Source organism: Apodemus sylvaticus, chromosome X (genome assembly GCF_947179515.1).
Source record: "Apodemus sylvaticus chromosome X, mApoSyl1.1, whole genome shotgun sequence".
In the NCBI taxonomy this organism is placed as follows: domain Eukaryota; kingdom Metazoa; phylum Chordata; class Mammalia; order Rodentia; family Muridae; genus Apodemus; species Apodemus sylvaticus.
The window spans coordinates 91,055,994-91,128,082 of NC_067495.1; the positions used below are offsets into that span (position 1 = coordinate 91,055,994).

Genomic DNA, 72,089 nt, shown 5'->3' on the forward strand with positions numbered 1-72,089 from the left:
CCAGGAAGAGGGAGGAAAATGCCCTTCTCCATCATTTCTTGAGAGAAACACTGGACCTTTGAAAGGCTAAAGGCAAATCATAGGCAGAAAGGGAAATATCGTGAGTTCATGTAGGAAATTCTGCTCAGACAAGGCCTGTGACTCCAAATGCAAAGATGGAGCCTTGGGAAAGATAAACCTTCTCCCTGTCTTCACACTAGTGCTTCAACTGGTGAGTCAGGACGTGCTAGCAGATCAAAAGCCCACAAGATATTAACACTGAGCTCACCTGCCTCCTACAGAAAGTGCCCAGCTGGGCCTGACCCTTGCATGGAAATGTTCCAAGCAAAAAAACCTTAGAACTTTGGGGGGGCGGGGGCGGTGTTGTTTTGACTCACTTTGAGAAACCAAATCCTTCTTGACTTCCTCAAGTGGGTCACACCTTAACCTCCTTGGAAGTCCTTTATAGATTATGATTTAAGAAATCCAAGTTGGGGAGAGAGACAGGAGTAGAGTCAGGGCCACAGGCAGTCAAACACAAGGGGGCCAGCATGAAAAGTGCCATTTAATTCCGGCCTATGGAGTTCCCTTTCCCCTTACCCTCTCCTCCTGTTCTCTTCTCTGTCCGTCTCTCCCAGTGTTTGACATTCCCTTCTTTCTTCCGCCCTCTCTTCTAATCTCTCTCACATGCACACAAAAACACAAGCTGTGTTGTCATTATATGCTGGTTTGGCAATATCAAAAGCATTCTTCCTATCCTCCTTTGAAAATTAATTCCATTTCTCTATGGCATTATGATGATATGAGCCATCTTTTGCCTTAATGCTTTACCCTTAACATATGACCTTCTCACAGGAGCCAGTCTGGTAGAGTTAGGCCTGAATTCAAAAATCCAATACTGTCACGTGACAAGGAGCTCATGTTTCTTCAGCTGCAAGAAGAGAAGGTTTCCTACTTCATAAGGTGTTAGAAAGAGTTAGGTAACATGGCAAATCTTGTATACAAGATGCATTTTGTGTTTGCAGATATGCTTTTGCATAGGGGCCAAGAATCACTTGAGCTAGAAACTGGGTGCCTTATTTCAAATACGAGTTGTCTAGCATCTAGGATTTAGCTCTCAAATCTAAATAATGGAGAGATGAGGAAAAATATCAACCTAACAGAGAAACTGAATAACCTAGAAAGAATTGCTGGTGGCAGGGAGTGTGTCCACTCACACCTGTATAACTCTCTTCTTCCAGTGTGGGATAGTCTACAAAGCCAAAGGCCAGCTTCTATTGGTACCCCAGAGGGAAAAGAGCAGTTCTACATTAAGATTCCAATCATATAAGACAAGGAATCTGGGCTCAGCAAAAATATCAGGCAGCAATGTGGGAAAAGGCAGATTTTCTTCCAGTATAGTGAGGTGCATTAGTTTCTCTGCTTCTGATCTTCAAGCTTTGAGTGACGGTGACAATGCTAAGTCAAGACATCAGAGACGAAAACATCTGCAGAACTCACAAACATAAACACTTGGGTGAGAAAGCTTTATTGAAACACACATGCATATTAAAGCAGAATACCAAAGAACAAGTCTGAACCTGGGCTCTCAGGTATGTTTCCATTACAGGATCAATCCATATTGAAGGGATGTCTGAAAAACATTCTATACAATTTATACCCATAATCTTAACCACTCTAGCTGTCTACAGTCCAGTGACCTTACAGGAATGTCAACTTGCAGCTGGATCCATTGACAGGCATTTCTTCTCTGCTCCAAACACCTTTCATAGACACCCTTCATAGACCTTTCTATAGATAGACTGCTATGAATGAAAAGTCCAGATCAGAAGAATGAGTAGCAGGAAATGAAAAGCTCACTGGAACCTCTTTTAAGTCTTAACACATGCTATTCCCATGTTACACCCAGGTCAAGTTTAGAAAACAATCAAAGACATAAACTGAAAGTGTATTGGGTGAAAAGTTATAATAGCTGGGTGATTCCATCCCCATTTTCATGGGGTGGTAATGGTCCCCAGCCTGGGGGAGCACTGTGTCGGGTTAGACAGTCTTTGGCTCTTGCAGCTGAAACAGAGGTATACAGACTATGTTCTATGTAGCAGCACACCGCAGACACAAACTTAGAGAAAGCTATAATACATGAGAGTGAACATGCCTCATCTTCCATGAGGGAAATAAGGATATCTCTCTCCAACAACTGCTGTAACAGTTTAAAACAGAGAACTCAGCAAGGGCCTTGAAAACCTTTATTCAGAGTCACTTGGACCTTGTGGGATCATCTAGTAGGTCTCATGGGACATGTTAATGTCTCAGTGAAAAGGCCTTTATCTAATTAAAGTGATTTTTCTAAAGTGACTCCATTATAAGGGCTCCCCAAAGGTCTCCAAGGAGCTGGGGAATTTTCATTGCATTTCAAAGAAAAGCACTATACTCAAGCAAGGTGGAAATTGCTTAAAACAGAAGTTAAAAGGCAAGTTCTAGAAGTGTATCAAGGTAGATGATGAAATAAAATACAAATTGGAGAGGAAGGACTAGTCGTTCACCCCTCTCCCATACTCTAATAATATCTTGAACAACCAAACCTTGCTTCCAAGAGTTTTGGCCTTTGATTAGGCACACCTAGACCACAAACTAGAACTAGTGCCAAAAGCAGCCACACTTCCAGTGAAAGTGTGAGCAAAGATAGCAAGATAGAAGGTAGAGAGTTGTTGTAATATGGTTATTAAAGTTAATTAAACCACAGAAAGAGCCAACTATGTACTCAGAAAGTATCCTAAACTATATATAAATAAAAGCCATTTGAAAGGGCCCTTAGTCTTAGGCTTCTTTAACAGAAGGAACAAGCCTGTGTCACACTAGCAAAATAAGATATGCAGAATTACATGTTTACACACATACACAACACACACGCACATTAAATTAGAAATCTTCCCTTGTGGTTGCTTTGCTTTCTTTTGACTTGGGCTGACCAGGGTTGCACCTGCAAATGAGGATAGGAACTCATACACCCAGCTTCTGCTTGACCATTGAAGAACGTAGCTGCAGAGTTCCTTCTGCCCACGACCCTGGGTACTGTCGCATCTTCTGCCACAGGCTTACTTCTTCACCAGTCGAATCCATCCAGTCCACCACTTCGCCATTACTGATCCCTGAGGGAAAACACCAGAGGAGACTGAACAGAGTCCCACCACTGAGCCATCAGGGAATACTGTCACGTGACAGTATGGCAAAGGAATCCAACCCAGAAAAGACACCAGGGACAGCAAGCTGGCAAGCTGAGTCTAAAAATACATGTGCTTCTGAGACAATAAGGAGAGTACAGATTGATGAAATGGGACTTGAAATGGCATGACAATAGAGGCTTGTTGCTTGTGACCTTTCCAGAGTTCTGGGTGTATGGCACCCCATACCAGAACTGCTACCTGTCTGTCATTGGTAACGTGACTTGATTTTCAAAACCACAGTTTATTGCATATACTGTAAGAAGACAGTGGACTTGTTAGTAACTGGAGTACTAGTGTATCCATGGGTCCTTGACTTAACATTTTTAAAAAATTGAACACCTCCTCTCTTTTGTTATTACTGAGACAGGATTTCACACAGAAATCTTGGCTGGCCTTGAAGTTGTGGCAAACTCCCTGCCTCTGCCTGCCCAAGTACTTAGATAATGGGTATGTACAACCTCTAAATACTTTTTCTATAGCTGCACATTCTAGGCCTACCATTAGCATTCTGCATTCCTACTCCTATTCTATTGTACAATAATTCATTCATTCAGTGGACATTTCCTGAGTGCCTGCTATATTCTATGCCTGTTTGGAGATACTGTCATGAACACATAAAGAATGCCCCTGCCCTAGGCAGCTTACATGAGAACAGAAAACACAATCATTATAAAAACCCAAAGTAGAAAGTAATTTACTATATTTGGGGAGCAGAGTAAAAGTTATGGAGGTTGTAACACAATAATACAGGGAAATGATACAGGAAAGATAAGAAAGGAAGATTCAAGATTATATGGGATCTGTGGACTTGGTAAGAATTTCTAAATGTGGGGAAAAGACACTGAAGAGTTTTAAACAGGGGATAGACATGAAGTTGCTTACACGTGCAAAAGTATCATTACAGATGCTTTGTTAGATATACATATACAAGTAGTATTCAAGGCCATAAGTATCCAGCAGACATTGGAAATGTAAATAAAGACTATCCAAGAAAAAAAATAATAAATAAGTCTTGTATATTTATGACATATAAAAAAAAGAATCCAACAGGCAAGTCCAACCAGAACTTCATGGAACTACGGACAACTATGAATGTGTCCAATACAAAATCATAACTCATTAAAGCAATGAAGCTTTTTTTTTTTTTACTTTTTTGTGAACACTATATTTGAAAATGTCATGATGACACGATGTCAAAAGATTGGATTAGCTTGAATGAGACTATAAAAAAAGAGAAAGAAAAAGAGCATTCAAGACCAAGCCAGAGAGCACCATCATTTAGAGTTTGAGTACAAAAGGAAGAAGAACCCATGGAGGAAATTGCCAAGTGATACGCAATGGAGTCAAAGGGAGTCAAGGAAGGCAAACAGTGGCGAGCATTTTGAGACAAAGGAAGCAGTCTGCTCGGTTACACAGTGCTTGGGAAGTCTAGTGAGATAACGACCTCACTTTGCATGAGTAATCAGTCTTAAGAGTAGCAGATGCAATAATAGATACCATACCAGAGTGGACTAGGAACAGAAAGAATGGCCAGGAAATAGAGGTCATTCTTTTTAGAGCAAGGGGGACACGTGGTCAATGGAAAATGTACTCTTTATTTAATCAAATTAAACCTGAGCATTTGGCCCTTGTCTAGAGCTGAGCACTTGGGAGGTAGAGATAAGAGAATCAGGAGTTCCAGGTTAATCTGGGCTACTGAGACCCCATCTCAAAACAAAGTAAGAAATGAACAGAAAGACTGGTGTCAACAGAGCATGTGTGCATTCCCCTTCAATAGTCAAATCAAATGGAATTGATCATAAAGAACAGACAGAAATTACAGAAGCAAAACCATTGAGAAATGAGAGGTAATCTAGAATCCTCAGAGAGCAAGAATTTGCTGGCAAGGACCCTTCTCATTATAAGAAGCTGGAAGATAGAAATCACAAGTCAGGTGTTACAGTAATTTTAGGCATTCTGTATAAGAGGATGATGAAGTTCCTGGCTTTCAGGGACTTTTAGTTCTATACATAGAACACTGTATGAGTTCTACCATCCCTTAGGCCTAGCAGGTAGCAGGCACTCAATAAGTACTTGTTGGATGTTTACATAAAGGAAGGAAATTTCTGTCAGAAAAGTTCTTTGTACATAGCTGTGACTGAGAGCTGTGAAGAGTACGAGAGACAAGAAGCCCTTAAGACAAGTGATGATTGGATGGGGGAGAGAATCTCACCAGTGCCAACACCCAGTCTGACCCCTCCCAGGAAGTCATTGCTGGCCAGGGGTTCCCGGTCCCATACAGTCAGTTCCAGGCACATGTGCTGTAGATCTTCCAGCCTCACACCATTGTAGACAAATGTATGGTTGTAGTGAGGATTCAGGGTCTTCTTCATCACAGGAGTTTTACGCTTACTGGCCTTGTTCCTCATGGGAAGGAGGTATCTGGCAGAGGGCGGGGAGTCATCAACACCTACTCAAACTGGCAATATGTTCCCCTTACCCCTAGCATAGGCCCAGCCCAGGATGGTAAGCCAGCACCCAGGTCCAAGTACACACAACCCTCCTTTGAATCTGCGGAGGCAGACTTCCCACTACTTCCAATAGATCATCTACTTCCTTTAATCTAAAATGAAAAATGAAGACATTAGTCATGCCGTGGCCTATACTCCACCAAGGCTAAGTATAAATATGTGGTTCTACTTTTCTCACACAAGGTAAATGAAGCCATTACTCATATGTATAAGTTTAGTCAAACATGACTTCTTAGGGAGCTGAAGTCAGTAAATGATCTCTTAATATAGAAGGAGCTTACAGTCCATAATAAAGATTATGGAGCATACAGCCTTGCACCCCAAATGTAGACAGTTATGGGACATGGATTTTCATCCTAGGCTTACTGCAAAAGACTAATATGGAAAGTCAAAGCCGAACTGTCTATCACCCTCCCCTGTGAAAGTGAGCACCGGAGCTGAGGCCAAACTGATCTCAGACCAGTGCAAAGGTAGCGTTGGAGACTTTGCCATTACCTAATTTCAGAAACCAAGCTGCAGAGGGTGGCAGGAGGAAGGGAGGATCTACAGAGAAAAGTTAAACTGGGTTCCCCACGAACTTGCTTGTCTTATAACTGCTAAGTTTGATGCTGGCCCAGGGACTCACCCCTTGACAAAGCTGTCTGAAGTCCCTCCTGATTTGGCAGCCGTCAGGTTCTTGGCTTCTTTGATCCACACCTGGAGTTCTCCCCCTTCCCCACCTTTACCTGTAAGGGATGTTGGCCATTGCACGTGAACCCCCATGCCACCAGCTGTATCCTAAACTTTAACTAGAGCGCTCGTTCTCTCCTTGCTTTGGAATACTGCAACTCCTTAACTGGATTGTGCCTGCATTCTTTGTTCCCAGCACAGTGCCCAGCATAAGCAATAGGAACTCAACTGATAAGAACAATAGTAACAAACATTTGTTAAAATTTTGCTATGAACCAAAGCATTTGTTCTCCAAATAGTCCGCCTGTGAGATATGCACTATGATTGTCCTTGTTTCATACTTGAGTCGACTGAAGCTAAAAGAATCAGTTACTGAGCAATTAAAGCAGGAAGGAAGTCCTCTGCTGAGTTCTCCACCTCACCCCTTACTGCACAAGACTCACCAGAACATTATCAAACTCCACCCCCACTCTCACTTACCATTGTGAATATGCCTTTCCCCAACTGATCTTTTGCCCTCAGTCTAAACATTTGCTGATCTGTTTCTTTAAAAAAAAAATCTATTTCAAGGAAAACTTCCTTTCCTTTGATCTGATCCTTTCGAAGCTGTTCTCCATGCCTTTCTTTCCTTTCACTATCACCAATTACCCTGGCAAAGAACTGACCACCCTCATCACCTCCGCTTCTCTGACTCATCCACCAAGCCTAGTTTCTTGTGAAATCAGATTCCATGAATGCCTTCTAATCCAATTGTAACAAGCTACATCTTCTCAGTGTCCTCATCTGGCCTGACTTCTTGGAGTGTTTGGAGTGCTGACAGCTCTCCTGGATTTCTGCATCCCGATGACCCTCTCACTCCCTCTTTGACAGTTTCCATCTCTTCATCCTTTTTAAATGTTACTGTTCCCAAAGGTTCTGTCTTCCCTTCTTTTCTAGTCATTCTACACACAGTCCTTGAGACCTATTGATTCCTCAAACCTACAGTTTACTTTCCTGAATATATATGTGTATGTATGATATATATGTGAGAAATATGTGTGATATATATGTGAAATACACACACACACATACACACACAAATTTGGGCATTCCATTGCCAGCAGATCAGATCAAGTTAAGCTCTTCATTAAAGGCCTTTTTCCTTTTTCTTTATTTTGCTCCAGACTCATCTCCAATCCCAGCTTTACTCATATGTATGTATGTATGTATGTATGTATGTATGTATACATACTCACATCATAACCCCAGCTCCACTATGACTGGAAACATATTCCTGATCCCTGACCTACAACCTCACATTTACGAGGCATATAGATTGAGCCTTAAAAAACAAAAACAAAAACAACAACAACAAAAAAAAAAACCCCAAGGTCTCATGTAACTCAGGCTAGCCTCAAATTCTCTATGTAACTATGATCCTCTCCAATCCCTGATCTTCATGCCTCCATCACCCAAGTGCCAGTTTCTGAAGTGCTCTATGCATATGACAGAGGCCTTTATGCATGCTATGCAAGCACTCTATGAACTGAGCTGCATTCTCCACCCACATTTTAAATAATTATTTTGTTTTCCTTTTTGTTTTAGCTAGTCATTATTTTTTGAGATGGGGGGGATCTCACCCTACAACCAAGTCTGACCTGTAACCCAGTATATAACCTATCCAGCAAGAAAGATCATAGCAATCCTCCTGCCTCAGCCCTACTGGGATTCCAGGCATACACCTTGGCCAACTACCAATCTCTTTAAGAACCTGTGCTAGCACTGTCGCTTCTCCTAAAAACTGCTCCTCCCGTTCATCTTCCCTCTGTTTGTGCTTGGTATAATCTCAAGGTCCAGTTTCAATATAACTTCCTCTGCAAAGCTCCCTCCATCATCCGCATAGGTGGGTGGCCTGGGCTCATGATTACCTTTCTTTAAAAGTTGTCTTCAGAGGAAAGTGCTATGTTTCTCTTATCTACATATCTACTGTCGCCAGCACCATGCTGGCCATGTTGAATGACTCAGCCTTGCACTTCCTACTCCCCATGCCTCACTACTCTTTCCAAGCACCCTTCTCAGCCACAAAGCTCCTGTTTTCTTCTGCCTTCTTAGTAGCTTGACACAGATGGAACAAGACCAGATCACATTGACAGCCTAAAAGTCATCTCAAAGGTGCGCCAGTACTATGGCATTTCCTTCCAACTGAGAGTCATAAAGGATTCCTTGGGGAGCGACTCCTACCTAGAAGATCCAGGAAACATCCCCTTCTTCCCTAGCCAACAGTGCCAGCACCAATCACTCACAGATCCAGTATAGATTCCTAAAAGCTGAATCCAGGTCTCCCAAAGAAAACTCACTCTTTTTCCGGTCACCTCCAACAGGGAGTTTGGAGGCTGGGATGTATTTCAATGAAACCACCAACTCGCCTTTGTGTGCTGGCAAACCAGGCGAGGACTCAGTACTGATCTGAAACATAGGGAAACCCAACAAGTGAAATCAGGGCTCTCAGGAAACACTGGGACCTCACCCTGAGGATTATATAGTTGTCCCCATAGGTGAGTGTGGTGGTCCATTTCTGCCATCCCAGACCTGGGAAGACTGAAGAAAAAGGACCGTGAGTTATAGGCCAGCCTCAAATGCACAACCAGAGCCTAGTACAAAAATAAAGCAAGAAAATAAATAGATACAATTACCCCAAGCACAGGTTCATGGCACAAGACGATCCATCTTTTATGGCTAAATGCCACAGCAGCTACAGTTTTCTTTGGCAGTCTCTTCAGGAGGAGATCCAGAAAAACCAGGGTGCACTACTGTGTACTCTGGGGATATGATTACTAGATTCCAAAGGTATGCCAACAAGATGGCCACACAAACTCAGCAAGGAATCAATAATATTTGATTATGAATCTTGCTCCCAGCATTGTTAGTAAGAGCCAAGAAGTGGAAGCAATCAAAGTGTCAGTGAACACAGGCCCGCCCGGTTAAGAGTGACTTTAATGCCTTCATGTGACATGTGGCGTGAGGTTATCAGAAGGCACACAGGCTATCTCTGACAGCTCAAGTGCAAGCAAAGAAAGTCACTGCACAAAAGAAACCATTTGGCTTTCTCCTCCTTGGTTATAGCTTAAACATGACCTTCCTCCTACAATCCAGCTAGTTAAAATAGAACTCCTGCTAGGCTGCCTATCCTGGCTATGTGTCAATTGCTCCTTGAAGTGTTTTTATTTCAAATGTTGGTTGAATAGAACACATAGTTGGTTATACCCATCAAAATCTACCTTATACCTTTTGAGTATAATTAACCTACATCTACACTTTCATTTATATCCTAAAATGTGATCATACTGAATTTATACTTTCTGAAAAGGGAAAATACAAGGCATACTTGTTCTTAAGTGAACAAAGCATGAAGTAGAAAAACAATCTCATATTAAAGATAAACATAAAATATACTAAAATTATACCCATGAACTATATTGTGTAATGTTTTTATCACTCTATTCTAGCCCTTACTATTTGCCAGATACTGTCATTAGTACTATAAATGTATCATTTGTTTACTATCCTATCTCTATGAAATAAGTATTACTCTCATCTTGTGGATTACTGAATAAAGAAACAGAGAGGTTAAGTCATTTCCCCCATAACACCTTGGTTCCAAACTCCATACTTTTTTACCACTAGACTGAATAAAACAATTTGAAAAGATACAAAAGTATCTAACAGTAGGAAGAACAGACTGGGAAAGGCAAAGAGACTTTTCGCTACTTTATATCATCATCGATAGTGTCCTCCTTGTGAAAAAGATCCACATCTGTTTCCTAAAAGCAAAAGGTACTTTATAAAAGAGAGGGAGCTTGTACAGATTTTAGGGAGAGGTAAAAATCTGCTACACAGATTTTAATATTTGTCAGTTTGCTTGTTTGTTTCAGTGCCAGGTATCAAGCCCAGGGCCTCAGAGCTGCTAAGCATATACTTTACCTCTGCATTATATCAGCCTGTCTTAAACATGTTTTTAGCTAACAACTCTCTATCAGTTGAATCTGCCTGCCAGAAGGACAGGAGTCAAGCTTACTTCTGTCCATCCGAGAAAGGCCAACACTTAGTGTGGTACCAAGTTTACATAGGTACCGCATGTTGGCTGAATGGATATAACAGTGAAAGAACAGGCGTCCAGGACACAGAACAGGTAGCTCTGGGCAGGGACTGCTTCCCTCTGTTAGCTCACTGGCCATCACTTTGTTTATGCCCCAGTTTTCCCCAGCACAAGCCTGCACAAATCAGGGCACTCTCACACTTCTTGAGACTGAGCTAAGCTACGCCCTCACCACTGAGCTTGCTAATACTGGTAGGCATAATCTATGTTTCAATAGACATACTGCATATCCAGAATACTCAAGCTTAGTATGTGGGGAAGGAGTGTCAGCAAGAGAAAAGAAAATGGTAGTACATGGATCCTTTGCGGGGGGGGGGGGGAGGATAAATAAACCCCAGAAACATTAAATGTAGATTATTTTAAGTTAAGAAGAAACATGATTTTTAAATATTTAATTAAAAATTTAGCTTTTAAAAACCTTACCTTAAGTCTAGCAAATGCAGTGTACATATTGAAGTGATTTGATAAAGTTGTAAATATAAAAGGGGAAAAACTTCAAGTTATTAAAAAATTTAAAGAGGAAGATAAGATAGTGTTTTATTTCATAAGCTACACATTTTTTTTTTAAATTCCTAGACTGTTGACTTTAGTGAACTCTTAAAATTCAGAGTTTAGTATGATGGGTTTCTTTCCATGGCACATTTTCATTCTGCCAAAATATTTCCAAAGAGCAAACACCTCCATTTTAGTGGAAGACATGTTTTGGTGGCAATTCATGGTGGTGCTTTACTGTGTCATTTTCACTTCAATTATATAAACTCCAAGCCATAGGGAGAGTGTCAAATTGTTAAGAAATTCTAGGACTCTAATAGCATGTTTTACTTTGATAGTAATTGCTTTCCTCTTTTTATGATTCGTTAAAGTAGAAAAATGTAATGTCACTAAAGTTTCCTGGAAGGCAACAACTATCAATTTACGAGATATACTCTGCTCTTACTCCACTATTTTGCCACGAGGGCTTTCTCTGACAATTACTCTCCCCAAAGGAAGCCAAGATAGGAAGTAGGGTATGGCTCAGCAGGATAGCACTTGTTTAGCATATATGAAGCCTTGGATTGGATCACCAGTACTGAAAACAGAGAAAGATATATGACAGCAGTTTTCAAACATAACAATTTAAGTAACCACTAGTAGAGATCGGGTAAATAAATTTATAATACAAAAATGTAAGAGAATATTATATAGCAAGTAAAATGACATCAATCTGTAAGTAATGGCATAGAGTGATACCTATAATAAATTGTTTATATACACATATATAATGTATATATGTATATATATATATATGCACAAGGCATATTCAATTCACTTGAGTCAAAAAATAATACACTATGTATGTGTATGTATAGATGATAGGTAGATGATAGATTAATATCTATACTGCTTAATACAAAAATTCTAGAAGGATATTTAAATATTTGCTAAGAGTAACTATTTCTAAGTAATGAAATTTACTTTCTTTTTACCTATCTTTTGTTGTATTAATTTGGAACCATGTATATATAGATGTTTTGTATTTAATAGTTTTAACAGGGCAAAAGTTTTAAAGTTTAAAACAAAGAAAATAAAAAAAACAATAATAAAATGGAAAGATAAAAGTATATTTCTCTGGACCCATGAGATCTCTCAGACACTGGACCACACAAGGCAGCATACACCAGTTGATATGAGTCCCCCAACACACATACAGTAGAGGACTGCCGGGTCTGTGTTCCTTCAGAGATGAAGCATCTAACCCTCAAGAGACTGGAGGCCCCAGGGAGTTTAGAGGTCAGGTGGGGCGGGGCGTGGGTGATGGGGACATCTTCATGGAGACAGGGAGTGGGGAGAAGGTATGGGATGTGGAACAGTTGGAGGGTGGACGGGGGCGGGGGGGGAATAAAATCTGGAGTGTATAATAATAATAATAATAACAATAATAATAATAATAATAAAGTATATCTCTCTTCCAGTTCTAATAGGCAGCTCGTGTTCTGAGTTTCTAGACCATCTTTGCAAAGGTATTCTATGTGCTATGAATTGTTTGAAACATTCAAAATATTCTCATAACTTTTAAAGGGGTGTGTATTGAATTCATGGTGATAAACAGGAAGTTGCTGCCTAAAGTTTTCTGATGTAGCTGTTTCATCTTAACCAGAATGGTAATATGCTATGAACTGGCCACTGTGTGCTACACAACAGGCAGTAGAACTGCTATATCATTTTGTTGAAGGCTCACAGAAGATAGGTGAATTCACTAGGTTACTAGTAAGTCACAGCAGCGGGGCTCCAGTCACGAGCTGTACTAAGCTTACCCATTACTATGTTGCCACCTTAGTGCACTGCCACCTGAGATGCTCTCACTAAAGTCAAGTTTCCCTGGCCTGCATACGGAACCAAGAGGGCAGCCATTGGAGACCCATCCACTGTTGTGCCTCTCATTTCTAAAACAGGAAGTTTGGCATAGAAAGGGGTGCAGATTAGACTGTGTGAGGTTAGATTTCAGAGGAAGTGCAAGTTAGGATGCCTGAAGACACGCAGGCTCTGGACAGTGAGTGATTGAGCTGTAGCATTCTGCTCTGCCTGATTTACATGGAAAAAATTGCTCCTGCTAAACTTAGAAAGGCCAGCAGGGTGCGGCAGAATTCTACAGCCAACTCCATGCAAAGCTCCTTCTAACACAGACCAGCAGAGGCCACTGCAGACAATTCACCTGGGAAGCAAGCTGCCAAAGACTTTTAAAGCAGACTGACTACCTTTCCATGTAAAGGGAGGCAATGATCCAGCTTCTTATCCAGCTTCCAAGAGTCCATGTGGACTTCCGCCTCTCCGAGGAAAGTGTTTCTGCCAAAACGACCATGATGCCAAACGGAAAACTGCAAAGTCCTCTGAGCCAGAAGAGATTCCGAAATCTCATACTATGAGGGGGGAAAAAAAAACATCCCAAGGTTTAATTCTTCTAAAACTTAAACAACCTGCCCGCCTTGGTCTGTAGTCCAGCGTGTCAAATGGTTTTAGTTCCAAAGCACGTTGAATCGCTCCACTCAAAGCTTCAGCCACTCTCCTTCCACTGCCCTAACGCTGTCCATAGGAAGCCAGAGAACATTAAGTTGTCCTTGAGTGGCTGAAAGGACCTGAGAATATTCACAAACAATTGCCAAGTAGACTCTTTGTCTCAAACTGCTTTTAACTTTTTCATTACCTTTTGCTTATTTGTGTTTGTATGCATGTGGATACATGGACATCATGTATGTATGTGTGGACACGAGTATGTGGTGGCATGAATTTGGAGAATCAGGGAACAACTTATGGGAGTCGGTTGTCACTTTCTATCATATGGGGCAACTTGCTGGCCCTCAAATACTTTTTAATTTTATGTGAATGTGTGCCTGAGTATGTTTATATGCAACACATGTATGTAGTTGCCCACCAAGGCCAGAATATGGCATTGGATCAATGATATTGGAGTTACAGACAGCTGTGGGCCACCATGTGGGTACTCGGAATTCACCTCTGTTCTCTTTCCCCCAAGAGGTGAGGATACAAACAAAGGCCCACAATGATTCCTCAGGCCCAGGCATGGTCTTCCAGCTATGTTGGAGAGGCAAAGCTATATCACAAAGACCCAAAACAAAACCTTCTGCCCTCTAGGTTCAAATGTATACCCGAAAGGTCTCATCATATAGTGGATTGATGGTGCCCCGCTTGATGCTGGTTTTTCTTTTTCCTTGGCGGGACTTGTCAGGCAGAAGGTAAGTCTTCACATACCTAGAAACCAAGAGCAACACTCAAATATTTGCTAGCCTTTCTCGAGCCCCGTCTTTACTTTCCTGCTTGACACATGATACACTATGTCAAGAATTTTTTTCGTTTTTGCTTTTTCCAAGCCCTAAGCCCTTTATTAAATTACATGTTACTATTCTGTCACCAAAGAAGTGGTAATTTTGGTCAAGAGTACCCCAATCGATTCTGAGCTCTACTTTCTCCTGTCAGAGTGTTTATTAGTCAGGTCCCAGAAGCACTCACGGGTTAGAACGCTTCTTGGCTTCATCAGCATAGGCCAGCTGGTGGCACTCCTTGACGTGGATGACCAGAGTCTGTGTTTTCTGCTCAAACTTCAGAGAAAAGGCAATCTTGCCAGTCACAGAGATGTTCCCAAAATCACCAGCTTCGCTATAGATACTCATAATGCTGCCAATGGTACTCTGAGGGGAAAGCAATTACAAATGGCTTGGAAAAACATACTCCAATCCCCAATTCCTCACATCTTCCCTTACAATAAAGGCAAAAGTCTTAGAAAGGCCTACAAGGAGTGAGGACTGCCAACAGTCCTTTACCCAGAAGGTAATTCAGTGCAAGTAGCATAGCGCATCCACAATTGTTTGCGGTCATCTCCTGGCTCATACAGACTCTTGATGTCTCTTTCCACCTCATTTTCTACAATCTATTGATTAATTTTTCCCATCTTTAGAATGATGACAAGGAGTAGGGAGGTGAGGGACAGCTAAGCCTGTCTGCGCTTTGTGTTATGTATAGTGCAACACTGGCTAGAAGATGCTAGTCGCTGGTTTGAAATGGGGGCCTTAATTATTTACCATCTATTGAACAGTATCTACAGAGGAAAGAGACTAGGTCAGAATTGAAAGCAGCAGGAGAGCCACTACTGCAAATATAAAGGTAACAGCGAGGAATATGAGGTTGAGCCCTGCAGTTTCTTCCAGTGTAAGTGTGAAAATCTAATTAGTTTCTTTCAGAAATCTCTTCAACTAAAATAGCAATCTTTGTACTTATGATAGATATAGGCCTGGCTAGCTAATGTCCATGAGGCTGTTTTGCCTTTATCCCTATCCACAACCTGGATGTCAGTCTGGCAAAGGTCCTTCTCACAACATCTGATTGCCTTGAGAGTAAGAATAGGGAGAAGCTTAAGAAGTCTGGAAATATGGTCTTGTTTACTCCATGGCCTGGTTATCCTGAGAGCAGTTCCAGCTACTTTTCCCAAAGCTGGGAGGAAAAAATGGCCAGAGCTTTAGCTACCTCTTGGAGACTCTCCAGATCAGAGGTTCTGGCAGTCACCTAAAAGCCACACTGAGTACCTGAGCTTTAAAGTGACAATCTTAAGAAACAAATGCACGTCCCTGCCCTAGGAAGAGTGACTAGGAGGCTTTTCCCAGTCTGCACTAATGACAGATGATGGTGCTTCGTTCCTTCCTGGTGCCCCAGTGTGTCAAAAAGCACAAACACATAGAACATGCCGTGGAGGAGCCGCTCTGCATGCTGCCTCTGGCCAGTTTCTGGCGATGCAACTTCACCAGGTGGTCAATGTCCTCTTCTTCCTCTTCCTCCTCTTCATCCTGGAACAATGGAAATGAGAGTTAATAAAAGCAAACAACAACAAAAAAAAAAAAACCAAACAAACCCAAGGTCTTTCCTTCAGTGAGAACCAAAATTGGTTGCAAAAGTTCTGAGCTTTCAAGTGAATATATATGCACATATACTTTAAAAAATATAGCTTCATGTCCCAAAGGAAAACAAGTATTTTCACAGGAGGTTTATAACTTTCTCATTTGAATACCCTAGTGTAGCCATCTCTTTGTATAAAATTTTACTAAAATTATTGTTGTTGTTCGTATATTCTATCATCATCATCATTATCATCATCATCATCGTGTCTGTATTCAACCTTGCAATGGCATGCATGTGGAGACCCAAATACAACTTTAGGAAGTCAGTTCTCACCTTCCACCTTAATGTGGACTGCAGGGGTAAAACTCTGGGTTGTCAGGCTGTTGCAGCATGAGCTGCTGCCCTGTCAGTCATCCCACTGCTCTTCTCTTTTCATTTTAGTCAAAATAAGTATTTATTTGAGTAGCCAACCATATATCCAACAGTGTGACAATGGTAAGTGATAACAAAGACAGTACTTTAAGCAAAGCAAGGTGCTAGTATACTTCAGAAATTGGAGAAATTATAGGTCATTTCACCTTTCCTAAAGAATTAAGCAATTCGGACAAGAGAATCAGGTAATAACGCCAATTCTAAATTTAAAATTTTAACATAGTACCCAAGTCAAATGTAAGTATATTCACCAGATCCACACTGAGGCCTGGCACAGATTTGCTTCTGTCTCCCAAGATGCCACTTTCTTGAGCCACATCTTCTGGGCGAAGATCTATCACAGACTTAGTGTATTCTGCATGAAAGACCAAAAACTTAAGTCAAAAGGAACCTGCTCCATACTAAGAGTCCAGCAAAGGCACTTAGAACACAAGCCCCAGGTTGCTGTGATGGAGATGCTACCTGAAGGCCTCAGGACTTTTCTGGTGTTCTTCTTGAATAGCATGTCACCCTCTTCACCACAGACTGCATTTTGGTTCCCTGGTGTAATTTCCTAGAAGGGAATAAGTTCAAGGACATGGGGGAAAAGACCAGCAGGTAGATAAGAGGAACAGCTTATGGGTCAGATTTTAATCTAACTATGACAAAGTTAAAGGAAAGATTAATATAAAACTCATGTTCACACATTTCAGCCAAGACCTTTGAAATGTTTCCAAATGAAGCTAGGGTAAAATTTTAGTTGAATTCCTGACTTGAGATATGAAACAGGGTGGAAGGAGAGGGAAGGGAAGGAGGGAAGGAATGAGGAGGGAGGGAATGAGGAAGGGGAGGAGAGAGGGAGGGAAGGTTAGAAGGAGGGAGGGAAGAGAAGTAAAACCAATCGCCTGCAGTTTACCTTTTCAACTTGAGATTTGGGAGCAGACATCTTCTTCCATTCTGGGAAGAGTCCAGATTTATCCAGAGAATCTCTCCTAGAAGTATCAGAAGTTAGAACCAAACTATCCCTTCCCCTTCCTCTTCTAGCCAGGCCCCAAAGTACTAACAAGGAAGGAGAATCATTGCCATTACTATAGCAACCAAATTGAGAAGGCCCATTTCATATCCATCCAAGGCACCTTGAAGGAGTGTGGAAGATTGGGTGAACAACTCTGCTCGACTCCCCCCCCCCCACACACACACACGCACACACACATATACACACACATGTGCTCACACCTCCTCTCCTAACAGACAGAAGCAGAATCCTCCACAGTGCAGTATCCAGGGGAATTAGCTAACTCCAGGAAGCATTGCTCAGAGCCAAAGGAATAGAAGTACTAAAAAGAGACTTCTGGTGAGATCAGAAGAAAGATTCACCCAACAGCTCAAAGACAGAAGAAACAAGGAAGGCAGAAGGAGCATGCATCCTGATGCTAAAGAACAAAATGAGAGCTCAGAATGGACAGATGTGACCCAGCTTGGGAAACTCCACCTGGAGGTGCTGTCTGAGTCAGCAGTGTAGCTGTCCAGACTCTCGCTCTCAGCCTCCAGTGCGCTCTTTCCACTTTTCAGCTTTGGCACTTCAAACAGCACACTAGAATAAAAACCAAGATCCAGTGTTATACAGGAAGGGAACTCTCCTGCTTCTGGATAGGTATCTCTCCAACTGACTCACAGTAGTAACCTGAGAGATTTCTTTTTAACATAAATGTGAGTCGATTTTATAACAGTAGGAATGATACCTAGGGCTGCACATGGTAAGTAAATACCACTGTGCTGCATCCCCAGCCACGTGAGCAGACTTTTCAAACATATAAGTCATTTCCCATTTCCGTGGAAACCAGGAGTTCAAATTCCTTAGCATAATGTGGAACTTCAAAAGTACTGACCCTTCAAAGGTCTCCAGCTTTACCTTTTCGTACTTCGCTCCTCTCCACACTCTACATCCCAGAAGACTAAGATCTCCTACTTTCTAAATATCCCAAGCCTTTTCTTCTTTTTATATAGACCAGGCTAGCCTCAAACTCATAGAGATCCACCTGTCTATGCCTCCGGAATGCTAGGATTACAAGTCTGCAACACCATGCCTGGAGTAACATCCTATCCTAAAGCTCCTGTTTTTTTTTTAAAGTATTTTGTTCATTTATTTATTTTGTGCATGTCTTAGTCAGGGTTTCTGTTCCTGCACAAACATCATGACCAAGAAGCAAGTTGAAGAGGAAAGGGTTTATTGAGCTTACACTTCCACGTTGCAGTTCATCACTAAAGGAAGTCAGGACTGGAACTCAAGCAAGTCAGGAAGCAGGAGCTGATGCTGAGGCCATGGAGGGATGTTTCTTACTGGCTTGCTTCCCCTGGCTTGCTCAGCCTGCTCTCTTATAGAACCCAAGAGCACCAGCCCAAAGGTGGTACCACCCACAAGGGGCCCTCCCCACTTGATCACTAATTAAGAAAATGCCCCACAGCTGGATCTCATGGAGGCACTTCCCCAACTGAAGCTCCTTTCTCTGTGATAACTCCAGTCTGTGTCAAGTTGACACACAAAACCAGCCAGTACATATGCATATTAATGTTTTGCCTGTGTTCCATGTGCATGCCTGGTGCCCATGGAGGTTAGTAAGAGGGCACAGGATCCACTGGAACTGGGGTCACAAATTGTTATAAATCACCAAGTGGGTGCTGGGAAGCATATACAGGTCCTTTGCAAGAGGAACAAGTGCTTTTAACAGCTGAGCCTCACATAGAATTATCATCATCATCATTATTATTTTATTTTATGTTTTGTTTTGTTTTTCGAGACAGGGTTTCTCTGTGTAGCCCTGGCTGTCCTGGAACTCACTCTGTAGATCAGGCTGGACTCAAACTCAGAAATCCACCTGCCTCTGCCTCCCAAGTGCTGGGATTAAAGTTGTGTACCACCACTGTCCAGCGGCATTATTCTTATAACCCATAAGGTAGAAATAATCCAACTGCTCATCTACAGATGACAGGACAGCCAAAATATTGTATAGCTATAAAAAGCTCTATTGTTCATCCACAAAAGAGCATAAAGCTCTAATATCTACATCAACACGGATGAATACTGAAAACTTTATGCTAACTGAAAGAAACCAATCTGAATGTCCATGGTGTGTACTACTCAATTCAGATGATAAATCTAGGGTATGCAAGAAAGGCAGAATGGAGATTTCAGCCTGAAAGAAATGGTAGTGGCTAGTTCACACACAAGGTTTCTTTGTGGGGTGATAGGAATGCTCTGACAATCACTTAACTGTGATAGTTGTGTAACATCCTAAAAGCTGTAATAATTCATTACATTGAACTTTACAAAATTAAAAAATTATTTAATGCTATGTAAATTTCACCTTGTTTTTTTTAAACAACAAAAATGAAGCAATAATCATAAGACTGGTTTTGACATCTCTCTCTCTCTCTCTCTCTCTCTCTCTCTCTCTCTCTCTCTCTCTCTCTCAAAATAATTTAGAGTCTACAGAGCTCAATCAAGTCTTATGCAACTGACTTCCCATCCATTGATGTGCTTATTTCCTTGCACAAGCACCTCCAACTCAACTACAGACTATACACATGCCAGACTCATTTGGAGTTCTTTATACCTGCTGAGATTTCTGTCTACAATGTTCCTCCCCTCCATGTACTCTCGATGTTTGCCTCTGTATTTTTTCAAATGTCACCTTACAATTTAGACCTGCCTTAACTATCTAAGGAAAACAGCACACACACACACACACACACACACACACACACACACACACACACACACACACGTGTTCCTGGCACTCCATATCTGTTCACTCCAGGTCACTGTCTCCATCACACTTGTCAACATCTGGCAGACTACTTATTTGATTATTTGCTTTTGATTTGTTTTATGTGCTCCCTACCCCCAAATCTACAATCTACAAACAAGGGACCCTTCTGTATTCATAATAGTATCCCAGCGCATAAAACAATGTCTGGCACACAGTAATCTTCTACAGATATTTAACAAATGAACAAATAACCAAATCTATAATGTCTCTGTGTCTCAGCCAGTGGAGAATACACTTTGCAGCTTGTCAGGTGATGTTTGAGATAGGGCTGTGCAAACAAACAGAAGGAGCTGAGTTGAAACCTTAGCTTTATTATACACTAGGTGGGACAGAAGCCATTCTTGACAAATGTACCAAGCTTTATCATACAAGACACAGCAAGGTGTTTGGTTTTCTTTGCTTTACTTTAAAAATCATTCTTTTGTCCCCTTCTAAGCGAAGAGAAAAAGAACTTCAGACAGAATCATTCCGCTAGAGACACTGTTCAACAATGGTCCATGGAGTGTTTGGTGCTTGTATTTCTTTCTCTTTTTTCCCTAAAGATGAATATGTTCTGATCCTGAGCTGATGTAAACAACCGTAGGGCAAAAAAGCAATTATTTGACATCTGTGCAGTAAAAATAAACTCAGATAGGAGTCCTGGTCTTTATCTGTGTGATCTCAGGTAAATCATTTATCCTGCTCTCTTTTCTATAAAAATAAAAGGGTTGAATTAAATTATCTCTGAGTCTCCATAATTTTTATGTAAAAATCACTTGTGCTCACTCAATCAGTTTTCATGTTTATAATAAATAAGAGGCTTCTCAATCCAATGAGACAAGAGGTCGCAGACAGCCAGAAGCAGTAGATTTCAGAAATTACATTCTGACCAGTGATGTCAGATGCGTTAATCAAGTTCAGCAAATAAAAGCCATTTTTAACCTTAACTACAAAGGAATAGGGGGGGGTCATCACCTGGAACAGATGACTCATAAACCCAAGGCTATCTGATAAAATCACAGTCCATATATACAGTCAAGCAGCACACAAACATAAAAACGAATGAAGTGCTCTGGTGTTGGAAAAGTGTCCGTGCTGCAGTTTTCTGCTGGTTTTAACTAATTGGTACAAACAAGCTGTACGTGCTTAATTACGCACACTAATGATTTCTGGCAATAGATAGGCACTTCAAACGCTACTGCTGCAGTTTAGTTAGGGAACACATTAATCACTCTCCTGAAGTGTCATCATGCCTGCTGGCAATCCCTTCTTTCTCCTCTAGCCCCTAGTCCCAGGCAAATGTTCATCTAGTTTAGTCACATAAAAATTAGTTTGCATTTTCTGGAAATTTATATACCAGAATCATATAGACGCATAGAATAGGTACTCTTACTTGTTTTGTTTGATTGTTTGAGTTTTTTGTTTTTTGGTTTTTTTTTTAAGCACAGTCTCATTATCTAGTTCTATCTGGCCAGGAATTTGCTCTGTAGACAAGGGCAGCATTAAACTCTCAGAGATTCACCTGTCTCTGCCTTCTGCCCTTTGGCCTCTGGCCTCTGGCCCCTGGCCTCTACCTCTGTCTCTACCTCTGCGTCTCCTAATTGTTAGGACTAGATGTTTGCACCACCTCACTCAGAATATAAGTACCTTATTGTTTAGTGCTTTTCACTCAACATATGTATTTTGTATTTTGATTGAAAATGTGTTGAAAATATGCTGTATTTTGATTGTAGTATTCATGGTACTACACTATCAATAGATTGTCCCTTTCATTAACAAATTAGTATTCTGTGGCTTTAAAACAAACCACAGGTTATCCATTCACCTGTTGGTGGGCACTTCAATTGTTTCCAGGTTTTACCTATCATGAATGAAGCTATTGTAGTCTTTTAAAACTGATAAGCATATTCAGCAAAATGGCAAGATATAAAATTAATACACAAAAGTCACCAGACTTTCTATATATAAACTTCAAACAAACTGAAAAAAAAAAAAAACAGTTTCAGTGATAATAGCCTACAGGTACCCTGGAATAAACATAAGCAAGGATGTGAACGTCTTCTACAATAAAAACCTTAACACACCAAAGAAATGGAGGGGACTACTAGAAGATGGACAAACCGCCCAGGTTTATGAATTGGAAAAAAATCAACATTGTAAAAATGGCTATTTTTCTAAAATCAATTTACAGATTCAAATAATCCCTATTAAATTTCCAGTGACATTTTGCATAGAAATAGAAGAAAATAATGTTAAAACTCACACAAAACAACATGAACAAAAAGAATACTTCTGGAGGTATTACTCTACCAGATTTCTAACTTGAAACTACAAAGCCATAGTAATAAAAACACATAGTACTGTCACAAAAACAAATTCATAGACCAATAAACTAGAATCTAGGGCAAGGCCATACAACTACTTGATTTCTGCCTATAAACTTTCATGTTACTAAAAGGTGCTACATAGGCTACTATGAGGGAAAACAAAACTAAACAAAAAACAGTGGTATAGCTGAAGCCAACCCTACATGCTATGATACTGACCTACTAGACAAGATGTGCCCACTGGTACTATCGTGGCACAATGTTTATGAGGATAACCAGCTATTTCACAGAAAGACTAAGGCCTGGTATTGTAAACCAGAGCCACAGGGTGAGACCAAAAGCACTGGGTCTCATCCTGTGGGCCCTTTCACAGGCAACACCTAAGACCATCCTGAATATCAGATATTTACATAACGATTCCTAACGGTAGCAAAATTACAGTTATGAAGTAGCCACATAAGTAACTTTATGGTTGCAGGGGTCAGCACCACATGAAGAACTGTATTAAAGGGTTGCATAGGGGCTGGTGAGATGGCTCAGAGTGTAAGAGCACCGACTGCTCTTCTGAAGGTCCTGGGTTCAAATTCCAGCAACCACATGGTGGCTCACAACCATCTGCAATGAGATATGATACCCTCTTCTGGAGTGTCTAAAGACAGCTACAGTGTACTTACATATAATAAAAGGGTTGCAGCACTGGGAAGGTTGAGAATCACTGCCCTAGAGAAAAGCCTACTACTGTTGTTTTGGTAAATGACAAGTTGTCAAATTGCTTTCAAAGTATTTATATTTTATTCCATAAATTAATGTTGCCTGAACTTTGGCCAAATAAGTTTCTCTCTGCAATGGTCAGCATTTACTACAGAGAGATATAACGCATCAAAGTACTGAAAATAAGTGTCTGTTGAGTGCTTAGCCCTAAATAGAACATTGAGATCAACTGTCCTCCCATTCCCTGCCAAGGCTCAGGGAACACCACAGAAGGGTAAAAAAGAATGAAAAAGATGAGGCTGTGTTGGAGACACAACATGGCTACTGGACTATCCATAAACTCACTGCAGCTATGATTATCTGCACAAGATAAAGTTTGAAAGAAAGAAAGAAAGAAAGAAAGAAAGAAAGAAAGAAAGAAGAAAGAAAAAAGAAAGACACATACACACACACACACAGAGAGAGAGAGAGAGAGAGAAGAAAATGCAAGCAGAGAAGTAGCTTAACTAGCATAGTATCATGGAATACGTCAAATTTATATCATTACTATTAGTATGCCATCTTTTGGTTTTATAGACTACATATTTAGTGACTAAATTCACTATAATTTTGGTTTTCCAGGTTTTTGTATTTGCAAAATAATTTTAATTAGTTATGTGATGAAATATATATACTTAAGATACATGTCTGAATTGCATAGGTACAGAAATGTGTGTTTACATATTTGTAGGCACAAGTGTGTGTGCATGTGACTGTGCGTGCATGTGTGTGTCCATTTAAAATTGGCGCTGGGTATTCTCCTTGACCCTTCTCCTCATATATTAAGGCAGCATATCTGGCTAACAGGGTGAACCATCATTTCATTATGGGATTCTTTGTCAAGACCTCCCCTTCTCCCACACAAAACCAGTAGGTTTGGGAGACCTAAACTCTAGTAGGGCAGCAAGTACTTTAGCAACTGAGCTGTCTCTCCAGGCCCATACATTAACACATTTTTAATTCCAGGTCTGGGAATATAATTCAATAAAAGAACACTTGCCTTGCATATATGAGGCCCTAAGTTCGATTACCAGCAATAGCAAAAAATTCAATAAATTCCTTACTGTTTTAAAAGTAAATGAAATGTCTATGAGTGTGTGTGTGTGTGTGTGTGTGTGTGTGAGAGAGAGAGAGAGAGAGAGAGAGAGAGAGAGAGAGAGAGAGAGAAGAGAGAGACTGGATGGAAATATGCCTTGACTTCTCTTGAGTTACATATCTTTGAAATACTTGAATCACATAGCAGGTATACAATGAACTTTTAAAAGACTAAACTTTCAGAGCAGCTGAGCATTGTACATTTCTCCACAGAAATGAATGGGAATGCCAGTCGCTCTGTATCCAGCACATGCTATGACCGATCTTTTGAAATGATAACCATTCTAGTGGACACAGGGCATCTCATTGTTATTTTATTTGAATTCTAGTGATTGATAATATTGAACTTCATTATTTGACATCTGCATATTTTCATTAATGAAATATCTCTTCAGTTCTTTTTCTCCATTTCTATGGGATTGTCTGTTTTGAAAGTTCTTTTTCATTTTTAAACCTAACATGTCCATAATATAATCTATTAAAAACAATTAAAATTTGGGAGTTTAACTCACACGGGTGTGTGTGGAGATCTTGGTAATTCACATGCCAAAATTATCAATAGCTATTAACAGTGATTGAACAAAGAAAATTACTAGCAGATTTAACATCCATGTTTCTGTAGGCTTTCCTTCAATCTTTGCTTTTACTATATAGCCCAGGGTATCGTCAAGCTTGTGTGCCTCCCACTGCAGCCTCAAAATAGCCACAAATTCAGCCATGGGCCTCCAAGTCCATACTCATTTTTTTTAATGATCAATAAAAGGTGTAATAAAATCTTTTCTCTTTGGCTGAGGTAAAATTAAAGAAAAAGTCTTCACAATACATATGCCTAAAATTCATCAGCAACAAACAAATGGGGTAAAGTATATGCTCATAAACCAAAGTTTAAAAAAAAAAAAACAAAATTAAGAAAATGAAGGGTTTGGAAGCTGGGAAGATGCTGAGGAGATGGGTCAGTAAATAGGAACGCCTGCTTTTCAGGCAGAGGAAAGCAAATTGAAATCTCTAGAATCCAGGTATTGCCTGGACCCAGTCTTTATGTGGAAACAGAGGAATAACACCACTGAGTCCTGACCTCCAGCCTGGTCCCCAGCCTCAGGGGAAGACCCTGTTCCAAGGGAAGAAGGTGGAAGCTATTAGGGCCAGACACCTGAGGATTTCCTCTGCCTTCCTCATGCGCATGCACGCAAAAACATACACACACGTATGCACGCAAACTTGTGCGCACACACCATACAGACACAAAAAAATAGAAAACAAAAGATGATAAAAGTTCAGGAGACAAACATTGAGACTACAACCCACCTTCCACCTCTCTTCTAGGGTTACAAAGAAATAAGTACAGCAAGGACCAGAGAAATGGCTTAGTGATTAAGAACACCAGCTGCACTTCATGAGGATCCTGGCTCATTTCCCAGCACCCACATGGTAGCTCACAATCATCTGTAACTCCAACCCCAGGTGATCTGATATCCTCTTCTGGCCTCTGTAGGCACAAAGTACGAATGCACTACGCAGGCATACAAGCAGGTAAAGCATCTCTATACATAAGAGCAAATCAGTGCTAGTCAAAAGAAGGGAGAATGGGAGGGTACTAAATTATAGTTAGATCACTGTAAGAAGTTTTAGTATGCGACTGCCTTTATAGGATGGCACAAGATAACATGTATGATATCTTTCAAAAAATAAACACTTTTGAAAGTTTTCACCATAAGAGGTGATATGAAAAGTAGCTCTGCTCACCTTGATTTATGCATTACATTAATTTATTACAAGCATTTATTGAAATACTATGTGTTATTCCATAAATATACACAATTTTTTAAGAATCAGTTAAAAATTTTAAATCATGGGTTGAAAATTTAGTTCAGTGGTATAGCACTTGACTAGAGGCCCTGGATTTAGTCCTTAGTTTCAGAATAAAATATAAAACTCTTTTTAAAAAATAAAATTAATTAAAAAACAGCTGTTACTCAAAGAGGCTATACACACATATGTATATAGTCATATATACACATATACATTATATATGTGCATATATACATATATATGGTGGTGGGCCCACAAATTTGCACCACATAACAATGTCACAGCCATCTTAGTTTGCATAATATATTTTATTCCATTTGCACAAGCATAATGTAGACTTTCTAAAGTGCATGAGCTCGAATACAAGATGATAAAACAACAAAAACAATAAAACAATTGAAGAAAATAAAAACCAAATCTAAATAAGATTAAACTGTTAAAGTCAGCAAAAGGAGAGGAAGAAACAGAAAAGAAAGAAAGAAAAGGAATGGCCCATACCCAAATAGCATGAAGGAAACGAAGACCATGGGGTGTCCATGGTTAAGTGCTTTCATATTTCTCTTTTGCTTTTACATCATACACTTTGAAAAACAATACAGAAATAGAGGAGTGTGGAATCCGACATTGCCGGTGGTGCCCTAAACTAACCAAACAGGAAAAATGTTCACAGAGGTGGTCCAGAAAATATTCCAACTATGAAGAAAAAACCATGAGGAATATATCATATATCTAAAAAGGTACAGAATAATCTTTGTTGATTTATATTCTTAAGTTACTAATATTCAATTTTTCCAGTAAATTGAATTATATCAACACAAATTCCCACACCCATGCACACCTATGTGCATGTGTGTATGTATACACAAAAAGTTACCTACAAGGGTAAAAATGTCAAGCTGGCCTTTTTCATAGTTACAGTCAATGGCAGAAGACAATGGAGCAACATCTACAATAGTCTGAGAGAAAGAAAACATGACTCAGGTCTGTAATACTAAGCTAAGATGCTATGCAACTGCCAAGGTAGTTGGCACACATTCTGAACATGAAAGAATGCAATCAACATCACAAACCCTTCTTGATGGCAGTTCCCAATGACGGAATCTACACAACCAAGAAATAAAGCCAATGTAAAGAATTCAGGAGTAGAGAAGTCACGGATCCAGACCTGAGTATAAGCAAACAATATGTATAAATGCGAAACTAAAACTAAACCGGTTTTTAAAGTCTGTTCATTTATGGTTGCATAACAGAAAGAAAATAACACAAAGCCTGAAAAGTTAAATAAATGTTAATAATGAACAGTGAGAGTAAAAGATTAGGAAGGTGTAGAAGAAAGTTAATATAGGACTGGAGAAACAGTTAATGATGGGTATTGCTCTGTCAGAGGGACTCAATTTTGGTTCCCAGCACCCATGTCAGGGGCTCACAACTGCCTATGAGTCTGACTCCAAGGGATCTAACACCCTTCTGGCCTCTGCAGGCACCTACTCACAAGTACACATCCCTGCAAACAAACACTAACGTTTAAAGTAAATAAATCCTTGTTAAGAACTAATAGCTTACTTTTTCACAGGAGAGTGTAGCCTAAGAACAAAATAAATTTGCCAAAATGTTGATATTTGCATGGAACTAATAGGTTCAGGGTTGATTCTTCTTCCTCCTCCTCCTCTTCTATTTTATCTGTATTTTCCAATTTCCCTCTAATAATACCTATTATTTTAGAAAATGAGGTAATGGTAATAGAAGAACTAAATAATACTATTTCCTTGACTCTCACCTTTGTTCCCTCTGTTGTTGTTGTTCTTGAATGATCCTTCTTCCTGGCCAGATATCACCCATCTGTGTCTGCTGAAGGACAGACTGGCCTGCTGTCTCTCTTTTATTCACTTCAAAACAAAAGCATGGCAGGGTAGCGATAATGAGAGAAAGAAAGGAAACAGCTTTCAAAGCAGCTTCCCCAAAACACACTCTTGCAGAAAGGACAGATAGAGCTTTCTATATTCACACAGACTGGCTGACCCCTGGGGTTAAGTCACGACGAGCCAGAATACAGTTGGATTCCACACAAACCTAGCTATCTTCAAGGCTAGGTCCTTCAAACAGCCTCTAGCAGTGAACAATACCTGCAGGCTTACGGCGCAGGGACATCCTGATTATCTCGCTGCCTGTTCGGTAAGCAAAGCGATTTACTTTCTGGTCATAAAACCAATCTCCAGTTGCTTTCTTCAGCTCTCTGGGGGAGAAAATAAAAGAAAATGTCAGATGTGTTGTACTGGTTGGTTTTGTATGTCAACTTGACACAAGCTAGAGGCATCAGGGAGAAAGAAGCTTCTGTTGAAGAAATGCCTCCATGAGACCCAGCTATAAGACATTTTCTCAATTAGTCATAACTTAGGGAGTGCCCAAGCTACTGTGGGTAGTGCTATCCCTGGGCAGGTGATCCTGTGTTCTTTAAGAAAGCAGGCTGATGGATTTCCTTATGTTGAACCACCCCTGCATCCCTGGGATAACGCCTACTTGATCATGGTGGATGATCGCTTTGATGTGTTCTTGGATTCAGTGGGCAAGAATTTTAATAAGTATTTTTGCATCAATATTCATAAGGGAAATTGCCCTGAAGTTCTCTTTCTTTGTTGGATCTTTGTGTGGTTTTGGTATCAGCGTAATTGTGGCTTCATAGAAAGAGTTGAGTAGAGTTTGTTCTGTTTCTATTTTGTGGAATAGTTTGAAGAGTATTGGTGTTAGGTCTTCTATGAAGGTCTGATAGAATTCTGCACTGCTTTTTTTGCTTGGGAGACTTTCTATGACGCTTTTTATTTCTTCAGGTGTTATGGGACTGTTTAGATGATCTATTTGATCCTGATTTAGTTTTGGTGTCTGATATCTGTCTAGTAAACTGTCCATTTCCTCCAGATTCTCCAGTTGTGTTGAGTATAGGCTTTTGTAGTAGGATCTAATGATTTTTTTTTTTTTGCATTTCCTCAGTTTCTGTTGTTATATTTCCCTTTCCATTTCTAATTTTGTTAATCTGGATACTGTCTCTGTGCCCTTTGGTTAGTCTGGCTGAGGGTTTATCTATCTTGTTGATTTTCTCAAAGAACCAGCTCCTGGTTTTGTTGATTCTTTGTATGGTTCTCTTTGTTTCTACTTGATTGATTTCAGCCCTGAGTTTGATGATTTCCTGCCTTCTACTCCTCCTGGGTGAAATAGCTTCTTTTTGTTCCAGAGCTTTCAGGTGTGTCATTAAGCTGTTAGTGTATGCTCTCTCCATTTTCTTTTTGGAGGCACTCAGGGCTATGAGTTTTCCTCTTAGCACTGCTTTCATTGTGTCCCATAGATTTGGGTATGTTGTGTCTTCGTTTTCATTAAATTCTAAAAAGTCTTTAATTTCTTTATTTTTTTCCTTGACCAAAGTATCATTGAATAGAAGCTCTGAATACTGAAGGCACAAATCGCATAACAAATGACTCCCATGGAGAAGTATGGAGAGGGTCCTGATCCTGGAAAGGATTGATCTAGCTTTGGAGGGGAATATAAGGACAGAGAAAAAGGAGGGAGGTGATTGGAGAATTGGTGGAGAGAAGAAGGTTTATGGAACATATGGGGAGGGGGGATCTGGGAAAGGGGAAATCATTTGGAATGTAAACAAAGAATATATAAAATAAAAATATTAAAAAAAAATTAAAAAATAAATAAAGAAAGCAGGCTGAGCAAGCCATGGAAAGTGAGCCAGTAAGCAGCACCCTGCATGGTCTCTGCATCAGCTCCTGCTTCCAGGTTCCTGCCCTGTTGAAAAGTTCCTGTCCCAACTTCCTCCAATAATGAACCACAACCTGGAAGTGTAAGCCAAATAAACTCCTTTTCTCCCAAATTTGCTTTTTGATGATGGTGTTTTGTCACAGCAATAGAAACCTTAAGTAAGACCTGTAGAAAGAATGACTCTTGTCACTCAACTAACAAAGTTGATGAGAGAAATTCTCAGGGCAGCCCGACATATGGTCCCCACTTTATGCAGCCGTGACATGACACTCACATTTCTTTCGCGCACACCTTGCACCTCCAGGAGCCATTGCTTTCCAGAACTCGGCATTCTCGGCACACTAAATGATTGCAGCCCACACAAGTGTTGCTTTTGGGAATTAAGCGGCCCAGGCCCTCCTGGCACCTGGCACAGGTTCGATCACTGTACTGTTGGCTGCCCCTTTTGGCACCTTTTCTTTTGATCTCCAGTAGCTCATTCTTCAGTCGACTGCCAAGACAGGAAAGAGAAGCACAAGTGGGTTCAGGATGTACAGCAGTTGAGGTAATGACAGTAAGACTACTGTGTTCTGTAAAAGCAACACACTCAGAGCCCAGCTAGACCCACGCAGCTTTAAGTCATATCTACAATTCTGACAGTGAATGAAGAAGCAACTGAAAAGCTTGGCTGTCCTTGGTTGAAAGCCTGGAAGTGCTTAGTATTTCTGGGACCCTTACCGAATCCTTTTTTCATCAGCTTTTCTGAGTTCTTCATCTCTCTGCAGAACACTGAGGATGAAATCTCTTTCCATCTCGGACAGAAAAGAGAGGTCTAGTATCTCCGACATGATGTATTTAGGCTCCTCCTCTTTCTTCAAAGCAGCCTGGGCAAGAAGAGTGACCAGAGGTGTCTAAAATAAAAGAGCAGTTAATTACATGAAGATTATTAACTCCAGAATCACTTGTTCAGCCCTAGAACATGTTTCCCAAGCTGCCCTCTTAAGTAAAGCTAAAGAGACAAAGTTTGCAAGTCATGATTTCTACTTTCACATTTGAACTCTGGCCTACATTGAATTCCTTTTCAAGAAATTACTCAGGACTCTGGAAAGTGGCTGGGTCATTCAGAATAAGCATCTTAGTCAGGAAGGATTATAAGTCAGCTGAGTCAAACTCTCCCTCCACAAAGGACGAAGAACATCCTCATCGTCCAACTTTTATTATCGTAAGTGTTCTCAACTCTCAATTCTATTAACTCAGACAGGAAGGCAGGCAGTCCCTGGATTTAGGGGGGCTGCCAGTTTAGGTTAAATTCTTCATCCCTTACTGGTTCATGTGTTCCGGGAATTTAGTCATCTTCCTTATAATTTTTAAAAGTTTCTACCACCCCTGCTACCTCCCAAATAACATGCACTGCTGCCTCTGCACTTGAGAACAGCTTCTCCCATGCCATTAACATTAAGCACCATTCTGTGAAGTATTTTGCAAAGCACTGGAGACACAGAGATGAATAAACCATGGTCCCTGCGTTCCAGAAATTTACAGATGTGAACACAATACTTTGTGCAAGTGCTATCTAGAAATTTTAAATTAAATCTATGGAAACTTACAGAAGTATCCAATTCTGTCTTATATAGACAGGGGAGGGAGGAGATAAAGAGAAAAAGAAAGAGAATGCTCTTTACATGTGAGGATTTTTACAGAGGATATGGATTTTTGCCTTATCGGAATGAGTGTTTTTTAAAATGTGTGTGTGTGTGTGTATCACGTGCATGAAGGTAAAAGGTACAAAGAGGGCATTAGATCTCACAGAGCTGGACTTATGGGCACTGGTAAGCCAATCCACATGGGTGCTGAGAACATAACTAGAGTCCTCTGGAAGAGTAATAGGCATTCTTTTGCAGAGTCATCTGATAAAGGAGAATGAAGGGAAGGATGGTTGGAGATACGTTATATGCCTCTTAAGTATTCTTGACAATGAAGAAACTTTTAAGTCATTTATATGCATAGTAGAAATTCATAGAGCACTCTTAGTAGTAATTTTTTTGATGTTAGAACATCCAACAATTATGGTTAGAGATGTAGCGCAATTGAACAAGGGCTTTCCTACCATGCATGAAGCCCTGGGTTCAAGCTCAGCAGCTTAACAACAAAGTGTGGTGACTCACACCTCTAAACCCCACCCCCAGCACTCTAAAGGCACAGACAGGAAGATCAAAATTCACGGCATTCTTTGCTACACAGCCGGTTTAAGGTCAACCTACTTTATGTGACAGCCTGTCTCAAAAAAATTAAAACCAAAATAATCAGTAAATGTATAAACAAGTCGAGCATTAAAAGAAACTTGATTTAAATGGCATATAAAAACCTATATATTGAGCTGAAAGTAATCTTCCCAAGCACACTTGGAATATTTACCCTCCAAGAACTAATCATGTACTAGAAAAGTCTCAATAAATTAAAAAGTCCTAAGTATCAATAAATTAAGAAATGTATTTTTCGTACAAACCACAGTCTTTGAGTTCAAGAACGTTAAATAAGAAGTTAATTTTCAAGGCTAATTCTAATCTCAGTATTATCTGAAAGTTTGCCAGACAATTCTAATTAACTCATAGGTCAAAGAAGAACTCATAATAGACTAACCACGTTATTAATATCTTAGCAAATAAACCTACCTTTTGCTTCACCTCTGCCATCATGGCTGTTTGCATACTATGGGATAAAATATTATCTAGGAATTCAAAAGGGAATATATGGAATGATAAGAAATGCTTTCCTGTGCAATGCATTAAGCAATAACACTTTAGGGCAAATGATAACATCGCATTTTGAAAAACAGAATAAAGAAAAACAATAGAGGCATAAACACAGTTTGAAAGACAAACACAACATTATCTAAAAATTTATGGCCACTCAGTTACTCTCAAGTTATGGATAGGAGAACCTCAAAACAGATCTCAAAGCCTAAGAGAACTTACTATACCACTTCACTCCCATCCAGATCTAAATGTCAAAAGGGCCAAGTCACGGCTAAGATCACTTGTCAAAACCTGATCTCCGGTGGACCACTCGTTTGTTCTGTGTAGTCACATAGTGTCAGTTTTCATTGATATAACATTTTCCTAGGTCCTAGGTCCAGAACAAGGTATTCTAGAAAAGGTAGCTTTTTGAGTAAGGAATTACATACATTTATTGCTAAAGATGGCGATAATGTTCCATGCAAATACCAAAGCAAGGGAACTGTAAATATCGCCATCATGACATATGCCTCAATTAATAATAGTTCTAGCAGGAAAAGTAAAAAATATACAGACAAGTTGAACAATAATTTTAATTTAGTGGGCATATTTGGAAGTCTATACCCTGATCCTATAGATTAAGAAATAATAATGTATGAGAAATAATGCCCGCTCTTTTCTGAAGAGAAATGGAAGAGAGGTAGATCTAGAGGAGAGGGAAGGAGAGGTGAAAGGGGAAACTGTGGTTGGTCTATTATAGATGACAGAAGAATTAACAACAAAAAAATAAGACAGCTTCTTCCTTCCCTTCCTAAAACCTAGCTTTGTTGGAGTTAGCATTAATTCTCATACATTTGTTTTTCTGATGCAGTATGGGTGCTGAGATTAAACACGAGGACTTTGGAGCCAGCCTGAATTTGAATCTCAACTCTCTTTCACTATGTGTCTCTGAGTAAATTTCTATACCTCATCAAGTTCACTAGCTTTTGAAAACAGCCCCACTCATAGGTAACTACTGTATATCACTGAGCTACCCCAGCCCACATATCATCACTTTATATATGTGAATTCATACTTTCAGATTCTACTACATCTTAAAAACTGTTCATTTTCTTTTAAAGAATCTGAGTTGATCTTGAGTTAAACTCTAGCCAGACAGCATGTGCTGCTTTTAGCACTTTTTAAATAAGAAATTACACTGACAGAAGATTTTCTGAATTCCTGACTCATGTTCAAGAGATAAAAGGTTGAAGTGATATTAAATATTTTTCTAGACTTACAAATGCTAATCATATGTTGGTTTTAATATGTCAACTCTAATGGATTAATTGTTATTTCCCACCAAGGTATAATGAACTTTTGGTAAAAATTAATATCTTATTAAGCATAAAGGAGGGAACTAGATTTGTTCTAAGGATGTTAGTTTATCCATGAAGGTCTGAATTAAATGGTTCTTGCTAAGCCAATGTTTGTATAGTATACATAGACACTCATTTTTATGTGGGATTCGCATTACCAGATGCCAGATTCTGAATTCACTTAAACATCGTTATTTAGGGGTTGATTTGGTTATGTCAAACAAGTAATATCATGCTGCCTACATGTTTGGAAGATGACAACTGAAACTGAGCTTGGTCATAATCATTGTGAGGTACCAAACATCATACCTACTGATGTTCAAGCTGAAGTAATAGAAAATGTATATCTACTCATACAATAAATTGGCAAAATGCATGAAACAATGGTGTTTAAGACACTGTAAACCAGGCAGTACAAGGCTAAAATCTCTATGGATGGGGACTAATAAGTAGGGTAAGAGTTCTCATTTTTAGAGCTCATTGCCTTGAGCATTTTCAAGCAAGGGAAAACCTGCTAAGCCTCCCAGATTGAGAAGGCTGAGAACCTGAGCAAACCTTAGGGGACTAGAGTTCTCGAGACAGAGTATGTGCTAGAACAGCAAAGAGAGAACCCCTCAAGCACCAACATATGGCCTCTCTCAAGTATTTAGCAAAAATCTATCCGGTACAAGGCATCCCTGTACTCTAGGCTAGGGAAAGACCCACCTGAAAGGATTCAAATCACTGTGCCTATCAGTCAAATAAAACCAGAAGGAGCGCCTATTTTTATAGCCAGAATGTAAAACCTCATGATTCATAGACCACTGGCTAAAGAGCTGCCATATTGTTTCCCAGTAGTGGGAAACAATTAGGCCTACATTATGAATTACTCTTATCCTGACTACCAGATCTAAGCAGAGAAACTTGAAAGGATCAGTCTACTTTCAAGCAACTTCAGTGCTTTCAAACAACTTAAGTGAATCCCAAAGAACTCAAGAATGTTTATGATACAAAACTATACAACTAATCAAGTAAAACTCATCACTTCTTCTACCCACTAAAAGTTACGGGCCTACCAAAAATCAGGACAATTCGGCGTATAATATGGAACAAGATAATTAAAAATGTTCCACAGATTCCAATATTGGATTTAACAAGGTCGCTAAAAATAGTTACTATGGCTATTTTCCATATGTTTGAAAAGTGAAGTAGGGATTTGGAAGCTGTAAAAATAAAAGGCCGAAGTCTTTCATATAAAACTATATAGTGTTGGAGGTCAAACATACAGAACATGAAATTTACAATAGATTAGATATTGTAGTTGAAAGACAATTAGCCATGAAGACACAATAATATACAAAAATGATGCACAGGAAGAAAACCTATGGAAGAAATATAATGGGTTGCCCAACAACTCCAAGGTGTCTGGTATAATGTAAATATATTAATCAATGAAATTGGGAGCACTAAAATGTTTTCAGATGACTAATGAACTAAATTTGAAAATTACCATGAGATCACAGATACAGGAAGTTCACTGAACCTCAAGAATAACATATAAGGAAAGTTATGGTCATAATGTATAAGGAAAGTAGACCATAGACAAGTCACTTAAAACCAGAAATAATAAGAAAAGTTAGAGTTTAATGGACAGAGGCACATTGCACACTGATACACAGAGACTATGAGGAAAGTACATTAATTGCTAAAAACAATTGTAAACAAAAGTCCAACAAGCTTTCTAAATATTAAAAAGAAAAATACAATCTATTTAAATGTGTACATCACAAGAAATATTACTCAAAAAACAGATGAGAAACTTGAAGGAAGGCTCCATTGTTAATGAGAGGTTACTGTTCTTATAGAAGACTGGATTTTAATTGGCACCACCTATGTCAGTAGATCACAACTGAGTGGAATTCCAGCTCTGGGAGATCCAGTGCCTTTGGCACCATCAAGCACCCATACTCATGAGCACATACCCCAATCAACACACACACACACACACACACACACACACATCATCATCATCATCTTTATCATCATCATCATCATCACCGTCACCATCATCATCATCATCATCAACAACAACAACAATAGTACACAGAAGAAAATAAGCAAGCTAATTTCTAGGGAATCAGTGCTTCCAGAAATCCCATGTGGATTCTGTTACACACCAAGGCACCAGATACAACAAAATGTCCACATTGGAATACTGTGTTGGTTTTTGTATCAACTGTTCCATTCCATTTTAGGGTGAAGTGTTTAATAAATATAATCACGAAAATAAATATGTCTCAACTATCTAAGTCTAGACTACTGAAATTTAGCATAGATCCAAATAGCAAAGCTGCTAGAGTTGGTGTCTCCAAAGTTTAAAAGTTCTTTTTGGTGCATTCCAGGGTGGACTCCATTAACTGTCACTAGGCAATGACAATATCTGAAGAAGATTAGCCAAAAGCACTATCACAATCAATATCTATGAATATTTGACTCCCTTCTGCCTTCTGGACTTGTAAGTATAAATTTATCTAACCCCACAGACTTTTTTCCCATGAGACCACCCTCTGTCCTACTGTCTACTGTCCTAGTAGTTACCTCTGAATATTTGTATGGTTTCTTCCCAGGCTCAGGACTCTGAATTCTGCACTGTGTACAAATTGTTCACTGACTAGGTGAGCCAACTATGTTCTAAGTACTATGCAAGCTAACAAAGGATAAAAGAATACAGCATAACACATGACCACAAAGATCACACAGTCTGAGACGCAGACACTTGAATAATCATTTAAAAATTAAGTAAAGAAATATATGCATAGTAGGTACATAATGCTGTTCTTAGAATCCATGTATTTTTAAATGAAATCCTAAGACCAAATGCAGAATAACTTCCCATGAATTGTTGACCAGGAATACTCCTCTCCACCCGAGGTTCCGCCAAATATTGTCGTTGCTCATGGTTGCCCAGTAGATTCGGATAAGACAATGTTGCTGAAGATACGATGCACTTTGGATACTTAAGCTAGCACTAAACTGGAAGCCTCCTTTCAATTAGCTAGCATTAATAGTGCTAGGACGTGTGGAGCAGGTTTCTGGGTGCAAAAGCATCATCAACGGTCTTACCCAGCTGTGAATTCTGCGTGATGCAGCAATGACTTGCCAGGCAAGATGTGGCCAGTAGTGCAATTGTAGCATGGCCATGGAGGGCATAAGCAACCACTTTCCAAGCAGAGTTGAGGCCTGCTCCATGGTCAAAATGCATGCCTAGTACTGTAAACCTAATCTGAAGCCTATAGCTGGAGAGGCCGCTAATTATACTTCATTATCCTAATGAAGAATGGAATACTGGTGTTTTTACATGTAACTAAACCTCTTCCCAAATATTTATGTTTATACCCATGGACTAGTACTATTCTCACCCTGGATCAGAGATGGTTCTTTTTGCTGTATGTAATGGTTAATGCAAAGGCTCATTTGTTTCGAAAGTGTTGAGAAGAGGTGAGTGTTGAGTGCTCAGCCCTAGAAATGGGGCAACTCTACCACTGTCTCTGAGGCCTAGAAGAAGGCACAGAAAGGTTGAAAGAGCTGGAAGACTGGGAAGAGGGTTATGAAAACATACTTTCTGGAAAGGATATCATCATTGTCATTGTTCACACACAGCAGCTGCAGCTACTGTTACACTATATGCACAGAAAAGTAATAATAAATAAAAGTAAGAGGGAAACTCGTGTGTGAAGAGGAGGGGTTAGCAGGAGTGGGAGAGGGACAACAGAAGGGATGAGAAATCACAATGCATTGTATACACGTATAAAATTATCAACAATCTTAAAATTAAACAAAGTCTCTAAAGTGTAAAATGTGATCACACGCATACACAAACACATGCATATGGCAGCACGAGAAGACCAAGGTGGGGCCTCTAACCCAGCTGGGTGGAAAGGAGACTAAAAAGAGAATTGTCAGCAGGAACACATGAGCTGAATGTCAGTTTAATGGGTAGCAGCTGGTTTAGCCGTAGAGTAAGGGTTTTCCATCAAGAGGAAAAAGCATGGGGCATAAAGCAACATGCTATAATAAGCACTGTGGTGATAACGACTGACAAAGTACAAAGGGAGGGTGCTTAAGGAGCAGAAGGTTTCTGGGAGCTTGGCACACTATGCACAGAAGCATAGCTAGTCAGATTTTGACACCAGGGCACATTGAAGTGTTTCGGGTAACGCCAGGACAATTTAGACCACTCACACAGTTGTGAAGGCCACTGATGTGGGAAGTGTGTGATATAAATCCTGCGAGAAAATGACAAGAAACAAGTTGAGAGCACAGAAGTAGTAGAGAGGGAAAGGAGAGAATTGCAAAGGTAACACCGAGGTAAAAATCTGCAAATGTTCTGGAACCCAAAAGAGCCTCTCCTAGGAGGACATGGAGTTCTCATGCACTAGATTTCTGACTAAGGACAATACAGCACAGACGAGTACTTAAAGGTACAGGAGCTGAAGCCTGGCTGCCTGTTCAAATTATACCTTCATGGTATTTTCTTTCTATGAAGTTTGCAAAAGGTATTTGACGTCACTAAGTCTCAGTTTCCCCACTTGAAAGAAGGGCAATGATAAGAGTTCCTGCCAGGGGCTGAGAGGAGTCCAAAATGCATCATGAGCAAAAGGCATGGCACAGTTGTCTGGCCTAGAAGAAAAACCCAATATTGTTAGCTGCTTAGTTTTAATTATTATTAACCATATGCTTTGGAAAATATATGAGCATATGGCTGTTTTGACATCTTTCTATGAAATTTGAGAAATCTAATCACTATTCTTGCCCAGATGGAAAGTTGCCCGTACCTCTCTGCATGGATGTAGACTGGTAAGCATAAATATTAAGCAAATGTTAGTAATTAGATATGATCGCTTTTAAAGATAATTATTTATACACTGTTCCAGACAGGATTTAAAGTGACTTATAAAGATACATAAAACATAGAAAAATGTCATAAATTTTTAAAGTGGGATCAAAAAGAGAGGAAAAAGAGGAAAACAGGAATGGAGAGAAAGAAAAAGATTCAAAGTCAAGGCTCTTATATCAAAGAGCAAATGAGGCTTCCCGGGCCAGTACCTGGATTCAACTGCACTTCAGCCCCCCACTGGGTCAGCCATGGAGCACAATGGCCCCTCACACATGCCTCAAGCCTTAACCTCTCTGGGCCTGCTGTCAGCAGTTTTAGAGTCGCAAACTTGGTTTCTCTTTTTCCTTGATAGTGAGAAATTTGCAGCTGGCTCACAGTTCTACAGGAAGCTTTATGGTCTCAAATAATGTTTTTTTTTTTTCTCTAAATGGGTTCTATGAAAGGGGTTTGTATGGGCTTTGGTGCCTTGCAGTTTTAGCCCCTTTTAAGATATACACCAACTAGGATGAGGACTGTGTTGAAGGTGACAGCAGCTAACATGTCTACAACATTTAGTACATATCAAGCACATATCTATGCATTTTCTACACCTGGAGTCATTTAGTCCTTAGAATCATGCCATGAGGCAGGTACTAAGATGTTGTGTACATTTTGCAAAGGAGGAAAGTGAGACACAGAGTGAGCAAATAACTTGCCCAAGGTTATATACCCTGGAAGAGACAGTCTAATTTTCTGACTAGGCAGTCTGGTTCCAGAGTCCAAGGTCTTAGGCATTTGATTGTACCATCTCTTTACATTCTAGAAATAGTGTTCTGCACAATGACATTTGGAAAAGGGGACATTTTGTGCCTAGGAACTTGAGTTAGGTATTTAAAGTCATTATGTGCTAATGGATGAAAGTTTGAGAGGCCCTCAGTCTGGCTTACGGTCTCATTCTCAGGACCTCTCGTCTGCAGACGGGGAAAGAGCCACTCTCCCTATCTAGGACATTTCTTCTAATGGACAGTGGGAGCATACAGACGGGAGCAAAAGTAACCAAGACGGAATGTCCTCAGTTAGCTCTTAAAATCATGTATGGGGACAGTTTTCACCAGATGGTATTTACATAGTTACATTTCAAAATCGCTAAATACTGATCATGAGTGGTTTAAGGAAATTTCCACTTCATGTATTATATACAACTCTACAGTAAGTAAGTCCTAAGGGGAAGCTAGACTTATACAGAGCAGTATACAAGAACATGGGAATATGGCTTTATTTTCATGATTTCATAGTCATAAAAACCTGCTTCTTGGGACTTAAACCCACCACAAATCCTAGAGGCAGGTCTCCATACAGGTGGCTTACAGAAGCATTAAATATCATAAAAATGAGATTACTGGTCAAAAATGAGATCATGGGTCCAAACATCCCATCTGGCAACTGGAGAAACAGCTATTAAGACAATCCTACTTAAATCTCTTAACTTTCAAAATCTGCACTAGAAATCCTTCCTCTCATGTAAGCCCAGGCAGTCTCCGTAAGGATCCCATACAGTTGATAGTAGATCAAACAGTTCAACACCTTGCATATCAAAGACCTTAAGAGCCTTAAGGTTTGTATACTAAATAGCCTAAGAGTCTTCAAAAATCAAAACCACTCAGCATAGTGGTGCAGAGCTGGGATCCCAGCAAACAGGGGACCAAGGCAAGAGGACTGTGCATTTAAAGTCAGCCTGGTCTATAAAAAGAGATCCTGTAGCAAAAATTTAAGATCCACGGGTGTGTTTCACTGGATCAGCATTGACAAGCACTCACAAAGCCCTGAATTTGGTTTGATCCATCTCACCGACCCCACACCTACTCACCCAAATAAAGGAATATTATAAAATCTTATTCACTTCTAATCATTTTTAACTGTGATAAGGCTGTAATTTTTTAATAAAGCTTATCACCTTGCAACTCAGTTATCATTCCCTGCTCTATAAGCTTTGATAAAGTAGCAGCTCCACAGGGAAGACCCTGTTCTTTTGCCAGGGTCACAGATGGTGGCGATTTCTAAACTAAACTCTAAATGGCATCTGTTTCTCTCAGGCCACGTCACCTACAAAGCACCCACACCATCCTCTTAAATGAGAAGTCATGATGGCTCATGACTAATCCAGCCCATGTTCACACCTAGCTGCAATTTCATGCATTTGGCTTCTTTTTTAATTTTAGGGATGCTGTGATCTAGCTATGGCCATAGAAACCTTAAACACAACCAAATAACCTGCACTTGAACTTTAACTGAGCTGCATATGTGGCAGACCATTTTAAAGTGTCAATTTCTTTCATGTAAAATGCTAATAAACATGTGAGAATGTTTACCCAAAAGGTAAGAGAAATTACAAACTACAAAATAAATGTAATATACGAACTGACTGCAAGTGTTCCTTGCCTTCTAAACTGTTTGACCATAATTACTTGACACATTACTTCAAATCCCTAGCACAAGATTAGTACATGCATTACCAGCATCTGGTCTCCTACAGAAGCAAGGTTCTAACAGTTCAAACACAAAAATTAAGAAGCTACAAACACTGAAATATTCAAAGTAGACCCGTACCTTTCTATATTTTCAAAACTGACAAGATACATCATGAAAGTACCTGTACAAGTTCTAAGGATGAAGAGATAGGAATTCTCATAATGAAATAAATGGAATTTTTTTTTAAAGGAAAGCACTCAAAATACCTACAAGGACTTTCTTTGCCACACATATAAATATTTGCTTAGTATTATAATTTTTAGTATTCTAAATAAAATTTCACAGAGAGAAATCTGCTCAGCAAACTATCCTCTTATTTCACAAATGTCAAAAGTGTGTGTGTGTGTGTGTGTGTGTGAAAATATATACACTACAGGATTGTAAACTGTATGAAAGAAATAGATTATTAGAGGGGAAAGGAAATGGAATTTTATTTTTTCCCTCTCTGTGTAGATTATCAGAGGGGAAAGGAAATGAAGCTTAATTTTGTTCATCTCTGTACATTCAGTGTCTAGAGTGCTGCTTGGCCAACAATATACACCCAATCAATATTTGTAGAGTGAATTAGCTGGCATCAAAAATATGACTTATCATCCAACCACACCCAAGTGTTTATTCCACAGAACTTCTCCACCTTTGACATCATTGATTCAATACTCCTTTCTGAATTTCACAGCCCATCCTTCCAACTTGTTCACTCAGTGATCTCTCCCAAGTCATTCCTGCTGCAAGAACTCACTTAACAGTCTTCTACAAACCCTGTTTCATCTGGTCAGCCCTTTCTGTCTCCACTTCCTTTCCTAGACACTTTGGTTTCTATTGTTTCAAATACACTCTTGTCAGTGTCCTCATTAACTCCCAATTTCATTACAAATATCTCCATTTTTAACCACCCCCTGAGCTCATGTGTACACGTTTATGCCTCCATGAGAGCCTCTGGGATGCAGTGAAAGAAGAAGAAGGGCCTGGGAGATAATTATCCACATGAATTCTTCATCACCAAGCTCACCTCAGCACTGCTTGGCACCACAAATATGCTTCTCTGGGTCTGGCTAGCCCTCCTGTTCTCCACAATGCCTATTGCCCAAGTGACTCTAATATTCAATCCAAACCCTGTCTACTTCAACTCCTGTCCAAGAGGCCAGTCTTACCTCTTATCATAGATAAATATAAGTGGTATTAGACCACTTACTGACGCCAAAGTTATAGTTATGCTCATCTATGCCTACTCATGGTGAACCTCCACTTAGTTCCAGATCCCCTCCCATGAGGCATAGGACTATGCTACATCGATTACACAATCCATCTCATCAATCTTTAGAGATGGGAAATGAAAAATGAATTCCCTGGACTTCACACCCTCTCCTGCTACTATCCTTTCTCTCCTCATCAGAGCCAAATTTCTCTAAGGAATTGTCCATATTTATTAGCTCCAATCCCTCATCTCCCCAATTATTTTTCAACTTATCAGTCTAACTTTCTACCTTATAGCACTTTACAATTGTTCTTACTATGGTAAGAGTCAGGAAATCCCAAAACACCATGGGGAATTCTTAGTGTTTCTCTTCCTAAACTTCTTTTAGTCCGTAGCACTACTAACTTTTGTTTTGTTTTGTTTTGTTTGCTTTGCTTTGCTTTGCTTTGCTTTGTTTTTTAAGATAGGGTTTTTCTGTGTAGCCTTGACTGTCTTGGAACTCACTCTATAGATCAATCTGGCCTCAAACTCATAGAGATCCACCTGCCTCTGCCTCCCCAGATTAAAGATATGTGTCACCAATGTCCGACTACTACTAACCATTTTTAATATAGCAGAACTGATCATTTTTAATAGAATTACTACATTTTGAAAAACTAGTGGGCTGACATTCAAGATGTGATAGAAAGATAGACTGATAGATAAACAGATGGATGGAGAGAGACAGAGACAAAGAGAAAGTGAGAGATTTAGGGATAAATGATGTCTAAATCAGCAAAAAAATTTCCATCAATAAGAAACTGGTTGGTTGTGATACATATAATGGTAAACTATGAAGCAGTTTTAAAAAGCAGTTCTATTTACTGATATTGAAAGCTTATCATGGAATATTAAATAAAATGTATATGAGTCCATTTGTATTTCTTAATATATAAATATATAGAGATGGAAAGGATGAATGAATAGATTGGAATATCTTATATAGGCACACAAGCAATGTCTGAAAAAAAGACAAAAAATAATTTCCCTCTAGGAATTAAGATAAGCAGAAGCAATAAAATTATATTTTAACTCTTGACTGGGTCACATAATAAAAATATCTTCATATCTCTGAGCACACCAAGCTATATAAGGAAGAAGTTGAAAGGAAATAGAAAGAAATAATTATAAATACAGAGAAAAGATGTGGTGGGCTCTCCAGATATTGAGGAGGAAGAAAAGAAGAGTGGCTAGTGGCATCATACAAGAGAGAAATATACTCAATAGAGAATACAAACAGATAAGTCTTAAGGAAGGAAAATCAAACAGTCAAGAGAAATCTTAAAGAAAAAGGTCTACCCATACTGGAAATATTTTTTAAATGTTTGGGTGTCAATTTTTACAGAAAGACATAGTTGATCTTTTTAAAATTTATTTCTATTTATGCATATTTGTGGGTATATGCCACGTGTGTACTATTCCTTAAGTGGGTGCTGGGAACCAGAATCAGGTTCTCTGGAAGAGCAGAAAGCTCTCCTAACCATTGAGCCATCGCTCCAGCCCCAATGTTCAACTTTTTAAAAGAGAAATATAAAAGGTACTCTTATACTTTCTTGATAAATGTAAACTGGGAAGAAGGAAAAAAATCTGTTAGAATAAGCTGATTTTTCCAAAGATGAACTTTACAGAACTTTTCCCAGTAGCACTGATTTTTCTGATCAATTGCTTAATCCATGTTTAACACATGCCTTCCCTGCTGAAGTGCTCCCCAGGAAAAGAGTCCAGTGTCTGTCTCCAGTACATGTCAAATATCTGGATGGCCAGACCCAATGCAGGGCTCCTAGCACACTTCAGGTCCTCATAGCTACCACGTGGTAGGCCCTCAGCAGATATAACCACACTTGCTGGTATGTCACTGGCAATAATTTGAAGACAGACACTAAGGCACTCCTAGGACCTAAACTGGAAAAAAAACTACAAATGTGAAATAGTGCAGACACCACAGTAGATTTCCTTCTCTTTAAAATACCTTGAATTCAAGGTAGTTTTAGATTGTCATGGCCATGAAATTGAGTGATCTGTCATTTCAACTCTTCATTTGCTCGCAGTGTCTAATCTCTGACCTTGTCATTTTGTCATTCTGTACCAGCCATCTGGACAAATCTCTCAAACTACATTGTTCATAGTGCTTCAATATCTTGGCTAGTGAATGATACTGGACAGAAATGAAACAAGCCTCTGTGACTTGAGGGTGAAACAATGCACAATAATCCAGACCCATTTTATTTTTTGCAGCTTTACAGAGATACAATTAACAAAAGATGAATACATTTGCAGTAAATATGAGGCCGTGAAACACATATGTATAACCTTGATGGGGCACCCTTCTTTTCATCTTTCTCAAAAGCCACTGGAGCCCTTGACCACTCTTGTCAAGAGGACCACCCTCAGAATACCAGGCCACCACAGCTCTGTCCTCTAGAGCATCACTAGTATTGCTCTCTGTTGTCTCAACCAAAGAGCTATTTGTCTTTCTCTAAGTACAGTATTTTCCTCCACTTTCATTCTGTTCAATCCCTAGCCCCCAGCTTCCTCAGGGACCCTGCATCATCTAATTCTATGCGATTGCCTTATAAATAGTCTTCTCTCAATCCTGTATTTAAAGTAATACAAAATTAATACCCTGATCTCCCCTGAGCCTTGTCTCCTTCCCATTATAGCCAAGCTTCTTCAATGTAAATACCACATGGTCCCAAACAGGGGGTTGTAATTGACTGCTAGATTACTTGCCTACTATGCGTAAGTTCATGAGTTTGATCTCCTCCATAGGAAAAAAAATATTTTTAAAAAATCATCCACCCTTAATAAGGGCATAAGAAAAAATGCTCTTGATAGTAAATATGCAAATTTTCTGAGATGCCAATTGGGTCTTGCCTACTCAATTTTTAATGTATGTATGTGAGTGTGTTTATCTTTCATTGACAATAGTTGTATGTATTTATAGGATAGAATCAATTTTTGATGTATGTATATATTACAGAAAGATTCAGTTTATTCTTTTAACAATGTAAGTATATATGGTGCATTATTGTCAGCATGCATTATCTTTCCCCAGTTGAAGAGAAACTATGTATCCATTGATCAATACTTCCCTCACTCAGAAGGTCACTTACTACAATAATTTTCTAGGTACTAGGAAAATGAATCAGTGGGTGTGCTCCAGATTCAGTGAGAGATTCTGTTTCAAGGGAATAAGGCAACAGTGACAGATCCAAACACCTAAAGTTCTCCTCCGTGTAGATGACCACAAGCATATGTGTGCACACACATATACACCCCCACACCCAAGTGGCACATGTTCCAGGCCAGGAATCTGGCAAGGAGCAGGGATGCGCCTAGCATAGGCCTTGAATTTGGTAGGGAGCAGGGGACATCTACATCTCGGTTGTGAGTTTCTGGGGTCTTAACCCTCTCTACACACCAAGCTTCCTGGCATGGCTTACCATCCTACACACCAATACAGAGCTCTTCCATGGGGATAGTTATATGTATTTTACCACTGTGCATGAATGCTCAGTGAAATTTCATGGTCACTGGGACAAGGGTAGCAGGCAGAGAAAATGGAGACAAGTGGAAGAGTTCATGATACAATTTGAAAGTGAGATCAACAGGCGTTCAAACACTGTATGTGGTGGCCCAAGAAGAGGACAGAAATCCTGGGTAACCCAATATTCTTGGTTCAACCAACTAGATGTATAATGGTATCTTATTTTCTTAGTCATGGGAAGACAAAAGGAAAGATTAAAGGTATTAGGACAATCAATAATCCACATTTGGCCATGTTACCCTTGAGGCATCTATCAGATGACAGGTAGAAATGTCAAATAGGCCACAAAGAATGTGAGGCTTCAGCAGAGAAGAAAGGCCAAGAACAGAAACATGAATGATAGCTGTCTACATGTCACAGTGACGGTGCTTAAGGAGAACTTCTAAGCAGTTTTGGGTGGAGAAAAGTTGGTTGAGTCCTAAGACAGTCCAATTCTCAGTGTTTGGGGAGATAAGATTCAAAGCACCTGAGCAAACTTACATTTCAAAGAAGTTAATATACGCCAGGCAGTGGTGACACACACCTTTAATCCCAGCACTTGGGAGTCAGAGGCAGAGGCAGGCAGATTTCTGATTTCAAGGCCAGCCTGGTCTACAGAGTGAGTTCCGGGACAGCCAGGGCTACATAGAGAAACCCTGTCTCGGAAAAAAAAAAAAAAAAAAAACAAACAAACATAAAAAACAAAACAAAGCAAAAAAAAAAAGACATTAACAGACAGTAAGTGGTGAGAAGTATACAGTCATTGCTTTTTCTAGGGCATAGTTCCTTTTAACTCTGATGTTATCAAATGGATTCTGGACTTTTTTCTGGATGGATATTTCAAACTGCATTTAAACAAAATAACACTTTTATTTTGCTATACAGCTGTTGCCTACTCCTCTACAAAACTAGTCTACAACTAAGCAATTGTTGTAAAAGCACCACTCAGCTGGACCTTCTCCATACAGCCCATAACCTAGTAACCACCTCACACATAAAAAGATTAAGGGCCATGAGAATAAAAATCTAATGTGTGGCATCTTTTATTCGCTGGGGCTTTTCCCTGTTGTACAGTCGCCTTCTGTACCCTCACTGACCTTGACAAATGCCTGAATGGCCACAGAACATCTGATAATTCACAGCTCCCTCCCCAGTGCTGCCACTGTTAAGAAGATGTACCAAAGAGAAGGGTGTCTTTCTTTTTCCACCCACAGGTTTGTACTTAAACATAAAATGGAGGTTCTAGTCAAGCATATCGGTTCACATCTGCAATCCCGGCACTCAGAAAGCTGAGGCAGGAGAATAACCATGAGTATGAGGCCAGCCAGGATATACAGTGAGGTATAGGCCAGCCTAGGATATATTCTGAGACTCTTATCTCCAACAACTTAGAAATTAAAAAGAGAGGAAGTATTTATAACTAGGACAAAGTTATTATCAGAAATAGGATCTCAAAGCAAAACAACAACAACAAACAGCCCAACCAAAAAACCTCAGCAGAAGTAAAGCTGTGTGAGTACTGGACCAGAAGTCCGGGGCATCCTTATATTTATAAGGTCACAAATTGAAGGCTTGGTTTCAGACTCAGAAAACGACAAGAGTTCCAATTCCTAGAATCGCAAGGCCATTTATTCATTCACTCAAAAGCATCAGTATAACCCCTTATGATGTGCTCAGAACTCTGGTTCCTTTGACCATCAGTGAATACAAAAGTCAGCAATTCCCATCTACAAGGCCTTTGTGTTAAATAGAAGTGAAACAATCAATAAGCAAAACATATGTAGGAAGGAGATAAAAAGATTCAGAGCACTGGCTGCTCTTCCAGAGGACCAGTTTCAATTCCCAGTATCTACATGGCAGCTCACAACTGTCTGTTCCATGGGATCCAACACCCTCATTCAGACACACAAAACATGGTTTTTGTTTGTTTTGGGTTTTTTTTGCAAGCAAAACATCAATGCACATAAAATAAAAATAAGTAAACTTTTTTTTAAAAAAGAATGTTTAGGGACACAGTTGCAATTTTCAGTAGGTTGGTCAAGTGATTGCCTTGAAACAGAAGCACAATGCTTTGCCTATTATGTGTTACAAATAGCTCAGGATGTTTTCTTCTTACTCCAATCTCACCACCAGCACATCTTGATCCCTGGGAGACATGGCATCCCCAATCCCTAGCACAAGTCTTTGTGCTTCAGGATCCAGTTACTGACTTTACCAAGATTACAACCTTCCAGATGGAAAAAACAGAATGGTATCCGGGCCTTTACTGAAGTCTAAATAAAGTCCTTCAAGATAATATAACTAGTCATTCTGCTTGGGGGAAGGAAGTGTGCATTCAGTGAGGCTGACTCAAAGGCAATGACACTAGGCTAAATCCTGAGAGATGAATAAGAATTAATGACAAGAGGTTGGGGATATGAGTACCAAGTTCATTGAAGGGGTAAAAAATAGTTTAAACAAAGTTCCAGAGGTAGTGTGGAGGAAGATACCCTCTTCTGAGTATCTCTGCCTAAGGTACAAATAAAAAGGTTATACGATTACTCTGCTTGCCTGCTGTGGCTTTGTCACATACATGTATTTCTGTCAAATGCCTGTCAGCTGCTACCCCATTGTTTCTGCCCTGGCCATCAGGAAAGGAAGAAGTTGAATCAGGTACCCATCCCTAGGATCCAGGAACACACCTCTAAAACCCAGGAATTTGACCTCCTAACTTCAAGACAATTACCATGGAGCTGAGAGCCTCAGAGGTTTCAGTCATCCAGGGTATGTACTTAACAACAGCACCATGCAACTGGCCCTGTACTTGAAATTAACTCAGCTAAGACATGAATGAGGTGATTCAACTCCACAGTGCATCTAAGATGGAACCAAGGACCAGAAGTTAGTTTCACACAGCTTGTCCCATTGTCGGAGTACAGTTTAGAGCACCACACTTAACCTCTCAGCCTCCTCTGTGTTGTATCATGGCTGTAACTGTATCACCATAGAATTAGTGTGAGGCTTGTTTAAGATAGTATGAGACCTGATCACATCGCCTGACTTCATTCGTTCATTATGCCCTCACTTTAATAATTCCAACCTTAAAGGGAAAGTGCTCAGAGAACACTAACCAGAATGTTTCATATACTCACAGACCAATAATCCCAGAGCCAGCCTCCGAGTTCAAGTTCATCAGTGTGACCGAGGGTGCAGCCTTTGAAATCACGTTCATCCACTATCCAAAGGGAGATTCACAAACCAGTTTTGTGGGGACTTTTTCTACTAGGATTTTCAGCAGGGGTGTGTGTGTGTGTGCGTGCATGTGTGTGTGTGTGTGTGTGTGTGTGTGTGTGTGTGTGTGTGTGTGTGTGTATGTGTGTGTGTATATGTGTGTGTGTGTCACAAACACACACACAAAGAAAAATTGCTACAGCTCTCTGAGCTAATTATTGTTTTTAGTTCTTAATGGCAAATTTACACCTTAGTTCATTAACTCCTTAATGTCAACATATTTAAGAAGAGTGCAGCTAACAAAGAGCAGAAGAGTAACCAGTTTTTTTTCTTTTTTTTTTTAAAAAGCAGCAGGGACAGATGTGATGTTAGACCTGTTAATAGCCATGCTTTGGGAGGTAGACAGGAGGACTGGCAGCCAGTGTGAGGCCAGCCTCCTCTACATAATGAATTCCAGACCATCCTGAGCTACAATGAGACCCTGTCTCAAAGTAACAAAGACCTAAAGGGAAAGTGGGGCAGGGGAAATCCAGGGACATAGATTAATTTCTCCTCCAGATAGACAGGGCTTAGGGTCAGTCCTGTTAGAAGCTGTATACTAGAATGCTAGGTCCTCTGGTTCGGAAACTGTGGAATATTAGGGGAAGAAAGGTTGGTTAAAGCAAACACATCATTTTTTCAAGCTGTGAGAATTTTAAACCAAATTATTTTTGCCATCACCTTCTCCTACTAGACCCCAACCATCTCCTTGAGTGTTCCAGGCTGGAGGAGCACTGGTGTCCAGGAACAGAACCCCAGCCTGTTTGAAGCGGGGGATGATAAAGAAGTTGAGCTCTAAGGTACACAGCTGGGTCTCCAGCTCCATGCCCAAAAGGAACCCACTGAGGTAGAACTCAAGAGCCAACTTGCCTGTAGTCTATACCTGTGATGAAGAGACAAGGCAAAGCTAGGAAAATAGAAGCCTGGACTTCAGGAAGCGCGAGGGGTCATAGAAGAAGCTGGGCACTCATGCCCAGCGAGGTCACCAAAAAGGTGACTAGCCTCCAAGTCCGTGGCCACAGCTCCACTAGAAGCCTGTTCTAGCCCGCGTCAGAGGCCAACTCTCCAGAGGGGCCAAGGCTAGCGGAGGGGACGGGTGGAGTGGGGTGGGGTGGGGTGGGGTGGGGGGAGCTGAGGCACACGGAGCCAGCGATACCTGTGGAGAGACAGCACCCAGAAACTCCGTCCAAGGGAACCGCGCAGAAGCAGCCCGGAGAGAAGGAAAAGTGGCAGGGAGGGACTGCCTGGAGCAGACGAGAGGCACCGCGTGGGGGTGCGGTCCCTAGACGCGGACACAGCAGAAGGGCCCGCGTGGCAGCTGGGGAGGGAGGACAGGGACCGCACACAAGGACACACGCCCCCGAGGTGGGGGCGAGACGTGGGGCTGAGGGAGTCCGCGAAGTCCCAGACAGAGGGTGAGGGTGTGCTCAGACACTAGCTGCCACCTACCTGTCACCTGCAACAGGTGCTACTAGGTGACCAAAGGTCCGGGTGCAGAATGGTTGGAAGGGTCTCAAGCTCCAAAAAGACTGAGACCAGCAACCTGGGCGGCCAGCCCTACTCAACCCTCCCAGGAGGCGGAAAAAGCTGCAACTTTCCCTGGAGCTGGGAGGAGCTGGACTCTTAAAGGGGCCGCACCAAGCGCAGGGCTTTTTCAGCAGAGGGCCAAGTAGCACAGTAGAGAGTTGTGGGAACCAAAGCCATAATAAGGCACTGGAGGAAGTTCCTCCTGAGTTAGCAAAGTTTGAGGACCTACTGGATGTCCCTCCTCTGCCGTTCTGTCTAGTCTATCTTTATTCACTCTCTTAGATTATCTAAGTTCACTTGCCTCTTTGTTCAGCGAGCCAAAAGTTGTCCAACTGTCAAATACTTTTAAGAAAACAAGAGTCAGTCACTGGGGGATTGGGGGGGTGGGGGGCGGGGAAAGAAAGATAAGTTCTTCATTGATGTAGGTATTGGTAAGGAGCCCATGCGCCTGTAATAATCACCCAAGACCCTGTAAGCAACCCTGATGAAACGGATTGGGTCATCAAAATAAATAACTTAAATAAGCTTTAAAAGCTTATTTTATAACTTAAATAAACTTTAAAAAGAATAGAAAGATGACTATATGTGGTGGATGAAGGAAGGCAGTGCTGGTGGTAGAGAAACAGGAGAGGGAATGGTCTGGAGATAAAAAAAATAATCAAAAGGACTTTGAATGTTATTTGGGGGAACATTAACATATGTACCATTCAGACTGACTTTCCGTTTTTTTTCTGAGGCAAGTAAAAGTACTTTTAAGGGAAAGGATATAAATTAATTCCATGCATTCACACTCAAAGACACAACTAGTTAAATTATTCACCTCATTAAAAACTAGACAACAATTTAGAACAACAGTGGGGTTCTTCAAAAACCAGTTTTCGAGAGGGTTGTAAGAGGCATTCAGTGATGGCTGGGGAATCACCAGATAAGCTCTTTTGTAACTTCTAGCTGCTTAAGAAAGTGTCTTTTGAAAGCATGTGCTCATTGTCCTTCAATACTCGCTAAAATGTTTCTATTTACCCACATCTCCACCATCCTCTCTGTCTTTGCTTCACACCAGCCATGCAAGGTAAGCAGATCCCTCTTATCTACCACCACCAATTAAACATACTCTAATTTCTACCATCTTAAAAGAAAATCTGCATCCTATGCATATACAAGATCTCTCTATACCTCCTTTAAGGGTCAATTTATTGAAACTATTTTACAGGTGAGACATGTCTGCAATTTTTCACTCTCTCTTTCTCTTGATCACTTCTCAACGCTTACAAAAATCTAGTTTCCTCCCCCCCCCCCACTGAGACTGAACTAAATGATCTACCCAACCAAAGATCTCTGCATCAATAAATTCCTTGATAAATAAACAAATAAAACACTGCTGGTTCTTATCTTGCCTGACCTCTTCCCTACATTTACCCCACTGGCCATTTCCTTAACCCTGAAACGAATTCTGTGGTATCTGTGACATTGCCTTGCTTTTCCTCCTAGTATTTTGCCTTCTCCTCCATTTCCTAGCTAGGGTTCATGTTCTGCTGTCATGTCAGACAATCTCCGAGTGAAGATAAATGTGCTCTCTCTAAATGGTATCTTTCATCTATATGACCACGACTGTAATTCCATAATTCTTCCAGATGGCTATATTGAGCTCTGTTTCCTTAGCATCTCCAATCAGATATCCTGCAAGTACCTCAAATTTAACACGACCGAAGTTGAAACCTATCAGCTTTTCTCTTAAATGTGTTCTGCTTTTTCCAGGGAACTTAGTAAGAGACAACCTGCCAATTGAGGTGGACACCTGGCCCCTAAAATAGTATATGGTACATAGTAAGCTCCATGTAACAATTGCATGATGGGATAGTTAATGAATCCTAAGGAAATAGAGGTAGATACAAAGTTTCTGTTCCTCTATAAACTAGACTAGAAAGAAAACCTCAGCTCCCAGGCTCTGAAACATGAATTTTTAATATACTCCTCTACCCTAAAGTGTGAGGAAAGCCCTTCAAAACTGAAATCTTCTTGATTTGTAAAACTTTGACAACTAAGGTCTCGGTTGGATTGAGAGAGTCTGTAGACTTTGTGTTACGCACATGCACATGCACGTCCACACAAAGATAGTTCAATGGCTAAGTAGAATATTATATAGTCCTACAAATGGAATATTATTATGGTCAATTAAACTGATATATACACTTTATTATGACAAGGAAATGCTTATACTATGTATAATATAGTATATATAATTTGAATATATTATATTGTTATAATATATAATATTTGAAAGTAGGATTCAATATTTAATAGAACATATAATTATGACAATATAAATAAAATATTTGGAAACATGTGAAAATATTAATGAATACTTGTAACAAAACTGATGGAATTAATTTTTGTTCTATCATTCTTCTTTATTTTTCAACTTTCTTATAAGTATATATGGCTTTGATAATACCATTTTTTCTTATTTTTTGATGTTTTAAATTTTAGGTGTGTAGATGGCTTTATCTGCATATATGTGTGCACACCACAAGCATACAATATCTGCAAAGGCCTGCCCAAAGCATCAGATCCACTGGAACCAGAGTTACAGATGTGTGGGAGCTGTCATGTAGGTTCAGGGAATGGACCTCAGGTCCTCCAGAAGAGCAACCAGTGCTCGTCACTGCTGTGACATCCCTCTAGCCCCAGTACTAAAATCTTTTTTTTTTTTAAGAATTGTAATAGGAAAAAAAATCATTTCAATCTTGGTAGACAAAACACTAAAACCTCAGCTCCCAGGCTCTGAAACATGAATTTTTAATATACTCCTCTACCCTAAAGTGTGAGGAAACCCCTTCAAAACTGAAATCTTCTTGATTTGTAAAACTTTGACAACTAAGGTCTCGGTTGGATTGAGAGAGTCTGTAGACTTTGTGTTACGCACATGCACATGCACATGCACACAAAGTTTGTTTGTGGAAATACCTTTTGTTTTAGATGATCCTTAGTAGGGAAGAAGATATCTTCAAACAGAATTACCCTAAAAAATAGTTATTCCAACTTCGTTATTACTCAGGAACACTTTAAGGTTTTACGGTCCAAGTGTGCAATTTCTCAGTTACCAAGAGCTAGCCCATTAAAAGGATACAAAGATGTGTCTCTTCATCTCTAGGACAGTCTTACCTACCCAGTAGTTAATGCACCAAGTCAAACATCAACAATGGATTAAAAAAAAACTGGGCAGGAACCTTTTCTTAACCTTTTTTTAAAACACATAGTCTATGCTTTGCAAATTGCTGTCACCTTTGGTTAGACACTAGTTGATTGCTACAATATTTCTGTTTTCAAATTCTACTAAATATTTTGAAGAGTCTAACAATGCAAACAAATTCAGACAATGACCTATGAAAACATGTAATCAGGCATGGGAGAGTTCCAAAAGAGGGAAAGCAGTAGGACAAAGGTACTATGAAGGAAAACGTGGGGAAAATCAAGAGTAGGGGAGGCTTTAACTTGTGAGAGTGAAGGAAGGGCACTAGGGTGAGGGAGAAAGAGAAATACAGAACACTAAGGATGACTGAAAAACCTGTAGGGAAACCTATGATTTTATATTTAATTAATATAAATGGGCATATATTACATATGTGCATACATAACTACAAATATAAATAGTTTAAATGAAATCATGTCACTGGGGTGATAATAGGCTCCTCAAAAATCATATACCAATAAAAACCCTAGTAGTAGGCATGGGAAACCTCCCTGCAAGTTGTTGGTCAAGGGAGTCAAAGAGATTCCCACTACAGCATAAGCTATTGCTGCTGCCCTTGACTGTAGCACAGAACGTGAAGATAAGACGTGTTTGCTAAAGATACCACACACTTCAGACACAGAACTAGGAGGAGTTGATCTGGAATTGATCTGGAGACTTCTCTCCCTAAGGACTAGCTATCATTGCATCTGAATTTGCGTACAAGCTGCCAGGGGAGAAAAGCAATTAATAATCTTTCCAATTATAAAGCTAGGGAATGACAACAACTGGCCTCCTAAAATAGACCCATGGGTGCAAAAGTGGCACTTACATTGGAGGTAAACAGCAATTGTCTAGGTAATTGACCTTAAGGCCAGTTCAAGAGGAAGTACTTGTGCCCGGTACTATACAGGAGAATTTTTATTGTCACTTCTTAAACTAGGATAATCCCAACTGCATTCTAGATACCTATTCTTATACCCACAGATAAGTAATCTCTCAATCACTTGTTAAAGAAGCTTCTTTTTGTAACAGGATGAAACCATCACAGAAGCCTATAACTGGTCAAAATACGGAGAATAACTGATTCTGAGGTTTTCATATCTAATTAAGGCATCTGCAATACAGCTCCTATATCTAAGACTCATAGAACATCATAATAGAGGGGATTGAAAGAGTGTAGCAACCATAGGACCAGGGTATCTTCTGTGAAATAATGTCTTCCATATATAGCAGAGAGCAGCACCACAATGTGATCACCCAAGCAACATCTGCACAGTGACAGCACCAGCTGATGTTTCAACATGGATTTGGGAAATCTTACAAGGTCACACACTTAGCTCAAGAACTACAGGCAGTTAATGACTACTGAGAGAGGGAGGATCAGTCTTCTCAGCCCTTCCTGCTGCCCTGCCTTCATTACTCCATGATGGATTCTAACCCTCTGAAACCATATGCCAAATTAAATGTTTTCCTTTACAATTTGCCTTAGTCGTGGTGTTTTATCACAGCAACAGAAAAGCAACTAATACCGTATCACTGGAAAAAGTTAGTTCTTTGACTCTTAAAGCATAAGTACGATTTAGATCAAGATGACTGAAAGATGTTACAGGGGGAAAATAGCACACATCAAAGTAAAAGGGCCATAAACACTAAGTAACGTACAGTGGAACTGTGAAAAAATACAGCATAAAGTGCCAGGAAAAAATGATGATGAATGAGGTTATAAAGATGGGGTGTTGGCAATATGACTGATACATGTATGAAGTCACAGAGATGATGACAGCACATGTAAGACCTACACAGGTTAGAACCAGACAAAATCACATAGAAAAGATGGAGTGGACACAAAATCCACCGCTAACCAAGAAACTATTTGCAATTGAAACATTCTGGGAAAGGGAAAATCCATTTTCTCCAATGGGGTGTCACTTTGTATATCAATTATACTCTAGCACAAGCCCCATGCCCAACACAAAATGCCCTCCATGAATTTGTATTTGTGTGTGCGTGCACATGTGTGTGTGTGTGTGTGTGTGTGTGTGTGTGTGTGTGTGTGTGTGTGTGTGATTTCATTTTTATGTTTTTGGTCTTACTGGTTCTTGCATTTTAATTTTTGTTTTGTGTGGTGTTTTGAAAGAAAGAGAAGGAACATAAATTTGGATGAGTAGGGAGGTGGGTATAATCTGAAAGGAGTCGAGGAGGGTAAAATATGATCAAAATATCCCATGAAGCAAATAATTAGAAAATAGGAGAAATATGGTGTATTGGTTTGGAATGCTGCTGTAACTAGGTACCACAAAATGGGTGGCTTAGACAAAAGAAACTTGTCTAATGATTCCAAAAAGTAGAAGTCTGAGACCAAGCTGTCTACAGAGTTAGCTCTTCCTCAGTAGCATGAGAAAAACTGTTTAGTGCTTCCATTCTTGGAAGCTAGTGATTTCTTGGCTTGTAGAAACAATACTTTTATCTCTACCTTCACCTTCATGTAGTGTTCTCTCTGTGCATACCTGTGCTCCAGTTTTCCTTTAAAATATGTTTGAGAATGTTGCACTGTATCTATAGCACTCCCTCCCTGTCCAATTCCTCCCATGCCCAATTAATGACCTTTTCATATACATATTTTACAAACACACACATATATATAATATACCATATATACAGAGATGCTTATATATACATGTGTTTAGGACTGACAACTGGGATTGGACATCCTATGCAGGTGTACATTTTGTACAAAACTGATTCTCCCTCTCTTGGCAAACATCAACTCCTGTAGCTCTTCACATAGAAGTGGGATAAAATGAAATTTTCCTTATCTAAGTTAGCATGTCAACTGCTTTTGTTATGCCAGTCTCATTCAAGTAACCATATTGTTGCATACATTTCCCCTGTCACGTATAGAGAACAATATCTAAAAGCAGATGCCCTAGGCCTCTGGCTTTTATAACCTTTCTGCTTCCTCTTCTGTAATTTTTTCCCTAAGCCTTGGGTGTGTGGGTTGCATTGCAGATGTATCATTTAGAGTTAGGCACTCCATTATCCCATAGTCTCTGCATTTTGACCTGTTGTGTATCTCTCTAATAATCTCCATCTGTTGCAAAAATAAGCTTCTTTTATGAGGGATGAGAGCTACACTAATAAAAGCATCAATCATAATAGATTAGAGTCCATCCTAATTAATTTACCTTACCTAATTACATCTGCAATGATCCAATTTAGAACACATTCTAAGGTGCTGGGGGTTATGACTTCAACATGAATTTTAAGATACAAAATTTAACTGACAATGTATGGGTAGGAGTTAGAACTTCAGAGGCTTTTTAAGATTTGGGGCTTTTGGTTACACTGATAGTGTAACTGGTCTTCATCACCTTTTCTAGATGAATAATTCTCTTTTTACAGATAAACACATTTGGTTTATATATTCAGAAGATAATACCATTTGAGTCATTTCCAATTTTGGCCATTATGAATAATGCTCACATAATCATATATGAAGTTTTAATGAATATTTGTTTTCAAAGCACTTGTATATATATACCCATGTATTGAATTGATGGTGCTTATTAAAACTCAGTTGAGTCTTTTGAAGAATCCTGATTGCTTTCCAAAGTGGCTTCCACATTTTACTTTCCCAAAGGACAAAGCATGAGGACTCTAATTTAGATAGACAGAGATAGATAGATAGATAGATAGATAGATAGATAGATAGATTTAATAGCACCCATTAGTATCAGTCATTTTATTATAGATATCCCAGTGAGAAGTGGTCTTTTGTGGCTTTGATTTGCATTTTTCCTAAAAAGTAATGATGTTGAATATCTTTTCATGTGTTTTGCATCCATTAGCATTTTCCTCTTTGAAACAGTGTCTATTCACAGCATTTTTCCACTTTTAACTGAATTGTCTTTTTGCTATTGAATTATAAGTTTTTTGGTGTGGTGTAGTTATAGTTTTTAAAATAGGTAGGAGGAAAGGAGAAAGACACTCTTAGGAGGGAGAGTGTCATGACGAAATAAACAGCAGGTTTGTTGTTTGATTCAAGAGGAGTGTCCGGGTCAAAGAAACCTGTACCAAATTTTATTGAGGATGAGTACTCCGTGGTTCTGGCCAAGACTAGGTAAGTGCTGGATTGATTTGTTTTCTGGCAGCTGGTAATTCAGGATGAAGATTTTTAAGATGTGTTTTCAAAGATTTGTTCTGAGTGGTCATTCATTTTAATAAAGCATTTTTTTCAAGAAAAGAAAGCAACATGTACCCTGATATGAAAGGAAAACATAGAGGTTCTTTGTTATCAAATGTAATGACTTCTTTTTACATTAATTTTCCTTTGACTCTCAACCAATGTTTGACATTGTTGCCCAATTATTTTTCACTAAGGCTTCCTCTTCTATGGCTTTTGAAACAATGCCATGGCCAACAGGTTCATGCATCTCTTCTGCTTGTACTTTTTAATATTCTCAGAACCTGCTCTTTCTGCTCCTATCTTAATATTAAAAGCATAAATGTCACATTAGTTTATTCATAAGAAGTCTGCAGACACTAGCATTTACTGGTGCCTGCTATATGCAATTTGCGGGGAGCTGGAAACTTAGCAATAAACAACAAAAACCTTGCTCATGTGGGTCATGTGTTGTTAATTTAAGAAAAAGAAGCAATATTAAGTTCAAACAATACTATTATCAACACTGTTGTAAAGTATTAATCTAAGATACACATTCATTACACTTACTACTCAAAAATCCTGATGAGCTACTATTATTATCCTTACAGATAAAGAGAACTAAGGCATAAAGGATCAAAAGGCTAACTCAGGGTATGAAGTGAGATACAGCTTCACACTCCATATTCTTAACTATTTATCTTTATTACAGTTCAGTAAAGTGAATATTTCATATCTTGATATATATACAGCCATGAACAATGATACATCTTTGTGTGTATGTGTTTGCGGCTATAAATATAAGTGAAATAATGTTCAATTGTGGTACTTTTTTCTGTCTTTGTACCAAGTTTTGACTAAGGCCTCAAGATTTAAGGACATACATCTGAAGAATAACACTCCATTCTAAAGAAAGATGCTGGGTAGATTCTCACATAACTTACTAAGAAGTAGCCAGTAGTCAAGCTGGAATCTTCATTATTAATCCCAACCATTTAACTCCAGCTTGTATATACATGTTTGTGGGAGGAGGCAAGGGAAGAAGGAAGGGAGGGATAGAGGGAGGGAGGGAGAGAGGAGGAAGAGGAGGAAGAGGAAGGAGGATGAGGAAAGAGGAGGAGGAGGAGAGGAGGAGAAGAGGAGAAGGAAGAGGAGAGAAGGAGGAGGAGAAGAGGAGGGGAGGAGGAGGAGAGGAGGAGAGGAGGGGAGGAGGAGAGGAGGAGGAGAGAAGGAGGAGGAAGAGAAGGAGAGGAGGAGGAAGAGAAGAAGGAGAGGAGGAGGAGGAAGAAGAAAAGAAAAAGGAAGAAAGGAATGAAGGAAGAAAGGAAGGAAGGAAGGAAGGAAGGAAGGAAGGAAGGAAGGAAGGAAGGAAGGAAGGAAGGAAGGAAAGGAAAGGAAATTCTTTCAAGGGAGGAGAGTGTCAGAAAGTGTCATCTTAATTGCAGGGTGGAAGGTTACATGTTAAATCAATTTTAGGCTCACCTATAACTACTAAAGCAGGGAGAGTTCCTGAAAGAACCTTGTATTATTATTTGGTGTTTAGAAGAATGTAGAATTGTACACTTGACTCTTATCTGAAGAATCCTGGAGCAGAATGCAAGTTGAAAGAACTCAAGAGTTGTGGGACAAACAGGGATGGAAGGTTACAATGTTCCCATGGGACAGACCGTTGTTTGTTGTTATTGTTTGTTTGTTTTTATTTCTATGTGTATCTAGCAGTATAGCACAAAATGGGAATCCCAGAAGACATCTATGTGGTTAAAAGCTGAAAAGGAAATCTGTCAGTTCATACATTGTTCCTATAAGGGAGCAGTACAGGGCAAAGATGCTTACTAAGGTGATAAGGAATGGAGAAGGGCTTTCTGAACAACTATGAAAGCCTGATCTAAAACGACAGTATTTGGGGGTGCTTACCTCACAAAGTACCTTGGTAGTTAATTATACCACCTCTACCACCTCTGGTCAGTTGAGTTTTTCACTGTTGTGGCTTAGATATGAAGTACCACACACCGAGAAGGCTCATGTATTCAACACAACAATAGCAAGAGCCTGAGAGAAGAGGGGGTATGGGGGGGTACACAGGCATACATGCAGGCAAAGCATCCATAGACATCCATAGGCATAAAATAAAAAAAATTTCAAACAGAAGAATTCAGAGTGAGGGGAGAAATCAGGTTTATTCTTTTTTCTTTTTTTTTCCAGAAAATTCTGCCATGAGAAATAAGTCAAGATCCCATTCTAAGGGTAATGTCCCATGAACTTATTACCTTCCACCAGGCCTCACCTCTTAAAGGTTCTACCACCTTTTAATATCACCAAGGAATTAAGGAATTCCAGGCAGAGTTAACACAAATAGAGAAGCCATAAAAACAGTGGTTCTCAACCTGTGAATCACGACCCATTTAGGAGTTCAAAGACACTTCCACATAGTTCACATATCAGATATCTTGCATATCAGATATTTATATTTAGATTACCGTTCATAACAGTAGCAAAATTACAGTTATAAAATAGCAATGAAAGATTTTTATGGTTGGGGGTCACCAGAACATGAGGAACTGTATTAAAGGAACACAGCATTAGAAAGGAGATGTTTCTAATGGTTTCTACATAGTTGAAAACCATGACCTTAAGATTTTCTTTCAACCTGATCTCTTTTTATCGTATATGTTCTGCCTTGGGTAGCATCATTTTCTACAGTTTCATTTCCCCTGATAACTCTAATCTTGGCTCTGCATACTAGATTGTGTCCCGATCCTCAGACGTATATTTAGTGACTACTATCCTCACTTCAATGATCACAACCAGCCACTTAAAATTCAATTATTCCAAGCTTGAGCTTCATCTTTATTCCAACTTTATTTTTGTCCCCAATATTTCCTAGCCCAGTCATCAGCATTATCAACTACCCAATAGCATAAGCTAGAAATTGTTCTCACGCCTACGTAGTCTCTAGATCTTGTTGTTCTTACATCTGCGTGAAGTCTGAATTCATTTGTAATGTCACTAATTAACTCAGACTGAAATCTCTCATCTAGACTAAATCAGACTTCAAAGTCTTACCTTGTTCCCATAACTCTTAGAACTGAGACTTTTCCTGGCTTGGAATGGCCCCTGCCTATCTTGCACATCTTCTACTAGTCCTTGTTCTTGACCATTTGGCTTCCAGCCAAACTAAATGATTTGCATTTCCTCCAAAACATGAAATTCTCTCAGTGTCATCTGCCAGTATTAATTCTTCTCTAGACTAACTCTGACTCTGCCTTGAATTCAGAGGTGACCTCCTATGGAAAGCCTTCCCTGAATTCCTCCAAGGTGGTTGTCAATGCTCAGGTCTCCTATTAGCCCACTGTACCCTTTATTTCAAACTCTTTTTCCAGATGGCTACTTTATTGTGGTGGTGGGAATAGTGCTGCTGCTGCTGCTGCTGCTGCTGCTGCTGCTGTTGATGCTGTGGGAAGAACTCAAGGCCTTGTGTATGCCAGGCAATCACTGTACCTTTGAGTTATATGCCCAGTATCTCAGCTTTCTATTTGAATTGTATGTCACTACTAAAATTTCTGTTTAGACTTCCTGTGTTTTGTATGCCAAAGAACTCACTGATAATTGTCTCAAGGGACTAGTTCTCAACTAGGAATAATACTGACACCATTCCCATGGGTCAATTCGTGTTTTCTAGAAACATTTATGGTTGTCACATTCATGGGAAAATTGCTACTGGTATCTCAGATACAGACCAGGGCTAATGCTTTATATAACCAACCATAGCAAAGAAATTTCCAACCCAAAACATCCACAGCACTAAAGCTAAGAAACCCTATCTGGTGGTAAGCAGAACACCAACTCCTATATACTTTTGAGCTTTGCTTTTCTTATTTTGAGTAATATAGCTGCCTGTGAAATTTAGTCCTGTCTTCTGGAGTCTAAGATAATGAAGAACAGGAAAAGGGAGTCATAAAGATAGCTTTGTGGGCTGGGGTTTCATTTGGTTTTGCTGGATGAGCAAAATTGAGCACTTGAATGTATGTAAAAACCCATATTTGGGGAAACACTCACAGAGACATGGATCGTTTAAAAATAGCCCAAAATGACTTTAATTAAATTCATGGAAAACTTTAGAGCCACTGTTCTTGGCTCAAACTAAGAACACTAGAGCAAGTTCTACACAAGTACATAAGGAAACTATAAGCTAAGCCAGATATAAGGAACTTTACATGTGTCATCTTTTAATACTCAAAGTGGCTCTAGAGAATGAGCATTGTAAAATTATGACTCACAGAAGTTTGGCACACATTAATGGTAAATGATGAAATAGGAGCTTAAGTTCAGTGTCTATTACACCAAACTAGGATGACTTAATTTTAAAGTACAGCAAATTGAAGTTCTCAAAGCAAAAGGTGTCTTAATACTTTCAATGCTTTTCAAACTTAGACAAGAAGAAACAGGGGTGGGGCAAAGTGCCTGGTTAACGTATGTGAATACCTGGGTTTAATCCCCAGCATAGAAAACAAAGAAACAACAACAAAAAGCACGTTGGCATGCTCTCTGAGTTCCTTCAATCTTTCGGGGGGTTTTCTGATTTTGTTTTTGGTTTTTTTTTCTCACAATTTAATATGACTCATCTCTGTTTGATCTATTTCCACTTGAGGACCTGCCATACCAATAAGATCATATATGGATTGGGAATCAAAAGATGTGAGCTTATTCAATTAAATCATGTGATCATAAAAATAAGACCGTGACAATTAGCTTATTATTCTTCGGTTTCTCATCTGCAAAATAATATGGCTTGATCATGGAAACCAAAGTGTGTAATAGGTGTGATTTATTCTAACAATAAAACTTTTAAATATATAGTTTCAAGGTCACTTTTAGTCCCAGACCTACTACTTAACATAAAAGTCCCTAGAAACCTGAATGTGGTGGCACATACTGGTAATTCCAGAACTCAGGAAGTAAAGGCAAGAGGATCAGAAGTTTAAGTTCAGCTGCATGGTGAGTTTGAGGTCAGCCTGGAATGCAAGAGACTCTGTCCCAGGGGTGGGGGCAGTAAAAATAAGTTTCTTGTACTATATCATCATCTCTTTCCTTTCAAAACTTTTACCACCATCTCTTTTTCCCTTAGAGTGCTCCTTAATTCTCCCCCCTCTGCATTCTGTATAGTAGGACACTATCAGTACTTCAGAACAAAATCACAGGGGTCCTTTTTATGAAATCTGTTACATCACTAACAAACTCCTCAAAACGAGTGACTCATTACATGAGCCAGAATCAGAAAAACATGGACTATACAACATTTCTGCTGTTAGTTGAGAGTGCACTGAATACTGCTTTCTGATGGCTTATCGAGTGTCATAGGAAAGGTGTCCATTTGTAATAGAGTGTGAATGTCTTACAGTGCTTCAGTTAATTTTCGTTTCACCCAGTGAAAAGAATTCTTCCTGCTGATAATGAAGCATGTTATGATGGTCGGCTACCACAACCTACTCTGTTTCTGTCTACTTCAGTGTTACAAGCTTTGTCTTCATGGATCAAGGTCACATTCTCTACTTGCTGTATTGTTTCCTTTCCATTTTTGATAAAGTGAGCTCAAAAAGAAAATCTCAACCAATATCATGTCCTCCCCTGTGCCCCAATGTGTGTATGTGTGCATGTGCATGCGTGCATTTCATCTATACTATGTGTGTGTGTGTGTTTCAAGCACTCTAACGCTGAAGTATTATATCTACAGCCCTAAAAATCACATTAGTTTAATCTCACGTTTTTTTCATCCTAAGCTGTTGACAATGTTGAAGCTATTCTAACTGTATAGCCAAAGATATGTGAGAATGGAGCTTGACAAAAAGTACATTTCAATTAGATGTACAAGTGGCTACTGGGAAGCTGCAGCCAATTTGTTGAACTGCGGCACACATTTATAGCAAAAACAAACAAACAAGAAGGGTATTTAGAGTCCAGCCTATCCAAATCTTTCCTATTTGAAGCTCAATTAATTCATACTCACCTCACCTTAGCATGTTCTGAAAAGGTGAAACATGATTTCCAAAACAATGCTTGAGAGATAGCTCAGTAGATAAGGACACTTGCTGCAAAGCTTGACAATTATAATTCAACCCCCAAACCTTCATTATGAAAGGAAAGAACCAAATCCCACAAGTAGTCCTCTGACCTCCACACAGGCAGTGTCATATGCATGCACACACACAATAATGTGTGTGTGTGCGTGTGTGTGCACATGTGGATGTGTGTGTCTATGTGTATGATTTCCAATAAAAAGGTATTTGGCTAGCAGAGTTAAAGTGAAAATTGGTCTTTCTATTTTCAAAGTACACAGTTGAGGTTCATCTATACTCTATGTCCTTTGATCAGTCCATAATAAAATGTTCACAATGACGTCTCTTTTCTTAGGTATTTAAAAATATCAGACTTACAAGCAAAATATTTTTGCAGTCAAATTGGGGGCTTGAAAGACAATATAATAATATTTAATAGGACAAAGAAGAAGGATGGTGTCACATTTCATCTTTCTGTTGCTATTTCTAACTGTCCCAGCTAGGGAAGTGGTAGGAAGCAGCTGTTTGTGTTGCTCTATAGTAGTGAGGCAGAAAGTCAGATAAGAGCGTACGTTCCCCCAAGAAACACTGCACTCGCACCAAAGCTGCTAGCACAGAATGCTCACCACTCTGTGTATGTCTCTGTATGTACCAAATCCCTCTCTCTATGGTCTATTTTACCAGCCTTATTTATAAGCTTAATGACAAAAGGATTGCTTATTTGGGGTCATCATAACACTGGGCAGCAAAAATGAATCCAAGGGACAAGATGTTCCACACATACCTAATAGTACCATTTCTTTTGAGAGACACAGTAATCAAATAGCAGGGATTTTTTGCTCTTTGGATTCTGAGGGAAAACAAAATGACCTTGGCATCTACCAAATAAGCTCCAGTTCCAAAGATTGAAGTTATTACCCACAATAAGATTAGATTCTTCCCTGTGGGAACACATTTGTGTTCAGCAGTCAATTTGGGATTAACCTTTTCAGGGCTGCTGGGGAATTAATTGGTTCTTAACTTCTCTCTCTGGGCTGCCTTAGGCTCTAGAGGTTTCCATGTGTTCCAAAGGAGATTGGTGCAGGGCAGCCAGCTGTGCAACGATGGCTTATTTACCCATGCTTCTGGCATAAATTGCTCTGAGTGTGAGAGCTGTAGAACACAGTCCCTCCCAAAGAGCACACAAACCCAGCCCAATGCAGCAGGACTCAATATGGGTGGGGTCCACCTAATACAGCAAATGTGTCAGTCTATGAAAGGAAGGGAACTGTGAAAACACCCCAATTATGTTTTTCTTTTTAAATTCTGTTTCTTTTTTCTTCAATTGTTCTTACCCCCCCCCCCCCACACACACACATACACACACATTACTGTGGATAGGGACAATTAATAAAGACTACCAAAGACCAATAATTAAAGATGGTACTTCCTCAGGAATTGTGCAATTCAAAATTAGTATACAGCTTAAATATGTGCAATTTCAAAAGGATATTCACTAAAATGTAAGACAATGGCTATTTCATGGAATAAACACTTTATTTTTCCCTTTGTGACTTACTAAATTTTCTGTCATGGTCATGTGTTATTTCTGTTTTTTTTTTTTAATTCCTTTTAGAAAAGTGATGTTTCTACATGGTTACTTTTATTATCCAAACAGTCTATCTCTGAGCACTGTTGAAAAACTGAGAAAGTACAGGGAAAGGCCCAAATGAGGCTATTTCTCCACCCAGCATTATCGTTGTTTAAAAATCATCACAATGGATGGAGACAAAAAACAACTTTTATCAACAGTGCCTCAACTGGAAAATTATCCACTACAAATCATCCAGATGAAGAAAGTTTGTGAAAAGACCATTTAGGGGGAGTGATCAGGGTTAGGGGAAGAAATAAGGAATAGTGGACTTTTTAGGGGAAAACATTACCACTGCTTCAGCCAAGAAACCAAGGAAACAGAAGGATGTAAATGCCAGAGTGCTGTGAGCGTGAGTACTATGGATGAGTAGTTGCCCTGAGGATGCTCTTGTACAGAAACACAACTACTGCCATGGGATAATGAAAGACAAATCCTCTGACCTCTCTCTTCTCCCAGCATCTGACCTGACCTCCTACTATTTCTATTACTTTACCAAAAATCAGCAATAAGTCATTAGGCAAAGGAACCAAGAATATACATTAGATATGGGGTGTGATAGTTTTGTTAACAGGATAATCTAGAAACACCTGAGAAAGGAGCCTCAATAAGGGGTTGTCTATATGAGGTTGTATTGCCAGTGTGTACATACGGGATTGCTGTGATTACTATTGGTAACGGACATGTGAAGAGCCAGGCCACTCAATGATGAGAGGCATCATTTCCTAGGCAGAGGATACTGGACTGTGTAAGTAAAGGCTAAGCACAAGTGAAGTATGCATCCATTTCTTCTCTCTCATATCGATTATGGATACCATTAGCTTTATTGTGTTCCTGCCCTAACCTCCCCTCAGTAATGGACTGCAATCTGGAAGTTTTAACTAAAATACATCCTTTATTTTTGTCAGGATATTATATCTCAGAAGTAGAAAGAGAGTAAGACAAGGGTAAACTTCATAGGAACTAGAGTGGAAATAAGAAGAGTAGATATGGATGGGGCTATGGGACAGAAAATATCTAGCTCAATCTGTTCCTGTTCCACTTAGAAACACTCACTATGGTATGGTGACTCCTAAAATAATGTATATATTTAACACACACACACTAGAACAGTTTGTAGATAAGTGTACACCTGTGAAACCCGCACCACAATCTATGTCATACACACTTCCAGAAGCTTCTAAAGGGGAGAACACATGTAAGTTATTGAATGATGCTATCCCCCAAAAGAGCATGGCATTCCATGCCCATCTGTCTTGCCTAGCCTACACATTGTTTCTATCCGTCCACTCATCTGTATCCTATAAAATATGCTTTAAAATAAACAAGAAAACTAAGTATTTCATGAGTTCTGTGGGCATAATTAACTAAACTTAAGGAGGAGTTTGGCGAAATGTTTATCTTTCTTTCTTTTTCTTTCTTTTTTTTTTTTTTTTAAGTGCTTTAGAATCAAACCCAGGGCTTCAGTCATGCTAGGCAAGCAATTTGCCACTAAGCTATACACTCAGGCCAGAGAAGGATTTTGGTAATCCTGGTTTATAACTACTTGGTCCAAAGCACAAAGAAAATAACCTTGGGGTTTGAAATTAACATCTAAAATCAGGATAGCCCTAAGGACTGAGCTTCCGGGCTATGGGATCAGATGTTATCTTCAGGTAGCTAACTGTCAGGCTGAAATTGAATTAGAGGGCAACAAACTGATATTTGCTGTTTCATCATTGCCTTTTGAGCAAAGAATAATCCCACCATAACACACACACACAAACACACACACACACACACAGGAAATTCTGGTGTTAGATTCATAATTATTTGATTAAGTATAGGAGACACCAAGTTTGAATGTGTTTGTTTTTTGTTTGTTTGTTTTTACATTTGGTATCAAAGAGATGGAATTTTTTCTAGAATGGTCGTAGCTCACAGAAATATATATTTCGGGAAGGGGGAAAAAAAAAGAAATGATATGGGATTAGAAACCTTTGATGCTTGGTTACACATAATGAGAAACCGCAGTTGCTCTGTGTTCAGTTGTAGAAAGTAAACATCACCAGTGGAATTCATAGATAGTGGCAGACCCAACTATTGCGGAACTAGCTCTTGGATATGTAATGAAATGAAAAAAAAATAATAAGTATGATAAACAAATAATTGTTTTGTTATCACTACCTGAACAGAATGTTTCATCAGGCTTTGAGGCAGTGTGTAAGAGTTCAAACCCTGAGCCTCAATGCCATTCAACAGAGAAAAATATGCTGTGGTGACTGAAAGTACCTCTAAGACATTTGGTCACACAAAAAAATTAACACAAATGGATGAAAGTGCTAAGAGTAGAGGACATAGTGTGAAAGCATTGCCTCATCTTGTGATTGCCATTAGCCCCCTGAGAAGGCTCCACTGAAATGGACTCTAATAGCAACTGATATGAGAACAAGACCTTTGGTTTTAAGTGAGACAGTAGAAGAGCAAGTTTGGGCTGATGCAGGATGCCTCGCTCACTGTGGAACAATCACAGATGGTTGTATGCAATACAAACATACCCCTTCTTCCTAAGGGACACCCAGCCTTGTGGACTGAGAGAAAACAATTACAAAGTCTATTTGCCCTGGGGAAAAAATGACTGCCTGCTGTCATCTACAAGTGCCACAAGAACATTCTGAAAAAAGTGGCTATATGCAAGCACATGGGACTTGGCTTTTAAGAGGATCAGCATATTCACCCACTGAATATGCTATCAAGTATGACAAACGCTGTTGTTAAGGAAGCCACTTTAGCATGCATCCCTCATATGATATTACTGCTACAATGCAGAAAGTCCAAGAAACCCTTATCTAATTTGTTGTCTCACCTTCCCCACCCCCACCCTCACCTCCCACCCCCAACCCCAGTATTAGGAATGCTAATAAAAAAATTGGACTGTGTTGGAAATGAAGTTCAACAGTTGAGGGCTTGCCTCCATGTATAAAACCCTGGATTCGATCCCCAGCACTGCATAAAGCAAATAAAAAGCACCCAGTTTATTAACAAGAAAATGGGAGAAAAAAAGCCTAGAGTCTTAGGTCACTTCTCAAGAAAGTAGAAATTTTAAAGTGATTGAGAAATAAAATAAAGAAAGCATTGATACAGAAGAATTTGGAAAAGAAAAGACGGTCACTGAACTCATCCTTAGCAGGATGGGAATCTTTAAAGCTTTATGAAGTAATCAGATGAGTAACATGGAAGCTGAAAGCAGTAAAAATAACATTTTAATACAGTATAATGGAAAGTTTCGCAGACCAACAGGAGCCCATGCTGGTTGCCTAACATTAAAAATCTTGGAATATGTTTACTGGGTTTACTTCAGTTTAGAGACATTTAAAACGTCCAAGGGCAAAGATCAAAAAGATAAATATGATCTAAAATTTCTTAGGGCCTAGTAGTGAAGATGAAGATTGGTAAAAGGAACAGGGTCATTTGGTTATGCCCTCTGCTGGTAACATAAAGCCTTTTGTGAAAGATTGTAAAATGTTGGAAGTAGAGAAATTAGTTCCTAACAATTAGGAAGACAAACACATAAAGGTTGATAGGGGTATGAAGGTGACCTGTTTAAACAAGCTTTATGTAAAGACTCCTAGTTCATTTACCTAATTGTTTTATGGGAATGGGTATTATGTCTGGCTGGGAAACACTTTACTCCCTTATTTGATATTGTAAACTATAAGCCTACCCATAATTACCAAAACTTTCTTTTTACCACTGTTACTACTACTACTACTACTACTACTACTACTACTACTACTACTACTACTACTTATTCACTTTACATTCCACTCACTGCCACATTCCTGGTCACTCCCTCCCACAATAATTCCCCATCCCTCCTTCTCCTTTGAAAGGGCAGGGCCCCCCTGGGTATTCCCCAGCACTTCAAGTCTCTGCAGGTCTAAGCACATCCTCTCCTAATGAGGCCAGACAAGGCAGACCAGCTAGAAAAACACATCCCACATACAGACAACTCAAATGCAGTATTTCTAATAGAAATTATGTTAACAGTAAATCTCTAAGTAATCTTGCATAAATTAAATATTGTGCCTCTGACTGATGCTCTCCTATTTCCTCCTCTCCTTAGTCCATGAAAACCAGTTAGACTCTGCTTTTATAACTATTTTAGATTCGTTATAAGTGATCTCATGCAGTGTTCATAATTCTGTCTAGATTATATACTGAGCATAATATCTTCTAAATTCATCCATGTAAATGACAGGATTCTTCTTCTATTGTAAGTCTAAATATTGACAATTTCGTTTGTTTACTTTCCTCAATGCCGTGAATAATGTTTCAATGAACATGACAATACAAATATGTCTTCCAGATGCTGATTTTGTATTTTTTATACATATACCCTAAAAGTCAATTTTGGTAGTATCTGGTACTTAGGTTTTTGAAGGTTTTGAGGATGCTTTGTGTTGATTTCTACAATGGCTATACTAATTTATACTCTCCCCAACAGCATGAGAGTTTCCTGTTCTCCGGAGCCTTTCCAGCACCTCTTACCTTTAGTTGGTTTTATGCATTTGCTTATTTATTTGGCAGTAAGGCAGAGGGGAGCATGGATGGGAGAGGACAATTTCTGAAGCTCACTTCTCTTCCTCTATCATGTGGGGCTCAGATCTGCATGCTTGACAGCAGATGTCTTTACCCACTGACCCATCTCATGTACTCTTTGTAATATTAACCATTCTTATTGTGTAAGCGAATATCTCACTGTGGGTTTGTTTTGTTTTGTGGTGGTTTGGTGTGTGTGTGTGTGTGTGTGTGTGTGTGTGTGTGTGTGTGTGTATGCATGTAAGTACACGTGCACATGCCTGCATGTACACATACATTTTTGAGACAAGATGCAGCCCAGGCTGGTCTTGACCATTCTAAATAGCCAAGAATGACTTTGAACTCCTAATTCTCCTGATTCTGCCTCCAGAATGCTGAAAAGATAAACAAGTGCTGCGACTACCATGCCTAGCTTTCTCTATTGCTTTGATTTACAGTTCCTTAAAAATTAATGGTTGAGCACTTTCCCATGTGCCTATTGGCTGTGTATGTGATTTATATGGAGAAATGTGTATTTCATTCTTCTTTCCAATTTTAATCAGCTAATTGTATGAGGTTTTTTTTTTTCACAGCTTAAATATCAACCCTTTGTGAGATAGATGGTTTGAACTTATTTTTCCTGTTCCATAGGCTGCCATTTCTCTCTGTTGACTGTTTCTTTGTTATAGATACTTTTAGTTTGATGTAAGCCCACTTGTCTATGTTTGGTTTTGTTGTTTGCAATTTAGTGTTATAACCAGGAAAAAAGCATTGCCAGGAAATCAATGTCAAAAAGCACTACCCTGTGTTTTCTATGAGGATATTTTTAGTTTCAGGTCTTCTGTTCAGATGTTCCATCTACTTTCAGTTAATTGTTTTGTTTTTCATGTACGGTATAGGAAAACAGTACAACTATATCCTTCTTGGTTAAACGTGTTTTATTAAAAGTTGGACAATTTTGTATATGCATATGATATACTTTGATCATGTGTTCCCATTCCTCCCCTTAAGTCCCCCAAGACCCACCTTTCACCCCTTCCTTCCCTCCTGATTTCATGTCTTCTTTTTAAAAATGTCTAATATGTGCTACCCATAGAATCATGGGTGTAGAGGCCATGCATTGGAGAATGGATGACCTATCAGGTGCCACGCCCGTAAAGAAAGCCCATAGTCCATTCACTAAAATCCATCAAGTGTCAGTAGCTTCTCAGATAAGGATTAGGCGCAAGAACCCTTCCCCAGCTCCATGCTGAGATGTTGTCTGACTTGATCTTAACCAAACTATGTACAGGCAAGCACAGCTTCTATGAGTTTATGAATTCATGTCCCACGTACATTGTTTTATTCTGCTCTTCCTGAAATTTGAGCTCTTTCAGTCTTTCTCTGCTCCTTCCATGAATTACCTGAGAGATGGAGAGGAGGCGTGATACAGATGTTCCATTTCTGGCTGAGCACTACGTTCTAATACTCTGTTTCTTGACCACTTGTGAGTTTCTGTATTAACCATCTGTGCACTACACCAAAACTCCTCTCTGATGATGTCTTAGAGTGGCATTAATCTATGGGTATGTAGATACAAAATGAGAGATCAATTTGAT

General features: G+C 39.5%; 1 protein-coding gene across 2 annotated transcripts; it reads right to left on the reverse strand.

Moving 5' to 3' along the window:
• Nucleotides 1-1,491: 1,491 nt before the first annotated feature.
• Nucleotides 1,492-50,923, reverse strand: Sytl4 (synaptotagmin like 4). Of its 2 annotated transcripts, none has more exons than XM_052170662.1 (17): nucleotides 50,777-50,923; nucleotides 30,580-30,752; nucleotides 30,137-30,352; nucleotides 28,227-28,336; nucleotides 27,881-27,989; nucleotides 17,806-17,907; nucleotides 17,230-17,305; nucleotides 16,797-16,887; nucleotides 16,586-16,689; nucleotides 15,752-15,850; nucleotides 14,523-14,701; nucleotides 14,162-14,264; nucleotides 13,253-13,414; nucleotides 8,719-8,827; nucleotides 6,339-6,438; nucleotides 5,416-5,624; nucleotides 1,492-3,128 (listed from the first exon to the last, which is right to left on the reverse strand). In XM_052170662.1, exons 2-17 carry the CDS (start codon nucleotides 30,687-30,689, stop codon nucleotides 2,980-2,982), a joined length of 2,028 nt encoding a protein of 675 aa, XP_052026622.1. In that variant the 5' UTR covers nucleotides 30,690-30,752; nucleotides 50,777-50,923; the 3' UTR covers nucleotides 1,492-2,979. The 2 variants fall into 2 exon arrangements, with proteins under 2 accessions (XP_052026622.1, XP_052026623.1); XM_052170663.1 differs by lacking the exon at nucleotides 50,777-50,923 and adding an exon at nucleotides 50,484-50,547.
• Nucleotides 50,924-72,089: the final 21,166 nt, after the last annotated feature.

Excerpts from the sequence above, each read along its gene's own strand:
- Sytl4 (XM_052170662.1), bottom strand. The coding sequence starts at position 30,689 with ATGTCGGAGATACTAGACCTCTCTTTTCTGTCCGAGATGGAAAGAGAT. Across the intron at positions 28,337-30,136 it reads AAGGTGTGCGCGAAAGAAAT|AGAGCTGAAGAAAGCAACTG; the intron begins GTGAGTGTCATG and ends TTTCTCCCCCAG. Across the intron at positions 27,990-28,226 it reads CCTGCGCCGTAAGCCTGCAG|TGAATAAAAGAGAGACAGCA; the intron begins GTATTGTTCACT and ends TTTGTTTTGAAG.